Below are 62023 nucleotides of genomic sequence, written 5' to 3'. Positions count from 1 at the left end.
AGCTTTAACTCTAGAACACAAAGCTGTAAAGCTGGAGGTTCATGAGTTGAAGTTAAAAGAAAAACTAGTGCTCACCCCTAAAATTGAACAACTAACTAGTCAGTTATTGACTCAGACTAATAAAGTCGAAGTGTTAGAATTTAGGGAGAAAAAGTTGAATGAGCAGTTAGCTGAAGAGAAGGTTAGGTGCCTTGCTTATAAGCAGTCGACTAATATTGTTAAGAACCTAGTGGACCAACAAGTGATTAAAAGGAAAGTTGGTATAGGTTTCGATTACAACAAGTCGGTAGGTAAGGCTAGTAATATAACTCCTTTTGTTAAGAGTGCTGAAGACAGGGGTATCCCACATGTTTTAAAGGATGCCCCCAAACCTTTATTCAAAACCCCTGTCGCAGAACCATTACTTGATATGCCCGTGATTATTCAATATGAAATGAATTTAGAGGATATTGAGAATGAGAGGGAGATTTTGGCATCTGTAGAGCCAATGCAAGTTGAGGGCACATTCAGTTCGCCCAAAGCTGGCATAGGTGCCAATGGCTTAAAGAATAATTTCAACAAGCCTAATAAGTTTGTTAAATGCAGGAATGATAACAATACATGCTCTTCTACTAATAACATTAGAACTTCTGAAAATGTTAATGTAGAAACTATTAAACCCCCTGTTGTTCTGAATAACATGCCTACTGTTCCTTTAGTTGATATGTGCCATAAACCTTGTGGTGTTGATAATTGCATGTTGTGTGCGTTTAATGTAATGTCTGCTTATTTTAAAAGTATGCATGCTAACAAAGAAAACACAACACCTAGAAAGCACATGAATAGTAAGTTTGCAAAAACCAAGACTGCCGGTCCTTCTCCTATCAAGAAGGATACTTATGTTCCCAAGCCTAAACCTAAAGTGTTCAAGGCTGTTTGTAGGAAAGTAAGTACAGTCAAGGTGGATGCTGATGTTATTCGAACAGGATCTATTGTCAAAGCTGACAAAGGTCAATTCTTTAAGTATGCCGGGCCCAACCAAGTTTGGGTTCCGAAGAAGGTTTAATTCGTTTGATATGTGCAGGGAGCCAAACAAGGTTGAAAAGGTTGTATGGATTCTCGATAGTGGATCTTCTAGACATATGACCGGTGATAGAGCCCTGCTATCAAATGTGATTGAGAGAGCTGCCCCGATTGTCACCTTTGGAGATAACAGCAAAGGTCGTACTACGGGATATGGCAATATATTTGATGGAAATGTTATCATTGAAAAAGTTTCTTTGGTTGAAGGACTCAAGCACAATCTTCTGTGACAAGCTGATCTCAATTCAGGTGCCAATGATGAAGATAATTGTTTCTATTCAAAGGCTTCACCTAAAGATAGTTGGCTATGGCATTAGAAGCTGTCTCACCTTAATTTTAAAATTGTAAAATCTTTGGTCAAGAGGGACTTGGTGAGAGGACTGCCTCCTTTGGAATTCACTCAACAAGGACTTTGTGAGGCATGTCAGAATGGGAAGGCTAAGTTAGCATCATACAAAGGCACAGACACCAGTAACATTACTGAACCACTGCAACTATTACAAATGGATTTATTTGGTCCAGTCAATGTGATGTCTTTATCAAGAAAGAGATATGCCTTGGTGATTGCTGATGACTTCTCTAAGTTCACATGGGTTTTATTCCTACATTCTAAGGATGAAACTCCTCAATTGGTAATTGATCTTATCAAGGAGATCGAGTTGGATTTGAATGATAAACTTCGTGTCAGAGCAATAAGGTGCAATAATGGAACCGAGTTTAAGAATAAAACTCTCAACAGATTTTGCTCCGACAAGGGATAACAAGACAATATTCAGCGACAGGGACTCCGCAACAGAATGGAGTAGTAGAAAGGAAGAATCGTACCTTGATTGAAGCTGCATGGACTATGTTAAGCAAATTAAGGTTGCCCATCTACTTTTGGGCTGAAGCTGTGAATACTTCTTGTTATACTCAGAATCGAACTCTGATCAACAAAGAACACATGAAAACTCCTTATGAACTTATGAACGGAAAGAAACCAACGGTCAAGTACTTTCATGTATTTGAGATGTGCTTAAGGATGGCAATGAACATCGTGGCAAGTTAGAACCCAAAGCACTTTAAGCAATTATTTGTTGGTTATTCTCATCAAGCATATAAGGTGTTTATCATTGATCAATTACAAGTCAAGGAAAGTGTCAACGTTACTTTTGATGACACTAAACTCCCAAGTATCCAAATTGAAGATCCATCTGAGTCACTAAAGTTTGATAATTATCCTGACTCAGACTCGGATGATGACGATGAATAACCTGATGCTGCAACTAGTAATGAGACTAACAATGCTGATATTGATCCAGGTATTGGTGGAGAAAACAATGGAAACACTGTGGACTCTACTAATGCTAGTGGTGGATCATCTAGTCAACCTGGCAGCAACTCAGGGGGAGATGGTGGATCAACTGGTCAAACACAGCATCACAATGATAATTTTGGCGAATCATCAAGATTATATCTTCCAAGGGAGATGATCTGGAGTAGAGATCATCCCTTTGAACTAATCATTGGTGATCCAGATGTTGGTGTTTAGACTAGGAGTGCAACTCAGAATGAATGTCTATATTTGGGTTTTCTATATCAGGAAAAACCGAAGAAAATTGAAGATGCACTAGCCGATCCGGAATGGGTTCTTTCCATGCAAGAAGAGCTCAATCATTTCGAGAGACAAGAAGTCTGGGCCATGGTTCCAAGACCAAAGATAAAGTCTGTTATTGGAATTAGATGGGTCTACCAGAATAAGCTTGATGGTGATGACATTGTTGTACGGAACAAAGCCAGACTGGTTGCTAAAGGTTACTCCCAAGAAGAGGGAATTGATTATGATGAAACCTACGCTCCAGTTGCACGTCTTGAGGCGATCAGAATTTTTTCTTGCATTTGTTGCACATTCCAACTTTAAATTCTATCGTATGGATGTGAAAAGTGCATTTCTGAATGGAAAGCTTGAAGAAGAAGTATATCTAGAACAGCCCCTGGCTTTTATAAAATCTAGAATTTGTTGATTTTGCGTACTTCTTGTTTAAAGCTGTTTATGGCCTCAAGCAGTCGCCAAGAACCTGGTATCACACACTCTCTGAGTTTTTAATTGGAAACAATTTCATTAGTGGTGTCATAGACAAAACTCTCTTTCACAAATTGCATGATAATAATATGATATTTGTTCAAGTATATGTTGATGATATTATATTTTGTTCTACTAACGATAACTCGTGCAAGAGATTTGCTAAGTTAATGCAGAGTAACTATGAGATGAGTATGATGGGTGAACTGTCATTCTTTCTTGGTCTTCAAGTAAGTCATAAAGATGATGGGATCTTCATTTGCCAATAAAAATATGTCAGAGATCTTCTGAAGAAATAATATCTAGAAGACTCTTCACCGTCAAAGACACCAATGACCACTGCCACTAAGCTTGAACAGGACAAATCTGGTAAGAAAGTTGATATTTCAAGCAATAGAGGTATGATTGGCTCATTACTCTATCTCACTGCTAGTAGACCTGATATAATGTTTGCAACATGTTTATGTGCAAGGTTCCTGAGTGATGCTAAAGAGTCACATCTTATAGATGTTGAAAGAATTTTTAGATATCTTAAGGGTACACCTATTTTAGGTATCTGGTACCCTAAGAATACTGGTTTTGACCTAACAGGCTATACAGATCTGATTATGCAGGATCACATAGACAGGAAAAAAACTTCTGGAAGCTGTCAGTTTCTAGGACGACGGTTGGTTTCCTGGTACAGCAAGAAACAACACTCAGTATCTACCTCGAAAGCGGAAGCAGAATATATTGCGGCAGGTAGCTGTTGTGCTCAGATCTTATGGATTAGGAAAATTCCCTATATTTTGTGATGATACAAGTGCGATAGCCATTTCCAACAATCTTGTACAATATTCCAGAACCAAGCACATTGACATAAGGTATCATACTATTAGAGAACATGTCATGAATAGAACTATGGTGTTACACTTTGTACCATCAGCTGATCAGATTGCTGACATCTTCACTAAACCACTTGATAAATCCACTTTCTCGAGATTGGTTTGTGAACTTGGCATGTTAAACATGACATGAGCTCTTGTAAATAGTTTTTATGTTTATGTTTAATTCCATTTTAATTTTGTTGCATGCTTGTAAAGTATTTCTTATTGGTATCTATGTTGTGAATACTAATATTGTGAATATTTCTGTGGTTGGTAAATATTTAAGTAATTGACGGTTGCAATAACTTTGTCGTCCATATCAGGGATAGACACTGGAACTGCAGGTTCTTTATTGAACCAAGTGCCTTCATAGGCATACGAGGGAAACTTGGACACGTTGCCATCTAAAACGTCCTTGTCTACCCTCCCGGAAGGAATATTTCTGGATCCCCAACGGGATCTTTCACCCTTGTAGGTGAAAGGCAATCTACTCTGGTAGAGGATTCTTCTAAGGATCAAGTGCCTTAACAGGTATCTGAGGGAAACATAGGTTTCATGCCATTTAAAGGCCTATTGTCTACCCTCCCAGAATCAAACTCTGGATCCTTTAAAGGATTTACTACTTTCTGAAAGTAGTTGGCAACTTGTGGACTATGACTTGGATTTATCCGACGAGTCTACGAGGATCGGGAATTACGAACTCCCATTGCACCACCAATGACCTTCCATGAGGAGGAAAAGGTGATCTTAATTGCAGGTACATCACACCATCTATGGAAGCTCAGGATTTGTGTGGTGTGAAACACTTACAGAACTTGTGAGTGACACCTTTACCTATAAACTGAGAGATATTTTGAGTGTCGAGTGATACACCTGCAGAATGTTTTTGTGAGACACCCACTGTTTACCAAATTTAAGCCTTATTGTTCAAAATTGGTATCTATAATGTTTTATCTAAGTGGATGCTTACTATGGTTACTTTTCTACTGGATGCACCTTCTACGAAGCCCTGTCTTCTTCATACTGGATTCTGTCATTCAATGTTTTATCTAATCAGTTGGTATCATTATTGATAACAATTGAGGATTCCTCAACTAAGGGGGAGAATGTTCAATGATGTTAAAGGGGAGAATGTTCTGGAGAATATTCTATGATCCATGCTCTAAGGGGAAGAATGTTTTATGCCTCACTTAGGGGGAGTGTAGAGTCACATAGGGGAAGAATAATATTTCCAGAACCCATGGAAGGAGAATATCAAGGAGAATATCAATGTTCTAATCTATCATCTAAGGGGGAGAATATTATGAACATATGAGGGAGAAGATTAAGGGAGAATTACATGTTATATCTTGGAAGGAGATTGCAAGGTCTCTGGGGAGATTTAAAGGTCTTAAGAGATTGAAAGGTATTCCAGAAGAAGTAGCTGTCTGAAGAAAAATGGAGACTGGTACAATGTTATATGTATTACCAGAAACCATCTACTATGTACATTTTAATGTTTTATGTTTCTCTTATCAACTGGGATTGTTTCCTAATAGGTTGAGTTGGTATTAATGTTTATTGAGTCATAGAAAGTTGTTAGTTGAGTTATCCTCATCAGAATTTGTGTGTTAATGTTCAACAAACAAATAGGGGGAGATTGAAAGGCCTTATTCAAAGGTATATGTCTAATCCTATTTTGTACAACCAGTGATAACTCAACTAGTGTCTGATAACCACTCAACTTGGAATCGTCTCTGATAAGTTATGTCAGTAGATAGTAGATAGTTTAGTTGGAATCAGTTCAAGAAAGTCTAGTAGATACAAGAGTCAGAATGTCAGAAGAATTCCAAGATATCAGCTACAAGCCACTGGAAGAAGTTCATTCCATATGATCAAGCCTCAGTGTCAAATAAACTGTGTAGCAGTTCAAGGAGTTCGGAAGGTATGAAGATTCAAGTATTTATTTCATCATAGATTCCATATGTGTACTTAAATGAAGAAGAACTTGAAGACAAAGATTCGAAGACCCGACCACAGCTCAAATGTTTAATTGATGGAGAATATTCAATTTAGTTAGGCAAAGATGAACCAGACAGTACATTTGTGTGCCAGCTATTTATATTGAATATTTAACATCAAAGGAAGGTGGTCGTTCAAGCCGTGTGATGTTCAAGACGAAGGCTCAAGACATTTGCTTTCTGGAATATAGAGTTTTTAATTAATTCTTTGTTAAATAATTAATCTCTATTAATTTATTTAGTTGTTAAATTAATTCAATTAGAATTAATTTGATAATTAAGTTTATTAATAAGTTAATTGATTTAGAATTAATTTACAAAAAGAAAGCAAAAGAAAGAAGGCCAAAAGGAAGGACAAGGAGACCGCCGCTCAGACCTGTCTAGCTATGGGAAAAAGAATTATCACCAACGCAATGGAGTGTGATATATTCTTAATGCTGGAAACCCGGTTGGAATTGATTTATATTTTTCAAAGCAAAAGGGATCCGGTTCCAGACCCACAGGAGACCGAATCTTAGACTTGTCTGACTATGAGGAAAGAGAATTATCACCAACCCTATGGAAAGTGATATAATCTTAAAGCTGGAACCCCGGATGGAATTAAAATATTATTTGCAAGGCAAAAGGAGTCCGGTTCCTGGCCCTCTAGAGACCGCAGCTTGGACCGTAAAGATTTATTTATATTAATAAATATTTTAATTAATTAGAAAATTATATTTATAAATGTCTAATAATATTAGATATTTATTTATATAATTTCTGGATTAAATTAAATATTTATTAATTAAAGATTATAAGCTGTGCGGGATTAAAAGCAGTTCTAAGGGCTGGCTGAAGGACGAAAGTTTATAAACTAGCGTACTGCCGAATGTTGAATGAAGCGCAAGACAATTCAAATGTTTGTAAGACAATCAGATTGTCTTACCTTGTGACTTGATTGTCTTGCCCCCTTTGATATTTGTCTTGCCCATGGAGAATTGTCTTGCCCTTCTTTATAATTGTCTTTCTGGCTTGTTTTAGGCTTGTTAGGCAATCCAGGATTGTCTTCCCTTGCCTTGTAATTGTCTTGCCCTTCTTGTTTTGTCTTTGCAAGCTTATCTGTCTTGTCTTTTATTTGTCTTACAAGTACAAATGGTTGCCTATATATATGGCACTCCATTCTTCATTTCAAATGTTCATTCTCTTTGATTTCAAAGCATTGTTAAGCTTTCAAGTTGTTCGTAACTTGCTTGTTGTATCCACAGTTTTCTGTGCTTTGATCACTCGGTTGTTTTAACCACTAATCTAGAATACATCCTGTCGAATTTATTCTACAAACATTAGTGGACATTAAAACTGAACCATATTAATTTAATAACGACTTTCAAGTTTAAATAACTTTTTACTTGAACCTTGTTTATTTAATTAATTAAAATCTGATTATCCTGTTTTATCCAAATCAGATTTATTCCGCGCGAATTTTTGTGACGATTGTATTCAACCCCCCCCCCTTCTACAATCGTATCGGGACCTAACACACTTGATAGGAAACAATGTGACAACCGATGCCAAATTAGCTACCCTAACTAGGAGACTCGAAGCTTTAGAAACCAGTAAATCTCCCCCACAAATGTCCATGTTCCCTAATTACAATTTTCAAAATCCCGGAACCCAACCTTCGCACGAACTTGAACAAGTAAATGCGATGTTCCAAAATCCTAGGAATGATGCATTTGCACCTACTTACAATCCCGGGTGGAAGAATCACCCGAATTTCTCGTGGACCCAAGGTCAAAATTTTCAACCTCCACAACCAAATTTTCAAAGGCCCACTCCCAATTCTTTTCCTAACCGTCAAAATCTGAGTCAAGCTCCGTTAAATCCTCCCGGGTTTAATGATTCAGATAAAAGACTTAACTCCTTAGAGAAAAGCATTGAGGCTTTAGTTAAATCGCAAACTAATTTGACTCAATCACAACAAACTTTCATGACAACCCTAACCCAAGATAGGCAACTTTTGCATTCTAATGTGCAAGCCGTTTCTAAGTTAGAGGCCCAATTGAGCCAATTAGCTAGCACGTTGTGTGAACGCGAGAAAAACAAATTCCCAAGTCAACCCGAGGTCAATCCTAAGTTTCCTCTCAATCAAAGACCTCACGAGAATGTTAATGCGATTATTTCTCTAAGGTTAGGAAACCAAGTAGATAACAAAGTAGATGAACACATGAATGAAAATGAGGAGTCGATTCGTAAACCAAATCTTTCTTTGTCTAGCACTAATCATGATAAGCCCGAATGTTCTCGAATCCGTGAGTCCATGAGTGAACCTAGTCCTGGGCCCATTTCTCAAAAGCCCAACGAAGAAGTTTACAAGCCAAGGGTTCCTTACCCGCAAAGACTCATTCGCCCTAAACAATCGGCCCAAATGGAACAAATTCTAGAGGTTTTTAAACAAGTCAAGATAAACATTCCTCTTTTAGATGCCATTCAACAAATTCCTTCTTATGCCAAGTGTCTAAAAGATTTATGTACCCATAAGAGAACCACTCATGTTCCAAAGAAAGCCTTTTTGACCTCACAAGTTAGCTCGATTCTCTCTAATCAAATTCCCGTGAAATATAAGGACCCCGGTTGTCCTACAATTTCTTGTGTCATAGGCGATAAATTTGTAGACAAAGCTTTACTTGATTTAGGAGCGAGTGTGAATCTTCTTCCTTTCTCGGTCTACCAAGCCCTAGGTTTAGGGGATCTCAAGACCACCAATATGACCCTTCAACTTGCCGATCGTTCTATAAAAATGCCAAAGGGGATTATTGAGGATGTGTTAATCAAAATCGGTGATTTTATCTTTCCCGTTGACTTTGTTGTTCTCGAGACTCAACCAGTCTCGAATCCTAAGAACCAAATTCCTATCATTTTAGGACGACCTTTTCTTGCTACATCCAATGCCTTAATCAATTGTAGGAATGGTTCAATGAAACTCACTTTTGGAAACATGACCATAGACTTAAACATTTTCAATGTAGGAAAACAACCCAATGAGCTTTATGACCTACCTATAGGGGTTAATGTGGTCAACAAGTTTGTCACATGGTCTAGTTTCGAGGATAGTGAGATTGAGTCTCTTTTGAATGAGGATTTCAAAGTCAACCATGAGAATAATAGGGAATATCATGAGTCTTTGAGAGAGTTAACCTCGGAGGAGTTGTTAGGAGAATTGAACGACATTTGTTCAAAATGGGAGACTCCACCCGAGATTGTTAGTGTGAGCCCTAGGCCCGATTTTGAGAGTCATGTGGGTGAATCACCGACATTTGACTCGTTGTTCCATCATTCGCATAGTGCCTTAGGAAAAGATGAAAACGTTTCCTACATCATTCCTAGTGATTCATACCATGACCAACATTTCATAGTCTCTAATTTGCTTGATAATAAAGAAGCATTAAGTTGGTTTAGAGAGAACATTAGTGATACTCGTCCAATAGGAGTAAACGATGGTCACATGCTAGAAAAAGTCTTTGTGCCTAAAAATTTTCGTACACATTTTGACTCTTTCTCGAAGCTTCCTCCCATCTTTCCTGCCGGAATTGGCTGATTTGCTTCCGTCTTCGAACCTTCCCCCATGAAGTTCAGGTATGGGGAAGAAAATGTGTAAGTGCGTGGGTCGTGTATTTGTTTTAGTGGTTAATAAAAATCCCCTTTATCTCTTATTCAGGTATTTTTCCTCTTGACTCTCTTATTTCAATTCTCTATTTTGCATACATTGAGGACAATGCATGATTTAGGTATGGGGAGGGATTTAGTGTAATTCTTAAAATATGAAAAACCCTAAAAAATGAAAAATTAGAAAAATCCAAAATTAGAGATACTTTAAGCTAAGTTGTCTTTCCCTCACTTAAACTTTAGGAGTAGTTGGTGTTAGCAAGTTTTCGAAAATTATATATGTAGTGTCTTTTAGATAATTTGAACATAGTTGAGTAAGGTTGTCTTTATGAAGCTTGTATCGACCGATTTGTACTCGTAATTCCAAGATGGCACACACTTTTGCACGAGACTTCTGATGGAGAGATTGTCTAGTGATATTATTCGATACTTGAGAGAGAACCCACATGTTGAAACAATGTCGAATCGAACCTTTGCGAATAAAAAAAATGAGAAGAAGAGAAAAAAAAAAGATAGAAAAAGAAAAGGAATAACTACTTCAATACCCATTGTTCTTTATAGACAAAATCTTTAGATAAATGGGCAAAAGTAGAATGGCTAGTCTCGTTTTGTGGCCTTTGTTACTCGAGCAATTAAGTCCGTAGGGGGATTTCAAAACCTAGTGCCCTAAGACCGTTTGGTTTGGGAGTCACTGACCTAAAGCTCGTTACATAGGTAACATTGTTTGCCTAAGAAAACGGACAAAATAAAGTCAATGCAAAAAAAATGAAAAAAAGAAAAGGAAGAATAAGAGTTTGTGAAGTTTGGCTAGATATTTGTTTCGATAGAGATTGGGTCAGTTCAAAATTGGTTGAAAAAGAGAAAGTGTTCTTAGACAATTAGGATCCATCAAAGGCCTTAAATTACTTACACTCCTTGGATTTCTAGTAAATCTTTGTGTCGATTCAAGTAGATTAGAGACGACTGTATCTTGATTATTAGTAGAAGAGTCTTTGAGTCGTATTTTCTTAAAAACGCTTTTTGTTAACACCAACGAAATTAGAGTAGAGTCGAGTAGACACTTGCTAGAATGTCTCGAAGATTTTATGGGTATATCTTCTGAAAACCCTAAGGAGACAAAACTCCTCTTGTAGAGATCATCTATGAGTTTAACGGGTTGGTGAACCTAAAATCACCCGTCACGCCTACGAAAAGGAGCCTAGGAATCGCATCTAGTTTTCTTAGTTTATTTTCTTTCTTTTGATTTTTACTCGAGGACGAGCAAAATATAGGTATGGGAAAGTTTGATAAGTGCATATTTTTGTATATTTTAAATGCCTAATTATTGCTTGTTCTCACTTATTTATTTGTTTATTTGTCTTTTTTTAGGAAAATTGCAAAAGCTTGAAGAAATAAAAGAATAAAGCAAAAAGGAGAAAAAGATGGGAAGAAAAGGATCATAGGGGAATATTCTCAAGGAAGCATCTAGATGGGACACCTACACCCCCCTCTACCCTAATTTCCCCCTATAAATACACATCTCCCCATCATGTTTTAACCTACCTAGGATTTCCTATTTTTAGTAGCCTCTCTTTTATGTAGTAGATCTAGTAGTAGCACTCTAAATTTGTAAACACTTTTATTATATCAATACAAGTATTCATTTTTGTTCTTAAATCTTGCTCTTTACTTTTACTTCTAGGCTATGAAATCTTTCTCTAACCACATGAGACTCAAAATTACTTGTGGATTGAAAGGAGCCTAATTATATGTTTTAAGCTTGCATTTTTTAGTATTTAGATTGAGCCCCTTTTAATTCTCAATATTATTAGTGGGTTCAATGGTTTAGTATTCTAGATTTTGATTTTAGCTTGTAGTTTGATGGGGTTTTGTTAGATACATGGTAGATAAGCTAGTTTTGAAGTTTTGTTTGATTTCGGTTTTGTTAGATACATGGTAGATAAGCTAGTTTTGAAGTTTTGTTTAATTTGGAGTTAGTTTGGTAGGATTTGGTATTGTTTTTGTTCTTGGTTTTGGTATTTTTGGGGTCTTTTTAGTGTAAATTTTAGTTTATGATTTTGAGTTGAGGTTAGTGGGTTTATGTTGGAAATATTATGTTTAGGCTAGATTTAAAATTTGGTGTAGTTTGGAGTTCATTTGGTTTGATTTGAGTCTTGTTTTGGTCAAAAATGAGTAGTTTAAGGGTTTTTTAGTGTAGAATTTATTGTTGAATTTGGTTTAGAGGTTAGTGGGCTTTTATTTGTTATATTTGGAATAGCTAGATTTTCCGGCAAAATCAATTTTCCGGCAAAATCAATTTTCCGGCGAGATTTAAGCTATTCCGGGCACTTCCATATTTTCCGGCGAAAAACTCTGGTCGCGACCACTGGTTGTTTTGTATTTACTTTCGTTTTCACATATCCTGTTCGTTATGTTTCTGTTGATTACCACGTGATTACTTGTGTTCACGCGCAAGCCAGCTTTCTTTTCTTTTTTGTTTTATTTCATTTTATTTGTTTTGTTTTTTTTCTTTCCGTTTTGCGCGACCACCTCGATTTCACTGTCTTCATTTTTGTTCATTAATTAAGTACGCATGTTTTACGAACCCCTTGTAACCAGTAGTTGAACATTAATCTCGATTTTCTTTAATTAGTATTTAAAAAATTTAGCTTGATGGTATTTACTTATTGTTAATTTAAATTTTAGATTATAAAGTTTTTTTTTTTTTTTTTTGCTAAATTTTTAAAAGGGGTGCAACACGAGGACTTCCCAGGGGTCACCCATCCTAGTACTACTCTCGCCCAAGCACGCTTAACTTCGGAGTTCTGATGGGATCCGGTGCATTAGTGCTGGTCTAATTACTCTCCAAATTAATTTGGTCTAATTCGATTAAGTTAGAAATTAAGGTTTTTTGCGAAAATAAATTTAGTCCTTGGAACGAATCTTATATTACTAAAACGGGATCGTGCACTTGCGATCAATTTCAAAATCCTTATTTTGAGCACATCACTACCCTCATATAAAGGTTGTTGAGCATCAGCTACAAACCGCTTGAATTCATACGAATCTTTATCGTAATTATCAGCCCCCGAATTATTATATGCTGCTTCGCAAACACCAAAGGCTTCCGTCAGATCAGGATTAGGATCAGGAGCCTGTTTGGTATAAGAAGCAACAGTTGACCTAGAAGTAGTGTTAGATTCCCTATGCCAAATCCATTTAATGTAACCCAAGCTAAACCCATTCTCATACAGATGACCCCTAATAACTTTTACTGATAACTTTTTGAAATTACCGCAGCGTGAACATGGACAAGTTATGCTCTTAGGATCTTCACTATTATCTTCAGCATAAATCAAAAAATTTTCAACCCCGATTTCATAGTCTAATGTGTCCATGTCTTTTCCGATCCATGTTTTATCCATATGGTGTTCCATTTATAAAGGACCTACCTAATTGTCATTACGAAAATATAATTAAATACGGGTTTCACACACACACACACACACATATAAGCTCATGCTATAATAACATACGTTAATTTAACTACCTAAAAGAGTGAAAATATGCTACCATAAAGGTTAATTACACTATAATCGGGTAAGAATACACTGTAATGAATCATTCAAAACATTCAAGGATAACAAATTGCAAGCATTATACAAAATCCAAACAGTGTGCATTCTTAATCGAACAGAAATTAACTTTCAGTGAGTAAGCAAATTGCAAGCATTAAAATTACAACTTTAACTTTCATACTCTATAAAAAATTTAAAATAACAGTTGTGCATAATAAATCCAAACTCCAACAAAAAACAACATCTAAGTATAAAAACAAAGAACAAAAAATTGAAAGTAAAATCAAAATTTGAGAATGGGTATAAAAATAAAGTACCACTCGAACCACTCGAACAAATCCAAAGGCAGACTCGAACCCAAATGAAATCTGAGTTGTAAATCGAACCTTGAAGCCCAAAAATTGAAAGCTCTAACCTTTAATCCCTGAAATCCAAGCTTAATCGAACAAAACACAAGGAGAAAAAAGGGAAATAAGTTAGAACCAATCCAAACCATAACTCGAACCAATCAAAACGAGACTGGAACCCAAATGAACTCCGAGTTGTAAATCGAACCTCTAAGCCCTAAAACTGAAGCTCCAACCTTTAATCCATGAAATCCATGCTTAATCAAACAAAACAAAAGGAGAAAAAAGGGAAATAAGTTAGGTTAAATCGAAGAAACGAGAGAAACAGAGGTGAAGAAGAAATTTGAGTGAAAGAAAACAAAAGTTTGAAAAGGGGAGAAGAACTCAAGTCAATGGAAGCCAATGATCATGTGACGCACTCATTAGAGAAGTTTGATATACTGAGGGACTACAGGATGAAGTTGAATCCCAAAAAATGCGTATTCGGGGTTTAATCCGGCAAGTTCATGGGATTTATTGTCAATCACAGGGGAATCGAAGCTAACCCTTCGAAAATCAAGGCCTTAATCGAAATGAGGTCGCCCGGGAATGTAAAAGAGGTACAATGCCTTACATGCCGGGTTGCCGCTCTAAACCGGCTTATCTCGAAACCTTCAGACAAATGCAGAGAATTCTTAGCAGCCATAAAAAAGGGTCAAAAATTCGAGTGGACAACAGAATGCGAGGCTGCCTTCCTGAAGCTGAAGGAGCAACTTGGAAGCCCGCCACTGTTGGCAAAACCAACGGGGAGTGAAGCCTTTATCCTTTACATAGGGGTTTTCGGGTTCTTGATTAGCGCCGTCCTGATCAAGGAGGAAGAGCAAGCCCAGCAGCCGGTATATTACGTGAGGAAGAGGCTACTTGATGATGAAACCCAATACTCGAACATGGAGAAGTTAGCCTACGCATTAATATTGGCTTCTCGTAAATTGAGGCCTTACTTTCAGGCTCACAAGATAGAAGTGCGACTATCCTTCCCTCTCAGACAAGTCTTACACAAGCGGAAAGCCTCTGGGAGAATCATGAAATGGGCAGTCGAGTTAGGCCAATTTGACATAGAATACAAGCCGAGAATCGCCATCAAGGGACAGGCACTGGCTGACTTCATCCTGGAATTTCCACCCACCTTTGAGGTTGAAGGGATGGAATGTGTACCCGAACCTCAGTCTCCAATAACCATACCCGAGAATTGTTCCCCTTGGTGGAACCTGTACGTCGATGGGGCAGTCAATGGAAATGGGGCCAGGGCTGGCATTGTCCTAGTTAGCTTGGAAGGGCACAAGCTGCAAAGCTCCATTCACTTCAACTTTAATGTCACCAATAATGACGCGGAGTATGAAGCCCTAATAGCGGGGCTGAAGTTAGCACTAGAGATGAGGGTTGAAAATATGAATGTTTATAGTGATTCGATGTTGGTAGTTTGGCACATTAGAGGAGGCTTCCAGGCTAGGGGTCCCCGTACTGATCTCTACATGCGGTATGCCCAAGAGCTAATTGGGAAGTTCAGATAAATCAAGCTAGAACAAATACCGAGGGCTGAGAATTCAAATGCAGATGCTCTAGCTAAGTTGGGTTCACAGAGGGATGCACACATGCTTGGGGTGATTCCCCTAGAAATTCGGTATCAGCCCAGCATCCCCAAAATCGAAGTCTTGGACGTTGAAATTGAGGAATCTCATCTGTGGACAACCCCAATTCATTAATACATAGCCAACGGAACCCTGCCTGGGGATAAGGATGAAGCCCGAAAATTGAGATACAAGGCAGACCAGTATGTTATCTACGATGGAGTTCTTTACAAAAGAGGGTTCAATCGACCCCTCCTCAGATGTGTTGCCGGGATAAGATGCGAGTACATAATGTGTGAAGTGCATGAGAGAATCTGTGGGAATCACACGGGGGGTGCTTTCCTCTCTCACAAGATTCTTCGTCAGGGCTACTATTGGCCTACCCTTTACAAGGACGCTCATGCCTTCGCCAAAGCTTGTGACAGTTGCCAAAGGTTCTTTAATGCAAACAAGAGTCCAGCGGTACCTCTGAAAACTTTGACAAGCCCTTGGCCATTTTACGTCTGGGGATAGATCTGATTGGTGAATTACCCAAGGGAAAAGGGGGTGTGAAATACGTAGTTGTGGCTGTGGACTACTTCACTAAATGGGCTGAAGCTGAACCCCTGGCTTCCATAACTGCAAGGAAACTGGTGGATTTTGTTTATCGAGCAATCATTTATCGATACGGTGATCCCTCTAAGCTCATATCAGACAATGGAAAACAATTTGACAGCAATGAGATGATGGATTTCTGTGAACGTCTTGGGATAAAGAAAGGGTTTTCCGCGGTATGCCATCCCTAGAGTAACGGTCAGACGGAGGCCGTGAACAAAATTATCAAACATACCCTGAAAGCCAAATTAGAAGAGAAAAAGGGGTGTTGGCTCGAGGAACTTCTGATGGTATTGTGGTCTTACAATACCACCCCAAGGTCTACCACGGGTGAAACCCCATTCACCCTAACATATGGGGTTGAAGCCATGGTTCCCGTGGAGGTTGGAGCAGGATCTTTTCGAAGGGATAACTATGACCCTGAAAACAATGAGGTCAATCACAGGCTCTACCTAGACCTAATTGAAGAAGTAAGGGATACGGCTCAGTTGAAACTCGCTGCGTATCAATAGAGGACCCGTAAATATTTTGATAAGAAGGTGAGGGCTCGACCCCTCAAAATGGGAGACCTGGTCCTCAGGAAATTGATGCCTAACATGAGGGTTCCCGCTCATGGTGCCTTCGGTGCCAAATGGGAAGGCCCGTACATCATCAAGACAGTGCTTTGAGAAGGTACCTATCACCTTACAGACATGGATGGGAGACTCATACCACGGGCATTGAACGCCCAACATTTAAAGAGGTATTACCAGTAGCTTCAACCGGGTAGTATTTCTGTAGGCTTCGGCTTTGGTGTCAGGACAATGAAGGTGGTTTATTAGCTGTAATTTCTATGCTTTTAGAAAAAATATCAGGCTACTATTTGCTTTATTTGCTAGGATGCTCGAGGGGTGGTGTCTTCACACCCCCCAAAAAATATGCTATGTTAACTTTTGATCATATGATTCAATAAAATTTCGAGGTTACCTGTTATGAAAATCTTGTATATGCTTGCTTGCTTACCATGATTGTTAATTGAATGCTTCGTGTATGCTTTAAAAGAAGTTAGGACTTCAATTGCATCTAGTTCTCCACCATAATTGTAATTATGCTAAAGAACTGGGGGGGTAGTAGGCATATCATTAACATTACTTGGCTTAAATTTAAAAACTTGAAAATCGAACATGTTAAAACTTAATAAATACAATCCAACAACTTGGCTTCACTCATTGGAAGGAAAGCTTCAAGCTTACAAGGTTAAAGCTTATCAAAGATTTCAAGGCTAAAGCTTATCAAAGCTTTCAAGGTGTTAAGATTTTAAAGCTTACAAGGTTTGGGCTTATCAAAGCCCTTCAAGTTTAAAGCTTATCAAAGCATTCAAGGCTAACGCTTATCAAAGTTGTCAAGGTTTTATGCTTTTCAAGCTTACAAGGTTAAAGCTTATCAAAGATTTCAAGGCTAAAGCTTATCAAAGCTTTCAAGGTGTTAAGATTTTAAAGCTTACAAGGTTTGGGCTTATCAAAGCCCTTCAAGTTTAAAGCTTATCAAAGCTTTCAAGGCTAAAGCTTATCGAAGTTGTCAAGGTTTTATGCTTTTCAAGCTTACAAGGTTAAAGCTTATCAAAGCTTTCAAGGTGTTAAGCTTTTCATGCTTACAAGGTTTGGGCTTATCAAGGCCCTTCAAGTTTGGGCCTATCAAAGCCCTTCAAGGTTAAAGCTTATCAAAGATTTCAAGGTTTTAAGCTTTTCAAGCTTACAAGGCTAAAGCTTATCAAATCTTTCAAAGCTAAAGCTTATCAAAGCTTTCAAGGTGTTAAGATTTTCAAGCTTACAAGGTTTGGGCTTATCAAAGCCCTTCAAGGTTAAAGCTTATCAAAGCTTTCATGGTTTCAAGCTTGCAAGGCTGCATTTATTGGAAATAAGGCCTATCAAAGCCCTTCAAGGTTTAAAGCTTATCAAAGCTTTCAAGGTTTCAAGCCTTTCAGGCTTGCATGGTTTTTGGCATACAATAGCCCTTCAAGGTTTAAAATTGATCAAAACGTTCGAGGCTTGCCTTCAGGGCTTACGCTCAAGATTTACTCTCAAGGCTTACATTTGGGGATTACTGCAAGGCTCACGCTAGGGGCTTGCCTTCAAGGCTTATGCCCAAGGCTTACTCTCAAAGCTTACGCTAGGGGCTTATGCGTGGAGCGCTGATGTCGAGTTTACATTTAAACTTAAGTTTACATGTGCTTATGTGGATTGTTACCAAGTTTTCTTGGGGGATAAACTCCTCAAAATCCCAAGTTGGTCATTTCTGTTAGCAACCTAAGTCAGAGTGAGACTAAAGTCCACTTAGCTGCATATTATCTGGCAAACGTTTGAGGACTTTTACGTTAATTGGGGAATCAAGCATACCATAACCCCGTACATTCTCAAGGAAGAAAGCACTACCTAAGGACAAGGTTTCAGGGGTCGCAACCCCCGATAACCGAGTTTACTAAGTTTTAAGTATAAGGTTACACCTTATATTCATTCTCTCTACCTGCATGGAAGGTTAGATGGCGAATACACACAACACGTATGGAAAATAAAAAGAAGTACCGATCGTATAAGGCAGATGAACAAATGAAGCAGTTGTGATAAAAATAAAAAGGGAAAATTCCTCCTGGCACCAACAGGGGGAGGTCCCTATAAATACCAACATCTTGCGAGGCATCCTGAGGTGCCCGTAACCTCATCCATAAAATATTCAGTTCATGATGCAATGCGCCAAGCAGAAAAATTCAAGATTAATTAAAGGATAAATAAACGCTAGGAGAGAAGAGGTGGAAGGATCACGAGGCAGCTGGAGGAGAGGAGGCCTTCTGGGTTTCGCTGGTAGCTGGGGCATCTGGAGAAATCAAGTCCTGCGGAGAGGCTGCAGTTAGGGTCTCCACTGAGGCCACCACATTAGAGTCCTCAAGGGGTGCCTCGTTAGCCTTCTACAAGTCTTCAGCCGCAACCTCTCTCGCAACGGGACCCCAAGAAAGGCCCTCGGTGCCTGCCACGAGTTTCTCCAAACTAAGAGCATCTTCAGCCTTGGCCTCCTCCAGGGCGACGGCCACATCAGGCCCCAGCTTAGCCCAATCGTTATCAGGGAGGTAGCGGTAGGACGACTTTACGCAGTCTTTGACCCTCGCGGCAACCCCGTCCTCAAGGATAGTGGCCTCCCGTTGTTTTCTCCCCGCTTTCTTAGTAGCAGCTACATCCTGAAGGCCCTTCACCTGCAGCTCCAGCTCCTTGACCTGCTTGCGCAGGCCATCTACCTCCTCTTTGCGGCCGCGCCTCACCAGCTCCTCCTTCCTTTTCTCCCGCAATGCCCTGGTTTCTGCCTCCTTGAACTTTAGGTTGGCCTTCTGGAAAGCGTCCATCTCCTTGATGGCGAAAGCCGGATCAGCCTTAACCTGTTTCAGGTCTCCCCTCAAAGCCTCATAAACCCGGGCGGTGTCATCCACATGCTCGTTGATCTTCAAGTCGAGGAAAAGGCTCTTGGTATTGGCCACCACCCTGTCGTGGGCAGCCTCAGCCGGAGACAGCCTGTCCCACTCCCGAATAACCGCCTCGGGGATTTGATCGTTAATCATCCGGGAGAAAAGTTGAGTTTTTTGTGAGGATGTGGAAGCAGGGGAGGTGCGAGCCAGGGCTAGCCTAGGCTTCTTAGACCGGGCTTCAGAGGTGACCCCCGCCTCGGCATCCTTGGAGGAGTCCCGTTTGTTACCACCGGAAGAAGCCCTCTTCTGTTCCATGGAGGAGGCGGGAAGCTGAGAGATAGGAGTTGTGACTAGAGCCCGGGAGCCGGAAGCCTCCCCAAACAGATCTTCATATTTGGTAGATCTCTTCACAAATGACGGGATTTCGGAAGCCATATCTGCAAGACAAAGAGACAAAGAAAAATAGTCAGAAACCGTGCAGTAATTAACAAGGATATAAAGGAATGCAAATACGAGCATGGTAGAGAGTATAAAAGTTCCAAGGCATGTAGCATAGAAGACAAGTAATTCTAATGTTACAATAAAGATGAAACTTGGGCTTCCTATCATTTCTACACCACCGTGGTGGGAAAACCGAGCCTCTCCAGATTCTCTGGAGTTAGCAGGCTGGAGCCATCACCCAACCTGGTGGATAGCCCCAACACATGCTTGGCGCTCTCAAGGGACTCTCCCGCCAAAGGAGTCTGCACTGGCATGTCTACAACAAACACAAATATAAGGAAAGCTAAATGGGAAGCCTAAAGCTAAATCGGCAACGGACAAAGGAGAACGCTGCCTTACTGGGGTACAGGTTGAAATCCTTCCTGTAGACAGAGCAGTCATAGCAGTAAAGGAAGAGCTTCTACCAATCAAACATTGACTGATGGTTATCCTTGATTCCCTTCTTATGGTAAGTCCTCCCTGTCAGCTTCAGCTGGTAAAACCAGCCCAGCTCAAGGGCCGACATCTGAACCCCATAGTGGATGTAAAGGCAAACCGCCATGCGGTAGGTGTTGGGGTGAGCTGCATGGGGGAGACTTCATAGAAGTCCAGGACCTCCAGGATGAAGGGGTGAAGAGGTAGAGACAGCCCCAGCCTGAAGAACTGGGAGGAAAGCACAACATTGGGATAGTTAGTCTCCGACTTAAGACTATTGAAGCGGTGACACCTCTCTCCAGGCTGCGGGATCACCAAGGTGCAACCGGGGTTGTAGGAATCCAAGATGGACTGCAGCCTGGCAGGTGTCATGTTGGAGTCCATTTGCTCACAGAACAGGATCACAGCAGGGGGTTCCACCACTTCGACGGAAGCCTCGGCTTCCTGCTCGAGCTCCTCTGGGTTCCCCTCAGAAGCAGCAGCGACGTCCACTTGGGGCCCCAGGGTTCCCTCCGCTTTGCTGTACTCGGAAGTGGTCCAGTTGAGCTCCTTCACCACCAAGTTGTTCCTGGATCGGGTCCTGGAGCTAACCCTTAAGCTTGGCTGAACAGGATGGGGGTCCAGGTTAGGAGAAGGGTCCAGGTTAGGAAGGAATCAATAATGAGTTCAAGATAAGAAACAACTCAATGGAGGCGAGATGAAAGAAAGAAGGAAAAGGGAAAAAGGTTTATGAAGAGCTGGGCTGTAGATTTGAAGCCTTACAAGTATGTAATAGGCATGAAGGGGCTCCAGTTGAAGCCCCAAGGTGTAAAGGGACATTCTCCCCCAAGGGGGGATGGTAAGGGTTGCAGGTGACGATTCATATTGTCCACCTATCAACGGGAAGCCCAGCCGGGCGCCCAGGCCGGAGAGCCCGATTTTAATCCTATCCTCAATTACAACAATAAATATCAAATTGTTACTCTAGCCTACGAGATAACCAAGTATGGCACGCAAATCACACAATAGTACAATCAAAGCAGACAAAGGACCCAAAGGGGGTTTCGATCGCGAAAGAGGGGTTTCCCCCTAGAGGCCGATTGAGAACCTAGGGTTTACTATCTAGGGTTGCGATTGGGGTTTCGAATTGACGCAACATCGTAGCAACATTAGGGGCGATAATCCGGTCAAGAAACGTACAAAGCATAATCGGAGATGAATTAAAGCGAGTGGTGTGTGTGTGCATTCAACAATAGGTGTGTACATTCGATTAAAAAGGCATGCAAAGAAGATTAGCAGTTCGATTTGTCACACTAACCTCAGGCAAGTCTAATGTGGGTGTGGGCACGCATACTGGGGTGAACGTCGAAAAGAAAATGAAACTCAGGCAAGCATGGATCATGTAAACATTTAGCAACAAGCACGATTTCATATGGTGTGAATGTAAAGAAAAGGAAAACTAAAGATTTAAGAGGCATACCTTTGGTCAGAAGTAAGTGAAAGCTGAAGTGGATGCCAGAGAAGGGGATTAGCACTCGCGCTGTGACTGGCTTGGCGTGGAAGTAGCTTTGATGGTACACGGTTTCCCGAGGTGAAGCTAGCAAGTGAAGAGGAGGAGTTCAGCTGGGACTCTATAGCTAGCCAACTAATTAGGAGCTTAGTTTAGTTTGAATTAATTTGAAATTAAATTAAACCCCGAGATCTTTGGGATCAGCCTTATCTCGACATGTTGTGATGCACGCGGGAAACTAAAAGGGCGGAACTGGATGTATGGGAACTTTGGGAATAATTGTAATTATTTTGGGGAAGTATATTCGAAGCTTGCAGCGGTTACAATAAATTAAATTGTGATGAGAGGTTTTATTATTATGAGGGTAGAATTTCATAAATATTTCTTGTTTCTTACACCGAGTACGCCCACGTGAGCTTAGAAATATCTTATGATTAACCCCTAGCATAATTTTGAGGCTTGCAGCTGAATGACAGAGGGTTACCGTTCTTAGGTTCCTCTCGTATTTCATACTTCAAGGAACCGGAGGGTAGTTGTTGTGCCACAAAATCTCCCTGGGCTTATTTTATAGCCCATTACATTATCTGGGCTTTATTTGGGCCTAGTAGAGTCGTTTGGTAAAGGATATTGGGCTTCACCATGGATGAGTGGACCATTGAAGGCATGCAAGAAGGCATATGGGATTGCATTGGAAGCATAATGAAGGCTGCCATCAGAATGGGGTTGCACCTGAAGGCACTTTAGGGGTTACCTCTGCTAGGGGTTACCGCTAAGTGCATCCTGGCTTGCAGTTAGGGGATGCCGCTGGCAGGGCTTCCGCCGCCTGGGCAGAATTGCAGGCAGACTCCAAGAAGGACTTTTCTTCCTTGTTTTTAGGAGGACGAGTTGGAGGTGGATTGGGAGTATATTAGCTACCATTTATCCAATAATTAGAGGATAATCATGCTTGTTTGGAGATAATTACAACATATATACATATCTAGTGCAAAAAATCGGATAAACATTCAAGATGAATGCTTCAAGTGACCAACTTGGAGTGGGATTCCGCTGGATAACTATGGAAGAAGGCTGTTTTATCCTAAACTAGAGGGAATAAGAGCTTATATTTTCGTGGTATATATCTCAAGAACTACATGGGCTTGATCCTTATAAATAGGGTATGTAGGCACCTTGCAAAGGGACGATTGGATTCTAACTCACGAGTTCTACACTCTAAAGAGAAGCACGTGTAACCTTCGTGACATATTCTACGGGCAACTTCAGGACAAAATTCCATAATTCCGTCCTCTTTGCTTGGTCCTTTGCAAGCTCAGCCCCTATAACACACTAGTTTATCTATAGTTTATGTTAAAGGTAGCCCCTAAGAGCTAGCCGTGATTATCGTAGTTGTAACGAATATCCCTATAATTGTGCTATACGGTTCTGGGGGTGTTGCATCAATTCCTCTCACAACAAGCAACATATGCTCTTCCTTGACCTTTCTTGCCTTGACCGCTAGACTCTTTGTCTCTTTTTCAGAATTGCTTTGGCTTTTTGCACTCTCTAGCAAAGTGTCCAAGCTCTCCATAGTTAAAGCACTTAAACTTTGATCTATCCACCATCCCAGATTTATATCCACCACCAGAGTTTCCACCAGCATCCTTTCTTGAACCACTCCTGTTGAACTTTGAGTACTGATGCTGAGCTCTAAATGGTTTGTTCTTTCTGAACTTTAAGTTTTTGAACTTCCTTGCCATAAAAGCCATGGAAGGGTTGTCCATACTTTTCATTTCCTCGAGGGTATAGACACACATCTTCATCATCATCTTCCAGTTCCACGATAACCTTGTCATCTTCATCTTCCACCTCCTCAATTTTTAGAGTGGGCGGTTGAGTCTGCTGGAAGACATCACTAGGTTCGTCTTGCTGACTGATTCTAGGATCATGAGCAATTAAAGCATTAGACATGTTGGCCATCTTGTTCTTTGATCCAGACTGGATGGCTCTCTTTTGAAAGTATTCTAATTCATAAGACTTTAGAACACCATAAAAATGTTTCCAGAGAAACATTGTTGAGATTTCTTTCTTCACGGATAGCTGTCACTCTACTTTCCAAATGAGTTGGCAGAGTGAGTAAGAACTTCAGATTGACTTCCTTCTTGTCATAGTGCATCCCATGGAGTTGTAATTTGTGACGGCCTCAACCCTGGGGTAAGAGTTGATGTCAGTAATAATAATTAAAAAGAAATACAACCGGAATATATAATAAAAAATACAACCCCCTAACCAGGATCTTGCCAAGTTTAAGTATAATTTAAGTCACTTGAATATTACAATACCATAAATCTTAAGTCTGAATACAATCGCTGATTATTATAACATACATAACCCTTAGAATCTGACTCAACTACCTCATAAGTGCCAAAGATAGGTAATCGTCTAGGAGGTCTGGTTTCAGGCATCTGAAAGAGGTATATAGATATTTTGTAAGGATGAGCTATGAATCGTTCAGCAGTACCAATATGAATAAACAAGATATATAATCGTAAAACAGTTTATAAGAGCAAGAGTATAAAAATCACGCATGCTTTGAATATAAAGTTGTAAACCACCATTTGATATAAAAACTGGAAATCAACTTTTACTAGCATGCTTTAAAACGTGAAAAATTATAAGTTTTAGTTTCAAAATTTTTTCACTAGCATGCTATAGCAGATTTTAATCTCAAAACAAATTATTAGATATTATTGTGAGAGGAATTGACACAACACCCCCAGAACCGTATAGCACAATTATAGGGATATCTATTACAACTACGACAATCACGGCTAGCTCTTAGGGGCTACCGTTAACATAAACTAAAGAAAAACAAATGGAAAACAAGTGTGTTTAGGGGCTGAGCTTGCAAAGAACCAAACAACGAGGCCGGAATTGTGCAATTCCGTCCTGCAATTGCCCGGAAATATACGTCACAAAGGTTACACGTGCCTCTCTTTAGAGTGTAGAACTCGTGAGTTTATGAATCCGAAATTCATCCCCCTTGCAAGGTGCCTACATACCCTATATTTATAGGGATCAAGCCCATGTAGTTCTCGATTTAGGACTCTGAAGAGATAAGCTCTTATCCTCTCTAGTTAGGATAAAACAACCTTCTTTCAGTAGTTATCCAGCGGAATCCCACTCCAAGTAGGTCACTTGAAGCCTTCATCTTCAATATATATCCGAATATTTGCACTAGATATGTATATATGTTGTAATTATCTCCAAATAAGCATGATTATCCCTTAAATGGTGGATAAATAACAGCTGATATACTCCCAATCCACCTCCAATTCGTCCTCCTAGAAACAAGGAAGAAGAGTCCTGCTTGAAGTCTGCCTGCCTTTCTGCCCAGGCGGCGGAAGCCCTGCCAGCGGCATCCCCTAACTGGAGCCCTGTCGCTGCAAGCCAGGATGCACTTAGCGGTAACCCCTAGCGGAGGTAACCCCTAAAGCGCCTTCAGGTGCAACCCCATTCTGATGGCAGACTCCATTATGCTTCCAATGCTAGTCTGTATACCTTCTTATACACCTTCAATGGCTCACCCAACCAGGGTGAAGCCCATTATCCTTAACCAGATGATTCCAGTAAGCCCAAATAAAGCCCAAATAATATGATGGGCTATAAAATAAGCCCAGGGAGATTTTATGGCACAACAACTACCCCCCGGTTCCTTGAAGTATTAAATACGAGAGGAACCTAAGAACGGTAACCCTCAATCATCCAGCTGCAAGCCCTTAAATTTTGTTAGAGGTTAATCGTAAATTATTTGTAAGCTTACATACATTAAAATATACTTCCCATACATAATTACATACATTAGAGCTATGCCCGATGTAAGAAACAAGAAATAATTCAGATATACTTCCCATACATAATTATAAAACCAACTTCATTGTACCTTAATTGTAACCACTGTAAGCCTTTAATATTTGTTCCAAAATAATTAAAATTATTCCTCAATTTGTCCGGGCTCACACAAATCCAACTCCAGCCCTTTTAACTTCCAAAGCTTATCCAAATATTTGAATATAAGGCTTATCCCATAAATGAAATTCGAAAATCGTTCTAACCCCAACCAAATCGCCTAGATTTAGGCCTGTCAATGGAGCGAAAATCCGATCCGACCCGATCCGATCCGGGGTCATTTTAGCGGATATGGATTTTAGGGGATAGCGGATATGGATCCGATCCGATCCGATCCGCCTAGATTTTAGCGGATATGGATATATGTGAGATCAAACTTCAGTTGCGTGCATGGGAGAACAGCCCAGAACAGTGCCTTCAAATGATGGCAGGCCCTATGAATTTGAAGTTCTCAAAATACTGGGATGAGTGTAGCATCTGCCTTGCGATTGCTGTGATTCTTGATCCAAGATTTAAAATGGATATTATCGAGTACTATTATGATAAACTTTATGGTAAGGAACTCTCTTATTCACACGTTGAGAAGGTACGAACAATCTTCTTTGATCTTTATATCGAGTATGGTGGCAGAGTTATTACCAATGAGAGTACAATATCTAATTTAGGCTATGAAGAGCTTATGTCTAGCAGTGGCGTAGCAGATTCTACTTCACCACAAGTTAGCAAATTAAATGAGTTTAAAAGGTGGAGAATGATGGAAAGATCAGCTGGGAATCGGTATGTTGCTAAGTCAGAATTTGATCAGTACATGGAAGAAGAAACTCATCCAACAATAGGGAAGTTCAATATACTGAAATGGTGGTCAGTGAATGGTAGCAGATTCCCGACTATCAGTAAAATTGCACGAGATGTATTAGCCGTTCCTGCAACAACAGTTGCGTCTGAATCAGCCTTTAGCATCGGTGGGAGAGTAATTGATGAAACACGTGCTTCTTTACTTCCCGAAGCAGTGGAGGCCCTAATTACTACGGCTGATTGGATTCCTTCAAGGAGACGTAAGTATACTGCACTTCCGGTTTTAATTTATCAGAATTTGAAATTATTTTTATTGACTTTTTGATTTACTGATGTAACAGAATCTAAAGAAACTGATTCTGAGTGACACTATTCTTGTTTAATTGGATCAGTCTGGAGTCTGGACAAAATGATAAGGTACAATATTTCAAGGTTTTATGTTAAGTTACCTACTGCTTGTATCATGATGTAAATAATAAATTCATTTTTATTTGAATTAACAGGTGTAACAAGGATATGGTACTGGTGTGGTTTCTCTTTGTGCTAAACATTGTGCTCTGCAATCTAGTCTTGGAGTGGAAGCTTGCTAATCTTTTTAAATTTTATTTATAACTAATTTAGTTTGTAATTTGTTTCGAGACTTGGGATGTAATTTTTGACTTTGTAATTTAAATTTTAACATTGTTATTTACTTGTTTTATTTGCATTTTAGATAATGTTAAAGCCATTTAAAAAATATATATTAGTAAGTAAATGGATTGGATATCCGATCCGAGATCCGTGATCCGAACGGATATGGATATGGATCGGCCTAAAAAAAATCCGGTCCCGATCCGATCCGAATCCGAATCCGATAAAAGAAATGGATATGGATATGGATTGAGGTCGATCCGATCCAAACCCGATCCATTGACAGGCCTACCTAGATTAGTGGTGCAGCTGTGGAGTCCCAATTAAACTCTACCCCTTCAGCTGTCTAATCCCCTCCTTGGGAAGCTTCACACCATCAAGACTTCTGCATGCTCGGCCAACTGCAGCGCGCCACCTGGCAGGGCTGTCCCCCACTTTCTCCCGCTATATATACATTGACCCGAAGCCTTGCCTCACTTTTCTTATATCTCCTAAACTCTTCACTCTCCCACTTCTCACACCCGAAGAATCCCATGCGCAGAACTACCACACTTTTCCGGCGTTCTCTCCGGCCCCTTCTCCGTCGTAACACAAACGTATGCGCTCCTAACCTTTTCGTTTTTTTTGTGACTCCATGCGCTTGATGTTATATGTTTATGTGCTCCATGTTTGATTATCATTTATCTTTCTCGACTGTTCACCTTGGTATGCGTGCACACACCCACACTCAACCATCTGACAGTATTACAGTAGATCGAGCTGTCAATCTGTTTTGCATGTTGGTATAACCGAATACATAAACTCGTTTTATGAATGCGCACACACCACATGCTCCGATTTGACCCTGATTACGTTATGTGCGTTACGTGACCTGCATACCATTCCCGGTGTTGCTTCGACGCCGTGTCGATTCGAATCCCCCAATCGCAGCCCTAGGTCACAAACCCTAGGTTCCCAATCGGTCTTCAAAGAAAACCCCTCCTTTTCGATTGAACCCCTTCTGAGTCTTTTATATGCTCTGGATGCATTGCTGTGTGATTTATTTGCTGTGCTTGTTTAGCTGGTAGCTTAGAATAGTGATTGATCGTTCGATTGTTATGGTTATGGTTTGGGGGTAGAATCAGGCTCCCCCTGTGGGTACCTTTCGTGGTTTTCCGCTAATAGACAGAGAGAACAACACCGTCACCAGTAGCCCCTATCGCCTCCTTTAGGAGGAAAACGGTTCCTTTATACTTTGGGGCTTCGACTGAAGCCCCTTTCTACCTACTCCATGCCTGTAGGGTTTCATATCTGGAGCCCACCCTTCCGTGGCCCCTTTTTTTTTCTTCTTTTCCTATCCTCTGTCTGAATCCTAGCTCTTCGTCCCCTTTTTTCATTTAAGTTCATTTTCTGACCCCGTCCTTTCCTCTTGTAGATGTCTCAAGGATCCATGTCCTCTCATTCATCCCAGTCTGCCACCAGCAAGGCCCCAATCCTCGTGGTTGACACGGGGTCCTCCCTCAGCCTGAACCCTCATCCTACGCAGCCTGGCTTGAGGGTTAGTTCTAGGACTCGCTCCAAACGTAGCTTGGTTGTGAAGGAACTCAACTGGACCACCTCCGAGTCCAGTAAGGCGGAGGAAACCCTGGGCCCCCACATGGACGTTGCTGCCGCTCCCGAGGGGGCTCATGAAGAGCTTGAGCGGGAGGCTGAGGCTTCCGTTGAGGTTGTTGAGCCTCCGGTTGTGGTCTTGGCTTGCGAGTACATGGACTCCATTATGACCCCCGCCAGGCTGTAGTCCCTCTTGGAGTCCTGCAACCCCGGTTGTACTTTGGTGATCCCGCGGCCGGGTGAGAGATGTCATCGCTTTGCCAGCCTCAAACCGGAGACTAATTATCCTAACGCCGTGCTTTCCTCCCAATTTTTCAGGTTGGGGCTGTCTCTACCCCTTCTCCCATTTGCGTGCATTGCTTGTGCTTCTTCCATTATTGTTGTATTTCCCTTAATACTACTATGTTTTCCGCCTAATCCTTCCATGCAGGTAGAAGAGATGAACGCAGGGGGTAACCCTATTATTGAGGATGTACATGTTGTCCAATTTCCGGGGGTTGTGACCCTTGGGACTTTATTCTTCAGGGTCGTTTCCTTCTTTGAGGATGTATGTTGATGTGACTATGTTAACTCCCTGATAGTGTAAAAGTACTTACTCTTTAATAATCCGTCCAAGCATAAGTAAACTTGACTTTATGTGTAAGCCTGGCGTCGGGGCTTCGCCCGTAAGCCCCCAAGTGTGAGCCTTGAAAGATATCCTCGGGCGTCAGCCTTAAAGTGATCCCCAGGTGTAAGCTTTTAGAATAATCTCCAAGTGTAAGCTTCGAGCTAACTTCAAGTAAGCCCTGTAATAACTCCACCAAGTTAGCCTTACAATAATCCCACCAAATGAGCTTTGGGAGCCTGGATAGGCATTAAACTCGAAAGCCTTGATAGGCCTTCAGCCTTGAAAGCCTTGATAAGCTTTGGCCTTGAAAGCTTTGATAAGCTTTAAACCTTGAAGGGCTACTGTAAGCCCAAAACCTTGAAAGCTTGAAAAGCTTTAGCCTTGAGAGCTTTGATAAGCTTTAAACCTTGAAGGGCTACTGTAAGCCCAAAACCTTGAAAGCTTGAAAAGCTTTAACCTTGAAAGCTTTGATAAGCTTTAAACCTTGAAGGGCTACTGTAAGCCCAAAACCTTGAAAGCTTGAAAAGCTTTTGCCTTAAAAGCTTTGATAAGCTTTAAACCTTGAAGGGCTACTGTAAGCCCAAAACCTTGAAGGCTTGAAAAGCTTTAGCCTTGAAAGCTTTGATAAGCTTTAAACCTTGAAGGGCTACTGTAAGCCCAAAACCTTGAACGCTTGAAAAGCTTTAGCCTTGAAAGCTTTAATAAGCTAACCTTGAAGGGCTACTGTAAGCCCAAAACCTTGAAAGCTTGAAAAGCTTTAGCCTTGAAAGCCTTGATAGGCTTTCCTTCCAATCAGTGCAGCCAAGTTGTTGAGCTTTGATGTTTTCGATTTCCAATTTCAAGTTTAAGCCAAGTAATATTTAATGATATGCCTACTACCCCCCGAGTTCTTTAGCATAATTACAATTATGGTGGAGAACCTGATGCAATTGAAACCTTAAATACTTTTCAAAGCATACACGAAGTATTCAATTAACAATCATGGTAATCAAGCAAGCACATACAACATTTTTGTAACGGAAAACTGCGAAATTTTATTGAATCACATGGTAAGAAGTTGACATAGCATAATATTGGGGGGTGTAAAGACACCACCCCCCGAGCATCCTAGCAAATAAAGCAAATAGTAGCCTGATAATTTTCTTAAAAGCATAGCGATTACAACTAATAAACCGCCTTTATTGTCCTGACCCTTAAGCCGAAGCCTATAGAAATACTACCCGGGTGAAGCTACTAGTAATACCTCTTTAAGTGTTGGGCGTTCCATGCCCGTGGTATGAGTCTTCCATCCATGTCTGTGAGGTGATAGGTACCTTCCCAAAGCACTGTTTTGATGATGTATGGGCCTTCACATTTTGCACCGAAGGCTCCATGAGCGGGAACCCTCATGTTAGGCATCATTTTCCTAAGAACCAGGTCTCCCGCCTTGAGGGGTCGAGCCCTCACTTTCTTATCAAAATATTTATGGGTCCTCTATTGATACGCAGCAAGCTTCAACTAAGCCGTATCCCTTACTTCTTCAATTAGGTCTAGGTAGAGCCTGTGGTTGACTTCATTAATCTCAGGGTCATAGTTGTCCCTTCGAAAGGACCCTGCTCCAACTTCTATGGGAACCATGGCTTCACACCCGTATGTTAGGGTGAACGGGGTTTCGCCAGTGGTAGACCTTGGAGTGGTATTGTAGGACCACAACACCATAGGAAGTTCTTCCGGCCAACATCCCTTTTTCTCTTCCAGTTTGGCTTTCAGGGTGTGCTTAATAATTTTGTTTACGGCCTCCGTCTGACCGTTACTTTGAGGGTGGCACACCGCGAAAAAGCCTTTCTTTATGCCCAGGTGTTCACAGAAGTTTATCATCTCATTACTGTCCAACTGTTTCCCATTGTCTGATATGAGCTTGTAGGGAACCTCGTATCGACAGACGATCGCTCGATACACGAAGTCTACCAGCTTCCTTGCAGTGATAGAAGCCAGGGGTTCAGCCTCAGCCCATTTAGTAAAGTAGTCTACAGCCACAACTGCATATTTCACCCTTCCTTTCCCGTTGGGTAATTCACCAATCAGATCTATACCCCAAACAACAAACGGCCAGGGGCTTGTCAGGGTCTTCAGGGGTACTGCTGGGTTCTTGTTTGTATTAGAGAACCTTTGGCAGCTGTCACAGGCCTTGGCGAAGGCATGAGCATCCTTGTAGAGGGTAGGCTAGTAGTAGCCTTGATGGAGGATTTTGTGAGCGAGGGAGGCACCCCCTGAAAGATTCCCACAAATTCCTTCATGCACCTCGCGCACAATGTATTCACATCTTATCCCATCAACACACCTGAGGAGGGGCCGATTGAACCCCCTTTTGTAAAGGATTCCATCATAGATTACATACTGAGCTGCCTTGTATCTCAATTTTCTGGCCTCATCCTTGTCTGCAGGCAGGGTACCGTTGGCTATGTATTCATGGATCAGGGTTGTCCAAAGGTCAGACTCATCGACCTCAACGTCCAGGACTTCAATCTTGGGGATGCTAGGCTGATACTGGATTTCGAGAGGGATCACCCCAAGCATGTGTGCGTCCCTCTGAGAGCCTAACTTGGCCAGTGCGTCTGCATCCATATTTTCAGATCTTGGTATTTGCTCTAGCTTGATTTCTCTGAATTTCCCAATTAGTTCCTGGGCATACCGCATGTAGAGATCGGTATGGGGACCCCTAGCTTGGAAGCCTCCTCAGATGTGCCAGACTACCAGCATAGAATCACTGTAAACATTCATATTTTCCACCCTCATCTCCAAGGCTAGCTTTAGCCCTGCTATTTGGGCTTCATACTCCGCGTCATTGTTGGTGGCTTTAAAGTCGAAATGAATGTAGCTTTGCAGCTTATGGCCTTCTGGACTGACTAAGACAATGCCAGCCCTGTCCCCATTTCCATTGACAGCCCCATCGACGTACAAGTTCCACCAAGGGGAACAATTCTCGGGTATGGCTATTGGAGACTAAGGTTCAGGTATGCATTCCATCCCTTCAACTTCAAAAGTGGGTGGAAATTCCAATATGAAGTCAGCTAGCGCTTGCCCCTTGATGGCGGTTTTTGGCTTGTACTCTATGTCAAATTGGCCTAGCTCGACCGCCCATTTCATAATTCTGCCAGAGGCTTCCGGCTTGTGTAGTACTTGCCTGAGAGGGAAGGATGTTCGCACTTCAATCTTGTGGGCCTGGAAGTAAGGCCTTAGTTTACGGGAAGCCAAAATCAGTGCGTAGGCTAACTTCTCCATATTCGAGTAACGGGTTTCAGCATCAAGTAGTCTTTTGCTCACATAATATACTGGCTGCTGGGCTTGCTCTTCCTCCTTGATCAGGACAGCGCTAATTGAGAACTCAGAAACCCCTAGGTAAAGGATTAAGGCTTCACCCTTCAGCTTCAGGAAGGCAGCCTCCCATTCTGTCGTCCATTCAAATTTTTGCCCCTTTTTTATGGCTGCAAAGAATTCTCTACATTTGTCTGAGGGCTTTGAGATAAACCGGTTTAGAGCGGCAACCCGACCTGTAAGGCATTGCACCTCTTTTACATTCCTAGGCAACCTCATTTCAATTAAGGCCTTGATTTTCGCAGGGTTAGCTTCGATTCCCCTGTGATTGACAATGAAGCCCAGGAACTTGCCGGATTTAACCCCGAATACGCATTTTTGGGGATTCAACTTCATCCTGTAATCTCTTAGTATATCGAACATCTCTGATAAGTGTGTCACATGATCATAAGCTTCCTTTGACTTGACTAGCATGTCGTCCACGTATACTTCCATTGTTTTCCCAATCTGGTCCTTAAACATTTTGTTGACCAGTCTTTGATATGTGATAAGTGGATTTTATATCCACTTGGAAGCCTTCGTTTTGACTTAAATGGATGATCTGGCCTCAAGCTTTTGATGTTTTTGATATGTTTTAGTGTGATGTTGTGTAGGTTTCTTTGGAGGAGAACGAAGAGGAGATTCATAGCTTTCATTGAAAAAAAACGGCGAAGTAATCGGATGCGCGAGTAAAAAGTTATGGACAAAGAAGTGGGCTGCTGAATTGGGGCACCCGCCCCAAATCTAGCGCACCTGCCCCACTGGCGCACCTGCCCCAAATCTGGCGCACCCGCACCAAACCGTCAGCGAATTTAGGCCCGTTTTGGCCGTTTCTGATCCGTTTGAAGGCTCGATTGCTGGGAAAGTTAAAGGAAGGCTTGGGGGACTAAAAGCAATAACCTAGAATCATTCCAAGGAGCACGTGACGGCTACGGAGAAGATCGAGATCGAATTTCATACTTTTTACTTTTATAATTCTTCGAAGTAGGCGTAGCTTTGGATGCTCGTTTCGGATTTGTTTCTTAACTCTTATTCTCGTACTTTGACTTTGTTTTTCATATTCAGTACCATGTTTACATTCGAACCCATGATGATGAGAAGTTCGATTATGAACTAATCATTATCGTGGGATTCTAGCGGATTTATATATGGATTTCAGTAGTTGATTTGCCTTAATTATTAATGTGATGAATGTTTGATTTCTTCGTATTGGTTGTGCTTATTCTTCTTAGATGCGTAGCTAACATCTAAGTTGTGGGTTAATCTTTATTGAAGCGACAGTGGATATATTGATTTAGAACTTGCCATGCGAACATAGGATTATGTATTCGATATACATGATTAGTGGTGTGATTTTAACCATCTTGCATCGCCCTATGTAATCTTGATAGATAACTTGTTCTTCAACCGTTATGCTTTCAAATTCTATAGACATATAGGGTCTAAGCATAATTGGTGTCTGTTTACCTTCTATCTTAATTGTGGATGTGTAGCAGTATGGTGCACGTATAACGACAGTTAGCGTGTATCAGTTTCGTGTTATCTGATTAGTTATCAACCATCACATATCGATAAGGCATAACTCTGAATGAAGTATATAATGAAGTTAGAATCCCATGTCTTAATCTCAATAGTAATTCGATTTTAATTCTCCTAGCTATAATTCGATTAAAATAGTTAATTTAGATAAAACCAACCAAATTGTTATTTGTCCGAGCATTGAATAATAATCATACATTGGTGCATAAGTGCATATTTCTGAATACACCAGTCTCTGTGGGAACGAACTGAATTTGATTCTTTACTACTTGTGACCACGTACGCTTTCGTGATTTTGTGCGAACAATATGTAGCCCCAACATTTAGCAAACCGAATGGCATGCCGATATAGAAATAAAGCCCCATGTCTGTGATGAAGGAGGTGTGTTCCTGATCTGGTTCGAACATGGGGATTTGATTGTAGCCTGAGTAGGCGTCCATGAAGCTCAACAGTGCATGCCCCGCAGTGGAATCCACCAATTGGTCAATTCGAGCAAGCGGGAAGCTGTCCTTAGGGCAAGCCTTATTCAGATCAGTAAAGTCTATGCATGTTCTCCACTTTCCGTTAGGTCTCTTCACCAACACCGGGTTTGCTAGCCATGTAGGGTAGAAAGCTTCTTTCACTAGGCCTGCCTTTAATAGATGGTCTACCTCTTCTTGAAGAGCGGTAGCCCTTTCGCCGCTAATTGATCTTCTCTTCTGTCTAACTCCCTTTCTGTCTGGGTCAATATTGAGGTGGTGGTACATGACTTCTGGGTGAATCCCGATCATATCCGAATGGTTCCAAGTAAAGACGTCCAGATTATTCTTTAAGAATGCGGCCAGGGTTTCCCTTAGGTCCGGCCCCAATTGCTACCCAATTTTTAGTTCTTTAGTGGGGTCAGACTCATCCACCAAGATGGACAGGGTATCCCCAGCTGCTCCAGTCTTCACCTGGGTTTCCGACATCCTTGGGTCGAGGTCGATCTCAACGGTAACCTCTTTATTGCCACCCTCTTGGGGTTGCGTACCCAGGATTTCATGAACGGGAAGCCGTGTCCGGTTTCCAAGTTGATAGGTTACCATAGCACTGTTGAAGTCACAAGGTGCCTCGCACTCATTTTCTTGCTCATATCTCTATCTGCCATTTTTATTCTCTGGTATGCACTATAGGCCAAGATATTGACAGAGCTTCCGTTGTCGACAAGAAGCCTGTGTACATTGACATTTCCGATCATGGCTGTTACCACTGGGGCATCGCTATGAGGATGGTGTACCGTGCGTGCATCCTCCTCAGTAAAGGTAATGTCTATGGTCTCCCCTTTGAACATTTTGGGAGGCCTTTCAGACAGATGGCACACATTGGTTAAGGGCGGCCCTCGGGCTTCCCGTATATATCTTTTCATAGCACTGCGCCCATGGCCTCCCACGAAGGGTCGTCCGATGATCATTCGTACACTGCCAGCTCGGGTGTTACGGTTGGCTTCCTGGTTATTTGTTCTTTCAGCCTTCTTCTCCTTATACTTTTTAGCCTCTTGGGCTACAAACTCCGTCAGGTATCCTGTTCTGATAAGATCCTCTATGTGATCTTTAAGGTGAACACATTCCACCGTGTCATGTCCGTTTAGGTCATGGAAAGCACAATATTTTTCCTAGTCTTTCTTCTCAGGGGGTCCATTTCGGAAGGGCTTCCGGAAGAGTCTCGCCTTATCTCCGACCTCGAAAATATGATCTATGGAGGCCGTTAGAGGCGTGTATTCATGATACCTTGTTTCTCTTGCCTTCCTCATCGTTAGCCTTGATTTGTCGAAGCCCTGCGTGCTGGTCGTGTTCACAGTAATGGGTGAAGTCTTGCCATCTCGGCTTGAAGGCTTCTCACCAGTAGGCCTTACGTAAGGATTCCTCTTATAGGTGTTCCTTCTTTCTGGCTATAAGACCTATCCCTCTTATTCTTCCAGCTGCTACGGCTTTCAGACTTCGACTCCTTCTTCAACTTAGCTAGGGATTCCTCAATCACCTTATGGGGTTCCGCCCTAGCAAAGAAGTCAGCTAGGGTTTCAGGCTCCCATCCTTGCAACTCTTTCCAGAAGTCTGTACCAGGCCTTACCCCTGCTATCAAGAAATTCTTCAGGGTTTCTTTCGATGTTGGCCTGACACGGGGTACCTCTGAGTTGAAGCGTTTGAAGTACTCTCTTAACGTTTCGTGTTCCTTTTGCTTAATATTAGCTAGAGTGTTGGCAGGTGGGGCATAAGTAACGGAAGCCCTGAATTGTCCTACAAACAGCTCACTCAATTTCCTCCAAGAGCTGATAGAATTAGAAGGAAGCCTCTTGAACCAGTGGTGAGCGTCATCCCTGAGGGTAGCGTCCAATAAGCGACATTTTGTGAGGTCTGGAATTTGGTAGACCTCCATCTCAGTGTCGAACCGGCTAAGATACTCCACGGGATCCGTGGTTCCGTTAAATCGCAGGTCGCCAACCCCCCTGTAGATATGCTATAGGGGTGACTCCCTAACCCTCTTAGTAAAGGGTGACTTGACGGTAAGCTCGGCTTTCTACTTCTTATTGGCCTTCACCTTCTTTAGGGCTTCCAGCAGCTCTTACATCTTGCACTTATCATCCCCATCATCAAGTGCAACCTCATAGTCATCATCCAGGGGTTGATCTTTCTTCTTGCTTACTTCCTCATCATTGTGCGACCTTGAGCTTTCCTCATCATCATGAATGGAGATAACTTTCGACGGCCTTTGGTTTCTATCCTTTGACCGAGCTTCAGACACGGGCTTCTCCTGTCTTTGGCTGGGAGGAGCCCTGCGTTGCGAGCCTTCAGGTTCATCCCCGTTAGGGGCCTTGTTGCCAAGCCTGTGCCGCAAGTCCTGCTCGGTCAGTTTCCTTCCAAGGCGGTCGAACACACTAGTAGCCTGTGAGTGCTCTCCATCATCCATTTCGGGGTCAGCTCGATCCTCAGGGTTGCCACCTTCCTTCCTACCGCCTTCTCCATAAAAATCTAGCTTGGTGGGGGTCACCTTGCTAGCCTTTTTCGACCTTGCTGATTTCCTTTTCAGAGAAGCAATCCTTCAACTCATTCTCTTTATTTTTGCCTTCATCTCCTCGCGTGTTAATTCCCCGCTCGGAACATCGCTTTCACCTTGCGTAGCGCCTTCCGGCGTCTTGGGATTTTCAGTGTTTTCGGGAATTTCTGACATCTCTCCCCTCTAAGATCAGTATTGCCCTCCTTCTAGCGCCAAAAAGTGTTGTGAGAGGAATTGATACAACACCCCCAGAACCGTATAGCACAATTATAGGGATATCTATTACAACTACGAAAATCACTGCTAGCTCTTAGGAGCTACCGTTAACATAAACTAAAGAAAAACAAATGGAAAACAAGTGTGTTTAGGGGCTGAGCTTGCAAAGAACCAAACAACGAGGCCGGAATTGTGGAATTCCGTCCTGTAATTGCTCGGAAATATACGTCACAAAGGTTACACGTGCCTCTCTTTAGAGTGTAGAACTCGTGAGTTTAAGAATCTGAAATTCGTCCCCCTTGCAAGGTGCCTACATACCCTATATTTATAGGGATCAAGCCCATGTAGTTCTCGATTTAGGACTCTGAAAAGATAAGCTCTTATCCTCTTTAGTTTAGGATAAAACAACCTTCTTTCAGTAGTTATCCAGCAGAATCCCACTCCAAGTAGGTCACTTGAAGCCTTCATCTTCAATATATATCCGAATATTTGCACTGGATATGTATATATGTTGTAATTATCTCCAGATAAGCATGATTATCCCTTAAATGGTGGATAAATAACAGCTGATATACTCCCAATCCACCTCCAATTCATCCTCCTAGAAACAAGGAAGAAGAGTCATGTTTGGAGTCTGCCTGCCGTTCTGCCCAGGCGGCGGAAGCCCTGCTAGCGGCATCCCCTAACCGCAGCCCTGTGGCTGCAAGCCAGGATGCACTTAGCGGTAACCCCTAGCGGATGTAACCCCTAAAGCGCCTTCAGGTGCAACCCCATTCTGATGGCAGACTCCATTATGCTTCCAATGCTAGTCCGTATACCTTCTTATACACCTTCAATGGCTCACCCAACCAGGGTGAAGCCCATTATCCTTAACCAGATGATTCCAGTAAGCCCAAATAAAGCTCAAATAATATGATGGGCTATAAAATAAGCCCAGGGAGATTTTATGGCACAACAGATATATTGGACGCTAACAGGTGAAGATAGCTGATCGGTCTACCAACACCAGACGGCTCTAGTCGGTCATCACGAAATAATGTTCCGGAACTAAAGACTAGCTAGGTCTTTATACGCTGGACCAGGTGGTTTTGGGGTGTGTATAACCACGCTAGCCTCTAACGCCTCCATGCTGGGCCGTTACCAAGTAACGGAGCCTCTTACGCAGCTCCAATTAGACATATCTGATCCATTCCCAGTTTTCAGTTTGAATTATATCCATTATTTATCCCCTTTTTAAAACCACTACATGATATTCATGAATCAATACAATGCCTCCAGAATTTGAATCTCGGAATTTCATCTTAAGTTTAGTAATGATAATCACTAAACATTTTAAGAATTTGAATCTCATCCGGGATAGATAATCATAAGTTACTATTTCCCTAAAATAATTTAAATGATATTTGAATTCCATAGCAACCGGGGAATACGCACTTAAAACATTTAATATTTGACATGCATTCTTGCTCTATTATATTCATATATAGTCTGAACCATAAAGACTATGGTAAGTTGTACTTACCTTGCTGAGGTGATCGAACAGGTGCTAACAGGGAATTTGACTAAGTCTTCGGGAATTGACGCCCTGACACTGAACCTACGGAATCGGAACAATCCTAAGTTAGACAGTCACTATATCAGACATATCCTCGCTAGACTCTAACCCATTCTATAGTACAACACGACTTGAATATATAAAGTAGTACAGATAAGTAAATAAGGCTCACACAATTCAAATCAGGCTCGGGTTGAATTTCAAAGCGTACGACCCACTGATAGTATAAAAAAACAGGGTCATAATATTTTTCGTGAAATATTACATACCAAGTCACATAAATATTATAGATTTTATAGAAAATATTACGAATTAGTAACTATATATATTCGATTAATAGTCTGATAATTATAGGATACGCTCCCGTATAATTTAAAAATCTAAATTTTATTTGAAAATCGGGCAGCACCTCCTCTATTTATCAGACTACCAGTCGATATCATATCGACACCAACAACTACAATCAAGCCTGTAATCAATCTGAATAACTTACTTTATAACTACTATCAAAAATCAATACTCACCCCAACGAACCAACAAACGAAATAATAAACAATAAGGAGTATCAAAATCAGTTTTATGACTCGAGCCACACACAATCTACACATTCACGTATAGCCACTTAACGGCCAACTTGACCCCACTCAAACTCACACAACACACGCACACCAGTACACACACGCACTGTTACACACACTCGAAACACACTTGTTAAACACACACACATGCACTCACCCACAAATCACTCACATACAGCAGCCACACATAAAATGCACACACACACACTCGCACATGACAACATACACACAACCACAATCCACGAAAAACAGAGCTGGAATCAGGGGGAAAGGGGGTAAAACAGAGAAGAGGGAGAGAGAGCCGAAGAGGGAGAACCGGTAGCGGGGAAGACAACGACGGCGACGGCCGGCGGTGGGGATTGATGTGCTCGAAATAATTCTTTTAAATCGCAAGCGCACGATCACCGTTTTAATATTTATGATTCGATCCACAGAGATTAAAATTATTTTCGCAATCCTTTAATAATTAACCTAGGCGAATTAGAACAATAATTTGAAAGGGGTTTTTTTAAAAGTCTAAGATTAACAAATTAACACATTCAATTATTGTCACTTATCTAAAATTCAACTTATTAATTATTCTAAATTAATCAAGTACTAGAGTAACTAGCGAGACAATTAAACTGGACTAAACTAATTAAACCAAAGCATAGAATTACTAGGTGGCCACAAAACTTGTCAAGTAAACAAAAAGAAATAAACTAAGAAAAACATAATTTATACTTCAATTATACTACCATCGACCAAACTAGACTCAACCCAGGACTTAAGCAAAAGAAATCAACGATAACTTGGTTACTAATTCAATTCACAAAAAAAACGAATACATACTCAACCAATTCAGTGAAGTCCAAAACTCATTTAAAAATACGACAAATCAATAGATCAAAAATGACTTTTCTACACAGACAGGGAGATGGAAATAATCAGCCAGGACTCGGTGCAGAATCATGAAGCATCAGACACCACTGGACTAAACAAACAAAACGCAGCAGACACTCGAGCAACAGACTTCGATACAGCTTTAAAACAAAACCCAGCAGTAAACATACACGGTACCTATGCTATTCAGTAAAACAAACTAAAACTGCAGCCCTGCGACTCAGACAAATCACTCGGAACTCAGCAGAAAACGAAATTGACTCGACTAAACAGAATCAAACCAAACAGAATCAAACCAGCAAAACTTGGACGGAACAAATCAGCAAACTCAAATCGACAACTCATTTACAAGACAAAAACTAACAGCTACAAGGAACAAAGACAAATCGCAGCAGCTGGACTCGGAGACTAGACTCGGTTAAACATAAAACAAACAGACAGAGCTCGACACAAGAGCAGACCCATGACTAAAATCTGACAGCTGAAATCACGAAATTAAAACTAACCAAAAGAGCACAACAACTCAGAACTCGGACTACTCAGCAACACACAAAAAACAAAAAATGAAGCTTACAGGTGGTAACTCGACTTACAAAACGAAAACAAGAAAGCAAGCAGTGAATAAACTTGAGTACTAACTCAACCAAAACAAAACCAGATGCTGGCTTGAACGAAACCAGAAACGAACTCAGTGACAAAGCAAAACCCAGCAACTCGCTTTAAACTACAAGGAATCAACGACTCAGGAATAGAGCGACTCGGCATAAAACAGAACTCGACCCAGTGAACTCAGTAAAGCAACTCGGGGTGATGGGGTGACTCAGGCAACGACTCACTAGCTACTCGAATCGGTGATATGCAAACTCAGCCATGAAAATCAAAACTAAAAACAAAATGAAAATAGGGGTGTTGGGGTTTTTAAACGAAACATGAACAAAAACAGGGTAAATGGGTTTTATGTTTAATAAACGAAACAGGGGAGTTGTATTTTTGTTAATAAAACTTAATCGGAGTAAGGAGAAACTAAGCCCCCAACACAAATTATTTATGTGCGAGAACTTAATTCAAATCTAAAGAAACTAAATCTAAAACAAGAGCTTAATTAATTAAACTAAAGGCTCCTTCCAATCCACAACTAATCTTGAATTTCATGGTGGTTAGGGGAAGATTTCATAGCCAAATGAAAAGTAAGAACAAGAATGTAAGAAGATAAAATCTTGCATTAAAATATTAAAATGTGTTTACAAAAGGATGAGAGAGCATACAAATTAAAGCTAGATCTAGACTAGAAAAAGGAGGCTACTAAAAAGAGAAAATCCTAGGTTAAAAAGATGATTACAAGTAAAGGGGGTGGGGGTATTTATAGCTAGAAATGTAGGGTTTAGGGGTAGGGTGGCTAAATCTAATCCATCCATGTGTGATATGTGTTGGGTAAATCATAGCCATCCATGTGCCCCCTTGCTTGCCAACTCTCTTTGATTTTCTTCTTTTCTTTTCTTTTTCTCCCTTTTTCTTGCATTTTCTCTTCTTTCTTTATTTATCTACAATTTCCTGAAATAAAAATAAATAAGCGATGAATACTACGAAAATAAACAAAAAATAGGCACTTAAATATGCAAAAATATGGACTAATCAAACTTCCCCATACCTATCTTTTGCTCGTCCTCGAGTAAAAATCAAAAGAAAAAAAAATAAACTAAGCAAACTAGATGCGATTCCTAGGCTCCTTTTCGTAGGCGTGACGGGTGATTTTAGGTTCACCAACCCGTTAAACTCGCAGACGATCTCTACAAGAGGAGTTTTGTCTCCTAAGGGTTTACAGAAGATATACCCATAAAATCTTCGAGACATTCTAGCAAGTGTCTACTCGACTCTACTCTAATTTCGTTGGTGTTAACAAAAAGCGTTTTTTTAGGAAAATACGACTTAAAGACTCATCTACTAATAATCAAGATATAGTTGTCTCTAATCTACTTGCATCGACACAAAAGTTTACTAGAAATCCAAGGAGTGTAAGTAATTTAAGGCCTTTGATGGATCCTAATTATCTAAGAACACTTTCTCTTTTTCAACCAATTTTGAACTGACCCAATCTCTATCGAAACAAATATCTAGCCAAACTTCACAAACTCTTATTCCTTCTTTTTTCTTTCTTTTTTTTTTTTTTGCATTGACTTTATTTTGTCCGTTTTCTTAGGCAAACAATGTTACCCATGTAGCGAGCTTTAGGTCAGTGACTCCCAAACCAAACGGTCTTAGGGCACTAGGTTTTGAAATCCCCCGACGGACTTAATTGCTCGAGTAACAAAGGCCACAAAACGAGACTAGCCAATCTACTTTTGCCCATTTATCTAAAGATTTTATCTATAAAGAACAATGGGTATTGAAGTAGTTATTCCTTTTCTTTTTCTATCTCTTTTTTTTTCTTTTTTTTTTATTCGCAAAGGTTCGATTCGACATTGTTTCAACATGTGGGTTCTCTCTCAGGTATCGAATAATATCACTAGACAATCTCTCCATCAAAGGTCTTGTGCAAATGTGTGTGCCATCTTGGAATTTAAAGTACAAATCGGTCGATACAAGCTTCAAAAGACAACCTTACTCAACTACGTTCAAATTATCTAAAAGACACTACATATATATAGTTTTCGAAAACATGCTAAACACCAACTATTCCTAAAGTTCGAGTGAGGGAAAGACAACTTAGCTAAAAGAATCTCTATTTTTGGATTTTCTAATTTTTCTTTTTTTTTAGGGTTTTTCATTTTTTAAGAATTACACTAAAGCCCTCCCCATACCTAAATCATGCATTGTCCTCAATGTATGCAAAAGAGAGAGTTGAAATGAGAGAGTAAAGAGGAAAAATACCTGAATAGGGGATGAAGGGGGTTTTTATTAACTACTGAAGCAACTTACATGATCAAGGGTCGATGAGGTTGATGACCTCCTCCTCCGAATCAACAGGCAATTCTAAAAATGGTTTAAGACGTTGACCATTAACTTTAAAAACATTACCATTTTTAGGATCCTGAATTTCAACAGCACCGTGAGGAAACACAACTTGAACAATGTAAGGACCATCCCATCTAGAACGCAACTTACCGGGAAACAAATGAAGCCTAGAGTTGTAGAGAAAAACTTTTTGGCCGGGAGAAAAGGATTTTCTCAAAATGGTTTTATCATGGAAGGCCTTGGTTCTCTCTTTGTAAATTTTAGCGTTTTCGTAGGCATCATTTCTAAGTTCGTCCAACTCGGTCAATTGCAACTTCCGATGACTACCGGCGGTGGGTAAGTCGAAGTTCAATTCTCTAATGGCCCACATGGCCCTATGCTCTAGCTCAACCGGCAAATGGCAAGCTTTACCATACACGAGTCTATAAGGAGACATTCCTAAGACGGTCTTAAAGGCGGTCCGATAGGCCCATAAGGCATCTATCAACTTGGTGGACCAATCCTTCCTATTCGAGTTGACCGTCTTTTCTAAGATTTGCTTAATTTGCCGGTTTGAGACCTCTACTTGGCCACTAGTTTGAGGATGATAAGGGGTAGCAAGCCTATGAGTGATGGAGTACTTCTTAAGAAGAGACTCGAATTGACGGTTCTTGAAATGTGTCCCTTGGTCACTAATGATAGCCCTAGGTGTACCAAATCGAGAAAAGATATTCTCTTTAAGGAAGCGAAGGACAACTTTGTTGTCATTAGACCGGGTCGGGATGGCTTCTACCCACTTAGAAACGTAATCTACCGCTAGAAGGATGTAAAGGTGGCCAAACGAACTAGGGAATGGGCCCATGAAATCTATGCCCCACACATCAAAGAGCTCTATAACAAGGATTGGGCTCATAGGCATCATGTTCCTCCTAGTGATTCTTCCTAGATGTTGACACCTACTACATGCGGAACAATACTCGGCGGCATCCTTAAACAAAGTGGGCCAATAAAAACCGCATTGGAGGATTTTAGCGGTGGTCTTTTTCGCACTAAAATGACCTCCACATGCTTGATCATGACAAAACGAGAGGATGCTATGAAACTCACTATTTGGGACACACCTCCTAATGATTTGGTCGGGACAATGCTTAAAGAGATACGGGTCGTCCCAAAAGAAATGTTTCACTTGAGAAAAGAACTTGGCTTTATCATTCTTGGACCATGTCGAGGGAATGTCACCGGTTGCTAAGTAATTGACTATGTCGGCGAACCAAGGGAGAGTGGAAATCGAGAGAAGGTGTTCGTCGGGAAAGGACTCGCTTAAGGGCAAGTCGTTAGTGGATTCAACCACTAATCGAGAAAGATGATCGGCGACGACATTCTCACAACCTTTCTTATCCCTAATCTCTAAGTCGAACTCTTGGAGCAACAAAATCCATCTGATTAAGCGGGCTTTTGAGTCTTTTTTAGAGAAAAGGTACTTAAGAGCGGCATGGTCGGTGTAAACAATGATTTTTGACCCGATAAGATAAGAGCGAAACTTTTCTAAGGCAAAGACTACGGCTAGAAGTTCCTTTTCGGTGGTAGAGTAATTGAGTTGGGCATCATTTAAGGTCTTACTAGCGTAGTAAATGACATGAGGCCTCTTATCTATTCGTTGTCCTAAAACCGCTCCTATCGCATAATCGGATGCGTCACACATAAGCTCAAAAGGTTGACTCCAATCGGGAGACTTCATGATCGGGGCTGAAGTCAACTCTCTCTTAAGGTCTTCGAAGGAATGAACACACTCGCTTGTGAACTCGAATTTGACATCCTTAGCTAGAAGGTTGGTCAAAGGTCGGGCCTTTTTGCTAAAATCTTGGATGAATCTACGATAAAATCCCGCATGTCCAAGGAAAGAACGAATTTCCTTAACGGACTTGGGAGGTGGGAGATTAGCTATTAGGTCGACCTTAGCCTTGTCTACTTCGATCCCTTTTTCAGAGATTTTGTGTCCCAAAACGATTCCCTCCTTAACCATGAAATGACATTTCTCCCAATTTAACACTAGATCTGTTTCCTCACATCTTTTCAACACTCGATCTAGATTGTTAAGGCATTGGTGAAAAGATGGACCAAAGATGGAAAAGTCATCTATGAAGACTTCTAGAAAGTCACCTATCATTTCCGAGAAGATGCTAGTCATGCACCTTTGGAACGTGGACGGGCCCGTGGTTAGGCCGAAAGCTAGACGTCTATAAGCGAAGGTTCCAAAAGGGCATGTAAAGGTGGTCTTTTCTTGGTCTTCGGGAGCAATCGGGATTTGAAAATATCCCGAGTAACCATCTAAGAAGCAATAAAAGGCATGACCCGCTAACCTCTCTAGCATTTGATCGATAAAGGGCAAAGGGAAATGATCTTTCCTAGTGACGGCATTGAGCTTTCTAAAATCTATGCACATTCTCCAACCGGATTGGACACGTGTTGGAATTTGCTCATTGTTCTCATTGGTCACCAAAGTGATGCCCGACTTCTTAGGCACTACATGGACGGGACTCACCCACTTACTATCGGAAATTGGATAGATGATCCCATTGTCTAAGCACTTAAGAATTTCTTTCTTAACTACCTCCATCATGGGAGGATTCAACCTCCTTTGAGGTTCTCTCACGGGCTTTGCATCTTCTACCAAATGAATCCTATGTTGGACAATCGCCGGGCTAATTCCTTTAATGTCCGAGATGCTCCATCCTATCGCTCCCTTATGCTTTCTAAGGATTCCTAAAAGTTCTTCCTCTTGTGACGTAGTCAAATTAGAGGCAATGATAACAGGATATGACTCGTTAGGGCCTAGAAAAGCATACTTAAGAGTGTCGGGAAGAGGTTTGAGTTCTAACTCTGGCGGTTGTGACTCAACGGTTTTCTTTGGTAAAGGCAAATGCTCGGGTTCAACATTACGCTCTTGATTCGTTGTAGGAATGGTGGATTCTAACATTTGGTTGACCTCATGTGTGTAGTCGGAAACATCCCAATTCTCTCCAAAATGTTTTAAGCAAAATTCAAGGGCATCTTTGGGATTCATGAGATCTTGATCAACTATTTCATCAATTAGATTAACGTCCAAAGGTTGATCATAGAAATCATCGGATTGTTTCCCCACATGAAAAATGTTGAGGTCGATAGTCATGTTGCCAAATGTTAGCTTCATTAAGCCATTCCTACAATTAATCAACGCGTTGGATGTAGCTAAAAAGGGTCATCCTAGGATGATGGGAATTTGATTCTTAGGGTTCCTAACCGGCTCGGTCTCTAGGACGACAAAATCTACGGGAAAAACAAAGTCACCTACTTTAATTAGCACATCTTCGATCATTCCCTTAGGAATTTTCACGGATCGATCGGCTAATTGAAGTGTGACATTTGTTTGTCGGAGCTCCCCTAAACCTAAGGCTTGGTAGACAGAATATGGAAGCAGATTAACACTAGCCCCTAAATCAAGTAACGCCTTATCCACAAAAGTTTCTCCTATGACACATGAAATTGTAGGACAACCGGGGTCCTTGTATTTCACGGGAATTTGGTTTGAAAGAATCGAACTAATGTGAGAGGTAAGGAAAGCTTTCTTAGGGACATGGTTAGTTCTTTTATGGGTACATAACTCCTTAAGACACTTAGCATATGAGGGAATTTGTTGAATTGCATCTAAAAGGGGTATGTTGACCTTGACTTGCTTAAACACTTCCAAAATCTTCTCCATTTGAGCCGTTTGCTTAGGTGAAATAAGTCTTTGTGGGTAAGGGACTCTTGGTTTATAGACTACTTCACTTTGCAACTCGGGTTCCGGGTTTGGGTCACTCGACTCCTCACGGGCTTTTGAACACTCGAGTTTGTCATGATTAATGGTAGTGAAGGGTGGACTTGGATTAGAAGTCGAATCCCCTTTTTCACCAAGGTTCTTACCAACGTGGGTATCAACTTGTTTACCCGACCTAAGAGAAATGACCGAATGCACATTATCCGGGGGTCTTTGATTAAGTGGAAATTTTGGGTTCGGCTCCGGTTGGCTCGGGAATTTGTTCTTTTCTCGCTCACACAACGTGCTCGCTAATTGACTCAATTGGGACTCTAACTTAGAAACGGCTTGCACATTAGAATGCAAAAGTTGCCTATCTTGAGTTAAAGTTTGCATGAAGGTTTGTTGGGATTGGGTCAAGTTAGTTTGCGATTTCACTAAGGCCTCTATGCTCTTTTCTAAGGAGTTGAGTCTCTTATCCGAATCATTAAAACCGGGAGGATTTAACGGAGCTTGACTCGGGTTTTGATAATTCGGAAAAGAATTGGGATTGGGCCTAGGAAAATTAGGTTGTGGAGTTTGAAAGTTTTGCCCTTGGTTCCACGAGAAATTCGGGTGATTCTTCCACCCGGGGTTGTAAGTTGGTGCAAAAGGATCGTTTCTCGGCTTAGGTTGGAACATTGCGTTCACTTGCTCAAAATCATGAGATTGTTGAATCTCGGGATGGGAAGCATTATAGTTCGGGAACATAGGCAAAGATGAGGGGCCACTATGAGACTCCAAAGCCTCGAGTCTCTTAGTAAGGGTTGCTAATTTGGCATCGGTTGCCACATTGTTTCCTATCGAGTGCAAACCCCTAGAGCTAGACGCCTCGATTGACTTTTTAGGTTCCCTAGTAGACTCCCATAACATCGTTTTTTCGGCTAAGTCCTCGAAAAATTCCCACCCTTGGTCCTCATCTTTCTCCATGAATTTTCCTTGGCACATAGACTCTAATAACGCGGTGGTTTGACTATCTAAGGCCTCGTACACAATCTTACAAAGTCTCCATTTCTCTATTCCATGGTGGGGGCATTGTGATAAAAGATTTTTGAAACGATCAAAGAATTTCCAAAAAGACTCATTTTCCCTTTGATGGAATTGATTTATTTCATTTGTAATTCGAGTCGTTTTGTGGTTTGGAAAATACTTTTTAAGAAACATTACCACAAAGCCCTCCCAAGTGGAAATAGAATTGACGGGAAGACTATACAACCATTTTTTAGCATTTTCTTTTAAAGCAAAGTTGATTAGTCTAAGCCGAATGGAGTCTTCGCTCAATTGTTGGAGTTTTTGCAAACCGCAAACCTCCTCAAATTCTTGGATAAAAAGATAGGGATCCTCACCTTCACTCCCTAAAAACTTAGGCAACATGCTAATGTGATGTGCCTTAATCTCGAAATTGTTCCCATTAACGGGAGGAAGAGTGATACACGATGGTTGAGCAGAACGGGACGGGTAACAGCGGTCTTTAAGAGACAATGCCATGTTTACTATCGGTTTGCTAGCTTCTATGGGTTCGGAGTCCGAAGAGGACGAAGATGGAATTTCGATGATCGGTCTAACTAATCTAGACGATTCGCTCCTAACCCAAGTAGTTCGCATAAACTAGATAGTAAACACGTAGCAAATAAGTGCGAAGAAATAAAACAAACAAAAGAAAGGGTGTAAAAGTGAAAGAAAAACTTAATTCTAGGGTTCCCTAATAAAAATGAACTAGACCTTGTTCCTAACGTTAAGGACCACCAAAAACTCGATAAATCCAAAATTATTCGGACCGGTCTGGCCAGTTTGGAGCAGGCATTGCCAAGAGGCCAATCTCCGCGCTTAGACACCAAACCTTAATCGGCCAGGTAAGCTTTCGCTTGCCTTAGACACCGAAAAGTCGGAATAATTAAAGATTACCTCGTCTTTTAGGTACCTTCCTAATCGAGCGCGAATTCCTAGGGGCTAACGTCTAATTCAATTTTATTAAAAGGCTAGGGAAATGCAAAATGAAGTAATTAAATCGTTGTGGGCCAAGGAAAGGGTGATGAAATCCCTTCCCTTATCTTATGAGTGGGTTTTGCCCTTAAGATTTTATTTAAAATGATGCACCACACAACGAGATAATTAAAGCGATAAACAACTATGGATTCTTAAACTACGTGTTTTAATCTAAAGAAAAGAAATTAACGTACCTTTGGGTCCTCCAGCGATCACCACAATTTAAGGTACGAAAATTTAAAAACAAAAATTAAAATCTAGATAATGTGCTCCTAAGTGTTAAAATGCATGATGCCACAATTATGTAATTCTAACTAATATTTTTGGATTTTAAATTTTCAATTTGTTTGTGTTTTTTCAATTTTCAAATTTGTTTGTGATTTTCTAAATAAAGACGAAAAAAATGGGGAGATACGGTTACCAAAGCAAGCTTCCCGAATTCCACGCGAAATCCGTCCACTCTAGTCCATGATTCCCGAATACTCCTCCTCGAAATAAAAACAAAAAAGTGAGAAACAAACTAATCCGAAAGATTAAAAATAAAGGAGCGAAAAATTAATTTTAATCCCCGGCAGCGGCGCCAAAAACTTGATGTGCTCGAAATAATTCTTTTAAATCGCAAGCGCACGATCACCGTTTTAATATTTATGATTCGATCCACAGAGATTAAAATTATTTTCGCAATCCTTTAATAATTAACCTAGGCGAATTAGAACAATAATTTGAAAGGGGTTTTTTTAAAAGTCTAAGATTAACAAATTAACACATTCAATTATTGTCACTTATCTAAAATTCAACTTATTAATTATTCTAAATTAATCAAGTACTCGAGTAACTAGCGAGACAATTAAACTGGACTAAACTAATTAAACCAAAGCATAGAATTACTAGGTGGCCACAAAACTTGTCAAGTAAACAAAAAGAAATAAACTAAGAAAAACATAATTTATACTTCAATTATACTGCCATCGACCAAACTAGACTCAACCCAGGACTTAAGCAAAAGAAATCAACGATAACTTGGTTACTAATTCAATTCACAAAAAAAACGAATACATACTCAACCAATTCAGTGAAGTCCAAAACTCATTTAAAAATACGACAAATCAATAGATCAAAAATGACTTTTCTACACAGACAGGGAGATGGAAATAATCAGCCAGGACTCGGTGCAGAATCATGAAGCAGCAGACACCACTGGACTAAACAAACAAAACGCAGCAGACACTCGAGCAACAGACTTCGATACAGCTTTAAAACAAAACCCAGCAGTAAACATACACGGTACCTACGCTATTCAGTAAAACAAACTAAAACTGCAGCCCTGCGACTCAGACAAATCACTCGGAACTCAGCAGAAAATGAAATTGACTCGACTAAACAGAATCAAACCAAACAGAATCAAACCAGCAAAACTTGGACGGAACAAATCAGCAAACTCAAATCGACAACTCATTTACAAGACAAAAACTAACAGCTACAAGGAACAAAGACAAATCGCAGCAGCTGGACTCGGAGACTAGACTCGGTTAAACATAAAACAAACAGACAGAGCTCGACACAAGAGCAGACCCATGACTAAAATCTGACAGCTGAAATCACGAAATTAAAACTAACCAAAAGAGCACAACAACTCAGAACTCGGACTACTCAGCAACACACAAAAAACAAAAAATGAAGCTTACAGGTGGTAACTCGACTTACAAAACGAAAACAAGAAAGCAAGCAGTGAATAAACTTGAGTACTAACTCAACCAAAACAAAACCAGATGCTGGCTTGAACGAAACCAGAAACGAACTCAGTGACAAAGCAAAACCCAGCAACTCGCTTTAAACTACAAGGAATCAACGACTCAGGAATAGAGCGACTCGGCATAAAACAGAACTCGACCCAGTGAACTCAGTAAAGCAACTCGGGGTGATGGGGTGACTCAGGCAACGACTCACTAGCTACTCGAATCGGTGATATGCAAACTCAGCCATGAAAATCAAAACTAAAAACAAAATGAAAACAGGGGTGTTGGGGTTTTTAAACGAAACATGAACAAAAACAGGGTAAATGGGTTTTATGTTTAATAAACGAAACAGGGGAGTTGTATTTTTGTTAATAAAACTTAATCGGAGTAAGGAGAAACTAAGCCCCCAACACAAATTATTTATGTGCGAGAACTTAATTCAAATCTAAAGAAACTAAATCTAAAACAAGAGCTTAATTAATTAAACTAAAGGCTCCTTCCAATCCACAACTAATCTTGAATTTCATGGTGGTTAGGGGAAGATTTCATAGCCAAATGAAAAGTAAGAACAAGAATGTAAGAAGATAAAATCTTGCATTAAAATATTAAAATGTGTTTACAAAAGGATGAGAGAGCATACAAATTAAAGCTAGATCTAGACTAGAAAAAGGAGGCTACTAAAAAGAGAAAATCCTAGGTTAAAAAGATGATTACAAGTAAAGGGGGTGGGGGTATTTATAGCTAGAAATGTAGGGTTTAGGGGTAGGGTGGCTAAATCTAATCCATCCATGTGTGATATGTGTTGGGTAAATCATAGCCATCCATGTGCCCCCTTGCTTGCCAACTCTCTTTGATTTTCTTCTTTTCTTTTCTTTTTCTCCCTTTTTCTTGCATTTTCTCTTCTTTCTTTATTTATCTACAATTTCCTGAAATAAAAATACATAAGCGATTAATACTACGAAAATAAACAAAAAATAGGCACTTAAATATGCAAAAATATGGACTAATCAGGGATAACAGCGGCGGCGACTGCCGGTGGTAGTGCGGGGAGAGAAGGAAAGGGAGAGTGTGATGGAGAGAGAGCGGACGGAGAGAAGGAAGAGATATGGGGTCGAGAGAGATTCGGGAGAGATGAAGGAGAGTGAGAGACATTGCGAGAGTGAGAGAGAGGGAGATGAGTGAGATTTTTGAGAGAGAGATGGTGAGATGAGAGAAATTGATAACTAAAAGAAATAATCAGTTTATATAATCTGATTAAGTAAAAGTGTGACATGTACCAAAACAAAAGACACGCGTCCCCTGCCAGCTCGGTCTCGGACTGATTTTGACACATAACGAAATACTAGCGGATAAATTATACTCGAAATATTACCAAAATAATTTTAAAAATAATAAAATAATTAAAAACTAATAAAATATGATTTTCATGATTTTTGAATCATTTTTTAAATTAATAAAAAAACCCACTTGAATCTACACAAAAAATCATTTAGAGCTGAATAATTAACGAAATGTCATTTTATGAATTTTATAAATCTTTAAAAATATTTAATGAAATTATAGAGCCATAAAAATAATTTTATAGGCAAAACCCAATTTTATAAAATCCAATCACTATCAAATCCATAACAAATAGAAATCAATAACACAGCTCGACAATCCAATAGAAATAAAATACACCGACTCTCGAGAATATAATCACAGCACAGCCAGATAATATTGAGCACATAATAATCAGATAATAATTTCATTTATTAAATAATTACAAAAATTACATATCGTTATATAATTCACCTAACAGCTTGCTGAATCTTTCGAACATGATAGTCAGCTCTTCTCATTGATTTTCCATGAAAGCTTCATATAGAGAGACTAGGATTTGCTTTTGGTTCTCTTTAACTTTTTCGCTTCCCTCACATAGCAACTCGATCTTTTTCCACATATCATATGCTGAGCTACATGTTATGACATTGCCACCCATGACTTTGTCATTTGAAAGTGAATCCAGCGAGATTAGTTGTAGATGATCATCTCGTGTTACATATTTGATGATGTCACAGGTGTCTAACTTGTTTAGTGTGCAGAAGCAAATATCAGAGTTTATCTAGAAATCAGAGTTTAACGACTGCCAGCTGGATCAGAGTTTAGCGAAGATCAGAGTTTGCAGGCGGCTGATTTTTAGGAGCAGATCTGGATAAACAAGGAAGATAAAGATCAAGGAAGATTGTGCAGATCAGGACAACAGAAGGATAGCTACTGATTAGATTATTTTAGGAAGCAGATAATTGTAAATCAATCAATAGATATCATGTAACTGTGTATATAAACACAGCTTAGGATTTACTCTATAGGAGTTAGAATATCGAGCACATTATTCTTGTAACCCAGCAGCTCTTAGTGATAAATTATAAATCACTAAGAGAGCATTTGTATAACGATCTGTAAATTTGTAAATATTTGATTAATAAAGTATTATCTGATTATTATGTGCTCAATATTATCTGATGGTGCTGTGATTGTATTCCCAAGAGTCAGTGTATTTCATTTTTATTTGGTTGTCGAGCCGTGTTATCGATTACTATTTGTTATGGACTTTATAGAGATTGGATTTTATAAAATTGTGTATTGCTTATAAAATCGTTTTCATCGCTTTAAAATTTCATTAAATATTTTTAGAGATTTATAAAATTCCTAAATTGATGTTTCGTTAATTATTCTGCCCTAGATGATTTTCAGTGTAGTTTCAAGTGGGGTGTTTCTATTAATTTCAAAAACGATCCAGAAATCATGAAAATTATTTTGGTATTTATCTGGATCATTTTATCTACGAGTTTGTTCGTTAATTTGTCAAAACAGTCCGAGACCGAGCTGGCAGGGACGCGTGTCATTTGTTTTAGATACGTGGCAAGCTTCTGTCTTAATCAGTTGTGTTTATCGTTAATTATCTAAAAACATCAATCTCTCACCTGTATCTCTCTCACCGCCTCTCCTCTCTCTCTCCCAAAAATCTCTCCCGTGTCTCTCTCGCACTCCCTCTCTTCCTCACCAATCTCTCTCGCTGGAATCTCTCTCTGCACTCTCTCTCACTGCCCTCTCCCTGCGTCTTTCTCTCTGCGTCTCTCCCCTGTCGCCTCGCCGCTTTGTTTTTCCGGCCGCCTCGCCACCGCTCGCCGCCGCTTCGTTCCCTTCAGCCCCTCCAGGCCACTGTCTCCCTCTTCCTCCGGTTTCCTTCCTCCTTTTCTCTCCCCTTTCTTCCCCTGTTTTCCCCTGTCCCGCTGCTGTGTAATCGGGTCCATGTGTGTGTGTGTGTTTTTCAACGTTTGTGTGTGTCTCAGGTTTGCATCAGTGTGTGTACTGTGTGCTGGTGTGTGCGTGTGTAGTGGGTGTGTGTGTAAGAGTGGGTGTGTGTGTATTGTGTGATTTTGGCCGTGAGTGTTGGTCACAGGAGTAAGTGGGTGAATGTTTATTAATGTATTTGGCTTCTACAAGACTACCGTACCATTTCTTTGACTTTATCAGATGATTTGTTATTTGGTTAAGCATTTTACTCAATTTGTTAATTTGTTTGGTAGTTACAAGTTAAGGTGGTTAGTAGTTAATTACAGGTTGTTTGGGATTTGTTGTGTCGATATGATATCGACTGGTAGCCCGATAAATAGAGGAGATGCTGCCCGATTTTCAAATAAAATTAGATTTTAAATTATACGGGAACGTCCTCTGTAATTATCGAACTATCAATCGAGTCTATAAATAATATATATGTGACTTGGTGAATATTTTACGGAAAGTATTATAACCCTACTTTCTCGTACTATCAGTGGATCGTACATTTTGAATTCAACCCGAACCTGATTTGAATTATGTGAGCCTTATCTGCTTATCTGTACTACTTTATATATATTAAAGTCGGGTTGTACTATCGAAGGGGTTAGAGTCTAGCGATGATGTCTGACATAGAGACTGTCTAACTTAGGATTGTTCGATCCTGTAGGTTCTATTTCGGGACACCAGTTTTCGAAAGGCTAGTCGACTCCCTTCATAGCATCTGATTCCTATACTTCAGCAAGGCAAGTACCACTGACCATACTCTTTATGGTTCAGATTATATATGACACTAGTACAAAAATGGCCTATAGCGTCGGTCAAAACATACTTTTAGCGTCGATCAAGTGGCGTAGTATATGAAGGCGACACTAAAGGTATGGATCTGTTGCGTCGGTTAATTTGGCGACGCTTAAAACAGTCATAAGCGTCGGTTATCTGAAACGCCGACACTATAGGTACAAGTATAAGCGTCGGTTACCTGAAACACCGACGCTATTGGTATGAGCATAAGCGTCGGTTACCTAAAATGCCGACGCTGTAGGTATAAACATAAGCGTCGGTTACCTAAATTGCCGACGCTACAGATATAGGAATAAGCGTCGGTTGCAAAAATGCCGACGCTGTAGGTATAGACCTATTGCGTCGGTTCACAAGAATGCCGACACTTATAGTCATTTTTAAAAAAAAAATATCCCCTTAATTTGCTGTCGCAGGACGCAATACAACCACAAACAAATCATAACACATAATAAATATATCACAGGCTCTCAAATTATATTCAATTTTTGATAAAAAGGTATCGATCAAGGTTTCATACATAATTAAACTAAATATCTTTTTAAATCCAAGGTTTCTATAAACACAAGTATGAACTTTAAACATTTTCCATGCTTAGTTACTCAAATCACACAGGAGTTGCAGCCACCTCCCCTGTATCTTTGCCGCCGCTGGAACTCCAGTTCGATCTTGATCGAATCAACATTGGCACTCCCCTACCTCCCTTCAATGCAAATAAGAGATGGAAACTATTTGAATTACACAGTACCTGACAAATGTCACAAAAAAAGGCCATCTTATTAATCTGTTACACAATATTTGATCAAATTCAAAATTTTCTAAGTCCATTTAACCAGATTACGATGTAAAGAATAAACTGATTCACATGAATATAGGCTTTGCAACTGTTACTTTATATGTATTACAAAAAACCGTATTCATATTTCATACTGAGGGAGGAGATTTAACTTGAGGAGCTGCATTACCTGTAGTATGTCTTCTAGATCGTTATCTGTACTGCACAGGTGCAGCAACACCAAGTTCAGCCGAAATCTGTTTCTAAGCACCTGTCCAGAATGATCAAATCCTGTTGTAAAACTAGCCGACCATGAACATGCACAAATTGTTGCTGGTCCGAGGACCCGGCTAGAGGGTACATATATAGGTGGGTTCTAATGAAATTGATACTGTACCTTGACTGATGGGGATCATCTCAGCTGACTAGAAGTGTAAACTCTAGGAACTGATACGGCAGCTTGGTGTCTGTTCTTTAATGACTTCCTCTCATTTTCAAATATTCTTATTTATCGGTGGCATGGCAAAGATTTCCATCCCAGTGGAGACATGGAGCCAGTAAGTCACGGACATAACAGTGACACTGAAATAGGAATAGGACGATCACAACTGTTAACTGCTGCCAATATCAGTATATTTTAAGTGTAAATCATTCTCAAATCCAGATCAGAAAGAAATTACTAACCTGGCTGCAGTGTTTTTCATGTACAGTAGTGGACGTGAAGTGATACTTAGCACAGAGATGTCGTGGGTGGGGGTAGTCTCTGCAAGCCACCTGTAGATCAACAAAAAGAAAAGAAAATAAAAAATTAGTATCATACGCAATTAGTATAGATAACCATTAGTAGAAGCAGAATTACTATTAAGAAACCATATCAGAAGCAACTGTCATACATATTATTTACATCATCCTGCAGGACTTGGCCAAATAGGCAAGAAGGACTAAATTTATTAACAATCTAGAGAGGGGGGTTGTTCTGCACTGGCTCCTTTTAATTAGTTGTATTGTGAAATAAAAAAAATCACACATAAAAGAATACATATTACTTCAAACAGTTAATTAAGAAACATATTTATCAATACAATCGCAAGACATCAATACTCTGCAGCGGTCATTGAGAACACTGAAAACTCAATATTCCAAATAGATATTTCTATTCATAGCCACTTAAGCATAGTGACTGTTTAGAAACTTTCTTGCTCCAGTCGAAGCTTGCATCCTTCAGATTATATAAAAAAATTATGCTGGAGCTACAATGAACTTTGTCCATCGCTGCCAATAGCGCAAGTGATACTAATTTACCCACCTTGTATAAAACACAAGCTGCAAATATATTAGAATTGATTCCTTAATAACATCTTTACTTTTACCAGATCGATGTACAAATTGAATGATTTGACCAGCAGATTAACGTTTATAATTCAGATTAATTCCTACCAGGACTAAAATTCTTATGATATCAAAAGTTTGCTTTGTCCTCAACAAACTTGAACAAATAGCTAAGAATCAATACCTTAATAACATCTTTACTTTTACCAGTTTTAGCGTCAAAGACAGCTTTTATAACCCGAGCATAGAGCCTTTCAAGCTGCGGAATGCCATAATCTGCACTAAGCTCTACCAAACGCTGCTTAAGGGACTCTACTTTGCTGGTATCCTCAGCTTCAAGCATGGTAATATCAGGAGATCTGGATTCACATGCTTCACGAGATGCTTCCTTGGTTTAAATCAACAATTTCAGGTTCTTGAGATTTTAAATGCACCGATTCCTGGGGGACTGAATTCTATTCTTTAGTTTCAACTGTCATCCAATATAAGTTCCACATATCAAAGTTTATTTCAAAAAGGACTAGAGTATGATTACAGCTAGTCAATTTCAGTTTCAATCACAGTGGCATCGAGATTCACATCCCAAGAAATCATATTTTCCAATTACAGAGGTCAAACAAAAACTACCAAAATGAACAATCACTCACAAGATAAGAAACTAATATTGATTACACATTTACCTAACTAAATAAAGTTGACTATTTTGGCAGACTTATTATGGGCTAAAATAAATCAGTATATGACTGATAACCCAATAGGTAGCTTTTGATGCTATAGAAGTACCGATCATGTGCAACAACAGTTATTCAAATGGTATCATCTCCCTCGCTCTTATAAAAAATCGAATCGAACAAGATGTGCGCGTGAGTAAAAAACAGAGCAGCCTGGGAGTAAATACCTGTTGGTGCAACATCAGAAGTTTTCTTTGTTCGTTTCTGGGGTTCATAGCTTTGATCCAGATTAACCTCTGGCAATACATTACGAAGATGGGCACTTGCTCTAGTCATAGTTGCCATCTGAATAACAGGATCTTGATAGATTATACAGTCCCCTACCGGTGAGACGACACCACCAACCTCTCCTTCCCAACCTCCAAGCGAGGCGGCGATCCTCTTGACCTCTAATTAAAACCCTAATTGGAACTGTAGTTCTGTTTGTAACTCTAGCCGCACAAATCACAAACTATTTTATATTATCTTTTCAATATATCTTATCTTTTTTTGAAATATATCTTATCTTTTTGTTTATCTTTTTAAATTGAGAATATTTATATTATAAAAGTAATTTAATTTAAGTCTAATATATATTGATATTTTAATTTATATTATAATGATGTCTATATGTAAACATATCCTCCCTACTAATATTTATTGAAATATAAACACAAAAAACATATTAATTAAAATCTTATTATATAACTAAATTTCTACTTATCTAAAATTATTGAAAATTTGACATAAAAACTGAGATTCTTGTTGAATCAAGGCTTTGTCATATGGTTATATATTATATTAGAACTATTCTAATATATATATATATATATATATATATATATATATATATATATATATATATATAGATATATATAGATTATAATTTTATTAGATAATAATAATTAAATATTTTAAGAAGACTAACTGATTAATCGACAATCGGATGGGTTTTTAATTCGATTAAGAAAAATACGGTTAAATTGATGATTAATTAGTCCAAAATTGAATTAATCAGTCTAAAATTAGGAAAATATTAATACTTACAAAATTTATGAGGAGAATTTATAATTTTAAAAAGGATGATATAGATTTTATTAAATTAATCCCAAATAATGATCATGCTAATCATTTTGATTAATCACCGGTTTTCTGATTCATGCTTTTTACAAAAATGGATATTTATTTATTTATTCATTCATTTATTATATCATAACTATAAATATCATATACATATATATGTTTACAGGAGTTTGAATAATGAAATAATTAATGTACATTAATGAATAGATATTAATGTCTAATAAATAGATATTTATATTTACAAAATTGTATTCCCCATTTTTAAATTAAAAAATAATTTTGATTTTTAAAATATTTGTGGATCAGAAAATATTTTTTCAAAAATTAACATAATAATTTCCCAAAATATTTAAATATCCCAAATCTTTAAAATATAGAAAAATAATATTTTAAAACAATCACTTGATTTTTAAAAAAAAATTTATGAATATTCCTTTTTCTTATAAATTATTATAAAATAATTTATATTATTTTAAATATTTCTTATTTGGTTAAATTACATGCTTTCATAAAAAAAAATGAATAATGAAATTGCACATAATATATCAAATCATATTACTATACACATAATAACATAAGTAATGAAAATCCTTGATAATCATTTGCAAAATTTTTAGGATATTTTAATTATTCAAAATATAATTTAAAATAAATACCAGTTGAAATTTGAATTTTAAAAATAAATTGAATTATCTAAAAATAATAAAATCTAGGCAAAATCCACATTCACCAAGGTCGTCAGCGCATCCACACTTTCTCCATCTTATGCGGAATCTGAGAAGTAAAAGGAGGTCATGGAATGTCAGAAAATTTTGGTTTGTTTAAAAATTTAATACTTTTAGTGTCGGTCAAATATAAGGCGACGTTTAAAGCGACACTAAAAGATCAGTTTTAGGCGTCGGTTGTTCGTGACGACGCTATAAGATGGATTTAATGCGTCGGTTGAGTTAACACCGACGCTAAAGGGCTTATTTTAGGCGTCGGCTGAGCAAAGACCGACGCTGTAGGGTTAGTTTTAGGCGTCGGTTATTTATGACCGATGCTAGAAGTCAGTTTTAAGTGTCGGTTGAGTGATGACCGACGCTAGAAGTCAGTTTTAAGTGTCAGTTGAGTGATAACCGACGCTAAAAGGTTAGTTTTAGGCGTCGGTTGTTTGTTAACCGACGCAGAAAGTCTAACACAAATGACATTAAGTGTCGGTTAAGCTAACAACCGACACCTAAAGTATATATAGGCTACGGCTCTCTATATAACCGACGCTAAAAGTGCGATGCAAAAAGGCTATTTTGTACTAGTGTGAATAAAATAGAGCAATAATGCATGTCAAATATTAAATGTTTTGAGTACGTATTCCCCTGTTTCTATAGACTTTAATATCTTTTAAAATTGTTTTAAGGGAATAGTAACTTGTGAATATCTATCCCGGATGAGATTTTAATTCTGAAAAAGTTTAGTGATTATCATTGCTAAACCTGTGATATAATTCTTTGAGACATGGTATTAATTCATTAATATCATGTAATGGTTTTGAAAATGGGATAGATACAAATCAAATTGGAAACTGGAAATGGATCAGATATCTCTATTTGGAGCTGCGTAAGAGGTTCCGTTATTTGATAACGACCCAGCATGGTGGCGTAAGAGGCTTGCGTGGTTTACACACCCAAAACCACCTGGTCCAGCGTCTAAAGACCTAGCTAGTCTTTAGGTTCCGGAACATTATTTCGTGATGGCCGACTAGAGCCGTCCGGTGTTGATAGACTGATCAGCTGTCTTCACCTGTTAAGCGTCCAATATATCTGATATTCGTTTTAGATAAAAACCTGTATAGCATGCTAGTGATAAATTTTTGAAACTAAAACTTATGATTATCACATTTTCTAGCATGCTAATAAATGTTGATTTCCAGTTTCATATCAAATGATGATTTACTGTTTTATGTTCGAAGCATGCATGTTTTCTATTCTCTTGCTCTTATAAACTGTTTTATGATTTTATCTTCTGTTTATTCATATTGGTACGGCTGAGCGATTCATAGCTCACCCTTGCAAAATATTTACATAACTGTTTCAGATGCCTAGAACGAGACCGCCTAGACGACCATTGACCAGTAGTGGACGGGGTTCCATTCCTCCACCCATGTTGGGCACGTTTGAGGTAGTGGAGTCAGATATTATAAGTTATGGTATTGTAATAATTAGCGAGTTTATTCGGATTTAAGATTTATGGTATTGTAATATTCAGGTGACTTAAATCATCCTTAAACCTGGCAAGATCCTAGTCAGGGGTTGAATTATTATTATTATATTCAGGTTGTGTTTCCTTTTCATTATTATTAGTGACGTCAACTCTTACCCCGGGGTTGAGGCCGTCACAGTTGGTATCAGAGCTACAGGTTTAAGTCCCTGATTTAGGTTAGGTATAGGGTCTCGAGTCATTAGACTAGTTGTTCAAGTGTGAGTTGGCAACTCATATAGAGTCGCAAGTCTGGAGTTTAGTCGAGGGTTTCTAAGGAGGTTACCCTGGCACCTATTATTGTTACTAGAATCAACCTTGATATGTCAGTTTGTGATCTGGGCAGGCTCCTATTGAGATTTCCACCGATTCAGAGACACCTCACCATTCATCCTCCCAGGGTCAGGAGTCTAGTCCTGATGAGTCCTTCCCTCAGTGGAACCCTATTGCCACTACTCAGTATCCCCCTTCTGGTTTCGAGGCTGAGTCCAGCTCTAGACCCCGCATAGTCCGCAGATCCGTATCTGCTGTTCGTGACTTTCCACCCAGGTGTGGGCCATCTGCTGTTAGACCACCTGGGCGACCACCTGTGTCACCACCTATGTCGCCATTTATGCCACCATTTGTGCCACCACCCATGCCATCACCTGTGCTGCCACAGATTCCATCACCTACCTACCCCTCGGGTATCAGGTCTCCTATCCCTTATCATGCGCATCAAGCTGTAGATAGGACCTTTATCAGGGAGCACAGCCCCACTTTAGCAGCCCATCTTGATCAGATTCCTATTGGACCTTACCAGGGTGTCCGAGTACCATCCCCAGATATCCAGGCCCGAGTGAGGGCATTGACCTAGGCTGCCATAGCGAGAGCCCGACAGGTGGAGCCCGATGCTAGTCCCACAGCTAGGGCAGTGCATTATCAGCACTTAGTGGATTGGTTGGTTTTTGAGCTGGGATCTATTGGGGGTAATGACTAGATGTTGTGTTTTTGGGAGTTGTGACTGTTAGGATCCGGACTAGCGTGCCTTGTAGAGTTCGGAATCCTATAGTTTCCTTTTCAGTTGTATGTTGTAGTAGCAGTATTTTTTTTTGTTGTATATTCGGATAGT

The 62023-nt window shown here is 40.0% G+C and overlaps 2 protein-coding genes, 1 long non-coding RNA gene and 1 other non-coding gene across 4 annotated transcripts in view; 1 reads left to right on the top strand and 3 right to left on the bottom strand.

Annotated features, from left to right (window-relative positions):
* Positions 1-12359: 12359 nt before the first annotated feature.
* On the bottom strand, positions 12360-12477 carry LOC135152447 (5S ribosomal RNA). Its single transcript, XR_010291625.1, has one exon. It is a non-coding gene; the product is annotated as a 5S ribosomal RNA (ribosomal RNA).
* A 22531-nt stretch (positions 12478-35008) lies between these two features.
* Positions 35009-36342, bottom strand: LOC135152039 (uncharacterized). Its single transcript, XM_064091453.1, has 2 exons — positions 35822-36342; positions 35009-35495 (listed from the first exon to the last, which is right to left on the bottom strand). Exons 1-2 carry the CDS (start codon positions 36340-36342, stop codon positions 35009-35011), a joined length of 1008 nt encoding a protein of 335 aa, XP_063947523.1.
* Positions 36343-55696: 19354 nt separating this feature from the next.
* On the bottom strand, positions 55697-58021 carry LOC135151926 (uncharacterized). The gene is made up of 3 exons (XR_010290893.1): positions 57783-58021; positions 56240-57356; positions 55697-56137 (listed from the first exon to the last, which is right to left on the bottom strand). It is a non-coding gene; the product is annotated as an uncharacterized LOC135151926 (long non-coding RNA).
* A 2729-nt stretch (positions 58022-60750) lies between these two features.
* Positions 60751-62023, top strand: part of LOC108203505 (proline-rich receptor-like protein kinase PERK10) — a 1682-nt gene continuing 409 nt past the window's right edge. The window contains exons 1-2 of the mRNA XM_017372472.2: positions 60751-60834; positions 61259-61750. Coding sequence (XP_017227961.1) covers positions 60751-60834; positions 61259-61750 — 576 coding nt within the window. The remainder of the gene's footprint in view (positions 60835-61258; positions 61751-62023) is intronic.

This window comes from Daucus carota, chromosome 4 (genome assembly GCF_001625215.2).
Source record: "Daucus carota subsp. sativus chromosome 4, DH1 v3.0, whole genome shotgun sequence".
Lineage (NCBI taxonomy): Eukaryota > Viridiplantae > Streptophyta > Magnoliopsida > Apiales > Apiaceae > Daucus > Daucus carota.
This window is presented reverse-complemented; position numbering and strand designations above follow the sequence as displayed.

Bases quoted from the DNA above. Each gene is read 5' to 3' on its own strand.
- LOC135152039 (XM_064091453.1), bottom strand. From the start codon at position 36,342: ATGGAGGTCTACCAAATTCCAGACCTCACAAAATGTCGCTTATTGGAC. The intron at 35,496-35,821 runs GTAAGGCCTACT...GGATCTTATCAG, and splicing joins CCTATAAGAGGAATCCTTAC to AACAGGATACCTGACGGAGT.